At 40.1% G+C, this 70,058-nt stretch overlaps 3 protein-coding genes and 2 non-coding genes across 6 annotated transcripts in view; 1 reads left to right on the forward strand and 4 right to left on the reverse strand.

The window, feature by feature from the left end:
- Window positions 1-10,746: 10,746 nt before the first annotated feature.
- rpl18a (ribosomal protein L18a) lies at window positions 10,747-17,138 on the reverse strand. Its single transcript, XM_028570453.1, has 5 exons — window positions 17,052-17,138; window positions 14,942-15,121; window positions 13,412-13,541; window positions 12,595-12,704; window positions 10,747-10,894 (listed from the first exon to the last, which is right to left on the reverse strand). Exons 1-5 carry the CDS (start codon window positions 17,067-17,069, stop codon window positions 10,802-10,804), a joined length of 531 nt encoding a protein of 176 aa, XP_028426254.1. The 5' UTR covers window positions 17,070-17,138; the 3' UTR covers window positions 10,747-10,801.
- On the reverse strand, window positions 13,719-13,850 carry LOC114550577 (small nucleolar RNA SNORA68). The gene has a single exon (XR_003691715.1). It is a non-coding gene; the product is annotated as a small nucleolar RNA SNORA68 (small nucleolar RNA).
- On the reverse strand, window positions 15,479-15,610 carry LOC114550578 (small nucleolar RNA SNORA68). The gene has a single exon (XR_003691716.1). It is a non-coding gene; the product is annotated as a small nucleolar RNA SNORA68 (small nucleolar RNA).
- A 2,308-nt stretch (window positions 17,139-19,446) lies between the features above and the next one.
- On the forward strand, window positions 19,447-55,086 carry xpot (exportin, tRNA (nuclear export receptor for tRNAs)). The gene is made up of 25 exons (XM_028571163.1): window positions 19,447-19,619; window positions 22,984-23,137; window positions 23,279-23,361; window positions 23,595-23,651; window positions 23,748-23,817; window positions 27,131-27,349; window positions 29,744-29,928; window positions 30,744-30,912; window positions 32,223-32,459; window positions 35,210-35,248; window positions 35,342-35,404; window positions 38,152-38,276; window positions 40,076-40,220; window positions 41,675-41,794; window positions 42,318-42,412; window positions 42,867-42,936; window positions 43,900-44,138; window positions 44,842-45,127; window positions 47,366-47,555; window positions 48,922-49,038; window positions 51,380-51,495; window positions 52,550-52,597; window positions 52,708-52,779; window positions 53,723-53,779; window positions 54,938-55,086. The coding sequence occupies exons 2-25, from the start codon at window positions 23,051-23,053 to the stop codon at window positions 54,962-54,964; spliced, it is 2,916 nt and encodes a 971-aa protein (XP_028426964.1). The 5' UTR covers window positions 19,447-19,619; window positions 22,984-23,050; the 3' UTR covers window positions 54,965-55,086.
- Window positions 55,087-62,617: 7,531 nt separating this feature from the next.
- Window positions 62,618-70,058, reverse strand: part of fbxo7 (F-box protein 7) — a 16,203-nt gene continuing 8,762 nt past the window's right edge. The window contains exons 5-9 of one of the 2 annotated variants that reach the window (XM_028570525.1): window positions 68,821-68,904; window positions 68,204-68,299; window positions 66,709-66,885; window positions 65,598-65,638; window positions 62,618-64,186 (exon numbers count right to left, since the gene is read on the reverse strand). In XM_028570525.1, coding sequence (XP_028426326.1) covers window positions 63,893-64,186; window positions 65,598-65,638; window positions 66,709-66,885; window positions 68,204-68,299; window positions 68,821-68,904 — 692 coding nt within the window. In that variant the 3' untranslated portion in view covers window positions 62,618-63,892. The remainder of the gene's footprint in view (window positions 64,187-65,597; window positions 65,639-66,708; window positions 66,886-68,203; window positions 68,300-68,820; window positions 68,905-70,058) is intronic. The other variant, XM_028570524.1, reaches the window with a different exon arrangement.

The raw sequence follows: 70,058 nt of genomic DNA on the forward strand, positions 1-70,058 counted from the left end.
GTCCCAGCTCTTTTTAAAAAGCTTTTTATTCGCGGGACATTTTTTATAGCAGCCGCTTCTTTCTCTCTGTTTTCCAAACTTTCACTCGCTGATGCAACCCAATCTGACCGGGGATCCGTTACAAATTAATTCCACTCTTTCAATCTCAACGCGTTCTTAGAAAGCTGATCTTGGATCAGTGCGATGTAAACAACCTGCTCTATGCCCACCCACCTTTATCTTTAGCCAATCTACACATGCGGCCTTCTCCCAATCATTACATTAAACAACTTGTATTTTATTCTGATTGGATAATTATCACCATAATGATTAATGCCCATTGGGTAATACAGGCTTGATCGCAGTTTGCCAACAAGGGGTGCTGCCGCCAGCCTGTCTATGGCCACCAGCACCCCTAGTGATGCTTTGAAATCTAAATTAGTTTTTGGATATAACAGAGGATTGTGTGTACAGGTTCCGAACATGGACGCTTTGTCCATAGATAAAGCACATTTTAAATTCATTAAATGGCCTGTTTCCCCTAAAGTCAAAGAGACTCACCTCAAAATAATCTACAAGATATATCCGGTCGCTGACTTTCTTAAGAGAAGATTCAAATTTGATGTTGACCCTTGTTTTTTTTGTGAGGTGGCTGATGAAACTCTGGACCACATGTTCTTTTTTTGCCCTGTGTCCAACTGCTTTTGGTCTGAGATACATAATTGGCTGTCCCTTAAGATGGATAATATCCCTACTCTGACCTTACCACACATCCTCTTTTATATGGATAATATAGATTCATCAATATCAGACTTAGTCAACATGATTATTTTAATGGGTAAATATCATATTCATTGCAGTAAGTGGAGATCTTCTAAGCCTTCCTTTGTTTGGTTTATAAATTACTTTAAATTGTTTTTTTCCTCATTGAAAAAGATCAAATCTACTAAGATTGCAAGGGAAATATGTAGTGACATATCTAGGAAACTACTGTTTTGATTAGTCTCCTTGTGTACTGCTCTAAATGTTAATTTTACTTTCTTTTTTGTTTTTAACTTGTATTCTTTAGGCAGCTCCCCCTCTTTGTTTTGTTCTTTGTTGTTTCTTTTCTCAGGTAATTTTTCTTGTACATTGACAACATTTGTATTGTATGTAAGCATGTATATCTTTCCCCAACGAGAGTTTTGTATGTTGGTGCTTTTTGTCAATAAAAAAAAAAAAAAAAAAGCACCCCTACTTCCGGCGCCTACACACCCACACACACGCACACACACACACACAGGGGCTCTTTTGTGCTCGTTGCCATGGTTTTTCCTTCCTTCCTCAACTTTAGACCAAAATTAACCACAAATTGTGACTGTGTGGTCAGAGGTGGTGTCAAGTGGGGGCGGCCGTAGCTAGGTGGAACGAGGGAGAGAATACCATTGCAGTATTGAATAATTGGAGCCCAGACACAATTTTTGTAATTTTCTACATTTCTGATCCTCTGAATAAAAACAGAAAATTGGAAAAACAGGTTAAAGATCCAATTTTTTAATTTGTCAAGGCGGAAAAAAATGAAAAATTGGATATTGGAACCCATTTTTCTGTTTTTCCAAATATCCGTTTGTGCTTAAAAAATTGAACTGATAAGCGTTACACTGACCAGGTGTAAACCAGGCACGGCGTTAAAACTTTTATTCAAAAAACATTAATGAATTAATATATTATAATTTGGTGAAGAATTATTAAAAATCGGCAAATAATCCGAGTGCGAACAGTGGCGAGGAAAAACTCCTTTTAAGGAGAAACCTGGGACAGTCCCAGGCTCTATAGTCTGACGGGGTCGGTTGGGGGGATGAACAGTGGCAATAATAGTCACAATAAAGATAATGGATCAGTGACTAGAAATAGTAGTTGTAGTAGTTCATGGCGAGGCTACACTATGATAATGATTATTTATGGTTCATAGTATATGAATAATGTTTAATGCATCAATAGTCTGGACACAATCTAGATAATGGATAATGATAATCGATCATCAAGGTAGCTCACCACTCACTTGGTATGGTGTGTATCATTAAGGCTGCTCTATCAGAACTCGTCCTCTCACTTTCAACTGCTTTTATTTTCAGCCAACTCAACGTGCATAAAACTTTGTATGAACCAGTGCTCTCAAGTGTCACTCAGGTGGCACAGTCACTCATTTCGGTCTTAGGGCACGCACTCCCGCCACACATTGTATTTCTCACGCGGAAAAACTATTTATAATATATTTAATGTGCCACAGCGCCTAAAACGTCTCTGGCCGTGCTGCTCTCCCTATGGAAGCGGCAGGAATCAAGCACGTCTCCTCTGGAGTTCTTAGTCGAGCCTGCCACTTATCAGCCAATCTAAAGAAAAAAGCGCTAGGTGACCGGACTTCTGCATGTTACTTTTCTCAAACATCTTTGAAATACTTGTTGAATAAAACTGTTGTAAGCGGGCTGTCTCTCTGTGTCTGTAATCAACGTGGGAAGATATGACACCTGAAGACTTACTACTGAAATACTGCATGTGTAGGCCTACATCATGTCTGAGGCGGGGTTCATGTAGCTACTTGTCCCTCCAAGAAAATAAAGCACCGGAACATTTTCCCGGTGCTAAAACGATTTTGTTTGTTTTTTGTTTTTTTTGTCAAAAATATATTGAGATTCTAATTCAATATTTTACATGTTCTCATTACTTTGAGATTCTTAGTTCACCGTGGCAGTGTTTCACTAATGTTTAAAAGCTGTGTGAATGTTTAAGTCAAAGAGTTTTAATAAACTATGAATCATTTAGTGATGCTTATTCAGCACTCATGCATTTATCAAGTGTTAGGTAAGGTGTATATGTTCTCTACTTTACAATAAGGCTATCAAAGATAATTAATCACTCTTTAATTATGGTTTAGTAATGCTTATTCAGTATAATTATACATTAATCAAGTGACCACTTATGGTCAAGTAATGATTTTATAGCATGCACAATCATATATATAGATTGGGCTTTAAGATAATGTCTGCATGAAGAGAGATTATTGAGATTATTGAGTCTTTTCCCTGATCTCAGAAACAACTAAAAGTAAGTTATATGTTGGAAGATAGATCAACACATTTAAATCAGCTTACCATAAGGTGACTGGACTTCTGCAAGTTACTTTTCCCAAACATCTCTTTAAATTCTTATTGAAAAAAACTGTTAAAAGCGGGATGTCTCTCTGTGTCTGTCATCAACTCGGAAGATATGACAATCAAACGTGAACCCTTAAATAGGTACTGCTTGTGTACATCCTGCCAAAGACAGAGTTTTACGCTATTGGCCACAATGTATCCCCATAAGGTGAGGTCATGAAACAGCCGCGGTTTTTCTTGTAGAGTCTATGGGGGAAATGGGTTTGTGAAACCCATTTCCCCCATAGACTCTATGAAGATACAAAGAGCATTTTCCGGCGTTAGAACGCTTTTTGAGACTGAGCCCAGCGCGATGGAGACCAGACTCAGAGGAGGAGAGGTTAGTGAGGCCAGAGTCTCCACGGCAGCTGACGGTTGCGCCACGCATAGATGAAATAATGAAATAACAGAAATATGTGCAGAACTAAGACCCAGTGTTTGGTGGACCCTTTGTACACCTTGTACACTTAATAGCCTACAAATCATCCACGGGATCAATTACGAATCACATGAGTTAGCCCCCCCTCTGACTCAGCGTGTTCCTGGGGAGATGGATCTGTGCATCCTGCCTCCTGTGCACCATGGATGTCTGAGCCTCAGCAACTACTAACTATAAAGATATAATCTGCCTGTTCCCAGCATTAGCACAACACGTAGCGATGGTTAGCTCGTTACCTGTGACGATATATGCTAAATGTAACGTCTCTTTCACATTAGTGTGTGAGTGACTGGCCTATTTAGGTACGTTTGGAGATGCCTGATGAAGTTCAACGTTGTTGATCCGGCGTCATCTATCTTAGTGCCACACACCTTGCATGTAGCTGTTCTCTTACTGCCGCTGTTTACCAAGTTATTGGAAGCTAAACTAATGACAGAAGGCACAACTCCGGGAGGACTTGGTCTCGCCATCGTTAATGTATTTTTTTATATGGGAGTGCGCGCACATAAGGCATAACGCATGTGTTACGTTGTATATGCGCCAATAAAAGAAAATAGAAATACATGAATACATTTAAAAAGCAATAATTGCACGAAAACATGTTGTTGACGAGCTCGACTCTGAAGTCTTTTGGGTCGACTCCGAGTCAAGTCTGAAGTCAGCTGTTAGTGCGACTCAAGTCCGAGTCTCAGACTCGAGTCTCCATCTCTGGTACAGACTGTAGCCTACTTACACTGCAAGTAAGTAGTTCTTTACAATTTATTTTGTAGATAAGGGTGAATTGTGTTGTAGCAGTGTTTTTTTCATAATATGGGCACTTTAAGGCCATATTTTGCTTTTACTGAAATGTTTATAATGGTGACTAATTAAATGTGGTCTGATTGTGTCTTGTTTGTTCTTCGATTGTATTGCACAGATCATTTAAATAAACTATGAGAAAAGTGCTTTAAAAAAACAGACAGCAGATGGACAGATTTGTGTAAAGCTACACAGCACCAAGGCAAGGCAATTTTATTTATATAGCACATTTCAGCAACAGGGCAATTCAACGTCCCATACATAAAACATTAAAAAGCAAAAAAATAATAAAAACATTTTAAACAGATAAAATACAAGAATAAAATTCACAGTGCAGTATAAGAAATCAAAGAAAGGCAACATCAAAAAGAAAGGTCTTCAGCCTTGATTTAAAAGAACTGAGAGTTGCAGCGGACCTGCAGTTTTCTGGGAGTTTGTTCCAGATATGTGGATGGGTCATAGTGTAGTAGACCTGTCCCAGACCACCTGTCCCATAGTGTACCACCTGTCCCAGACCACCTGAGGTCTGGGGGGGGGTCATAGTGTAGTGTCCCAGACCACCTGAGAGGTCCTGTCCCCCAGACCACCTGAGAGGTCTGGGGGGTCTGGGTGGGTCCTGTCCCAGACCACCTGAGACCTGTCCCAGACCACCACCTGAGAGGTCTGGGGGGTCATAGTGTAACAGACCTGTCCCAGACCACCTGAGAGGTCTGGGGGGTCATAGTGACCACCTGAGAGACCTGTCCCAGACCACCTGAGAGGTCTGGGTGGGTCATAGTGTAGCAGCAGATCAGAAATGTATTTTGGCCCTAAACCGTTTAGTGATTTATAAACCAGTAAAAGTATTTTGAAATCAATTCTTTGAGGCACTGGAAGCCAGTGTAGAGACTTCAGTACTGGACTGATGTGATCCACTTTCTTGGTCTTAGTGAGGACTCGAGCAGCAGCGTTCTGAAACCTGTAAAGACCCCGTTACAGTAGTCAAGTCTACTGAAGATAAAAGCATGGACAAGTTTTTCCAAATCCTGCTGAGACATAAGTCCTTTAACAGTTGATATATTCTTAAGGTGGTAATAGGTTGACTTGGTAATTGTCTTAATGTGGCTTTTGAAATTCAGGTCTGAGTCCATGACTACACCAAGATTTCTGGCTTTGTCTGTCGTTTTTAACATTGTAGTTTAAAGCTGAGCGCTGACCTTCAATCGTTCCTCTTTAGCTCCAAAAACAACCACCTCCGTTTTTTCTTCATTTAATTTAAGAAAGTTTTGGCACATCCACTCATTAATTTGTTCAATGCACCTAGTCAGTTTCTATATTGTGTGGTTGAAACAGACTATGCTTGTCAAATACTCAAACCAAAGTGATGTACATATTTGATATTTCTTCTTTTTATACAGAGTCCAGTGATGGATGACTTTATATGGAACGGGAAAGCGACCTTTACTGGCTCGATGAATTATATGGGAACTACTCTGATGAAAATAACAATTGTTGTACGGGGGGTGAGACAACAAATACATACGTGTTACTTGGTTATTATATCGGTCATGTTTGTGAAGTAAATGGTATGGATTTAAACATTAAGAGAATAATGTATTGATAGTTGTAGCCATAGCATATACATCACCACAGTAGGCTATTGGATGTTAAATACTGTATGTGCACCAGAAAGCTATGGGATTACTGTGGGGGATTTGATGAAGGGCTAGGTTAACTGCTGCCTCAGGTCTAACCTTGCCAGGACTGGGCTCTTGTCTTTTGGCTTCTTCAATGTCTTTACTTTTATTTCCATGACTGCCCGTACAACAGCACAGTAGGCTACCTCTGCTTGCTTTTCCGAGTGCTGTGCCCTGAGCATGTGATGCTGCCACGCCAATGGCCTGGGGTCCGTTCCAGGTAGCAGGTTTAACAAACTCTGGGCTAGATTTATCGAGCCGTTTGCGTCTGTTTCCAGGCGCTATTTGGTGGCAAAGACGGACGTAACCGATGCGGGGTATTTACTAACAGGGGACACTTGGGTAAAATCTCAGATTGTCCTCCACATGAGCGAGAAGAGACAAGTTGCGCTTCCAATATGCGTTCGTGGGAGGGTCGTGGGGAAAGTGGGAGTTCCACCCAAAAAGGTGGGAGGATAAGCGCAAAGAGCACCTAATTATATATATATATATATATATTATATATTCCGTGGTATTTACAAAGACTGTCAGTAAGAGCGCGTCTCTATTCTACGGGGGAAATTCTCCGCCTCTTAAAAGCAGGTCTGAACCAGCCGCAATCGAGTTTCCTCGTAGACCTTTATGCCGCTGGTGAAATGGCAACAGTAATCTGAGCAAGACCAAGACATAGGCGAGGCTGAAAATGTTTTTAACACAAGAATCACACTTTGTCAGTGAACACAACATCATTTAGCGTTACAGATCAAACAGCCGTGCAGTATTAGAGTTACTGGAAGAAATCAAAGATGAAATTGAATCTCCCACTCAGCGTTCACATCCCATTCCAGCAGTTGTTAAACTCCTCGCTACATTACAGATATATCAGGATCATTTAAACAGTCCTAGCATCAGCAGTGGGAATATCACAGTCTGCACTCAGCCCTATCATAGCACAAGTACCGCTTCGCTACAGCGCAGTCTACGGTGTAGTGGGCGGAGAAAGACGCTGATTGGCTGATGGGTGTCAGGGTTGATAAATACTACGCAAAATGTGGAAGCATAGCGTGCGCTATTACCGAACTCGCATAAACAGACGCAGCGCAAACTGCGCTAGTGTTAGGCTAGTAAATCTAGCCCTCTGAGTCTAACTCTGATGTCTGAGTTGATTTAACCTGAGATGGAAACTCTGAGTTTTCGGTTCCAGAACAGCTGATTTGAGTTGGTTCAATCAACTCGGAGTATGTTCACTCAGGGTTACGCACGTGCACAAAAGGCAGTATGAATGGAGCCATGATTCTATGATTCACCATGGTAATAACCACAAACAAACAGGTCGGCAGAAATACTCATGCGCACAAACAGCGAGTTTGAACATGCATTTCGTTAAAAAAGCAAGACAGCGGCTATGTCAATGGGCTGCTGCTGCAAAGAGAGAGAATTGGTGTGGGAGAAAATTTATGCTTGATTCAATGCGTACGCATTCACAGTGTATTAATTTCATATTTAATCACAGTTAACTTATAATATTACTGGTGAAAACTGGAATTGTATTACACCTATAATTTAATTTAGGTGCAATCCTGTGGGCGAAAAAGTAAACTATAGGCCTACTAATCCCATTCTGAGGCTGCACCATATCATTAACAGAACTATAATGTATAATGATGTATTTCTTTTGAATGGCTCTACTGTCCAGGGAACACTACAAAAACGTTTAAAAAACGTTTCAGAGCGAGTCACACTTTTCTGATTGCTCTGCATACAGTGGCTTTACTATTAGCCTACAGTATGATCCACACTGTTGTAAAGAAAACTGCCGTTTGCAAAAAACATAATGCGATACAAAGAATCTGCTGGGATGTTAAAGCCTGTCCACGATGGTTGATGTTAGTGATATGAGGATGATAATGTATCTACATATCTAATGGACTGGGATAAAAAATACCTCTCAAATCGGTTATGTGGAAATGAAAATACATCTATAGTTGGGACTCGATACCAACGTAAACTCTCTGTGAATTAATAGGCCTACAGCTTTTTCATCAACGGGATCGCCGACAAAAGGACATGACATGTTTGAGAAAACGTTTTATAATCTGCCTAATATAAACCAATACGTTTTTTTATTCATGCAGATAAAACTGCATTAAAATGCACCTGATACAGACTGAATGAATGAATGAGGAAATGAGCTTCTCCTCCCTCTTAGAGGAAGGAGATTGAGAGAAACTCGAGGTTTCTTGAAGAAAACCTGCTCCCAACCAGGTAAGGTTCACAGACTCAGTTACCATAGTAACTGACTCCGAGGTTAAGTTACCTCTCTTTCTGGAACGGAAAACCCAGAGTTTCCCTCATCTCAGGGTTAACAAACTCAGAGTTTTCACTAAACCTGCTTTCTGGAACGGGCCTCTGTTTGTGCTGATATTGTTGTTTTGGGAGTCTGGGACCCTGGGAGTCGCTGTTAGATATTGGGGATTTAAGGTCAAGGGGCCCAGATTTGATCGATGGCCATGTGAAGTTCTGTATTGTGTGTCCCCATCCACTTTGGACCTGAACTGGGTTGGTTTGTGGGTGGGAAAATCAAAGGGAAGTGACACACTGTTTTCACAAACTTTTGTTCACAATGGGTTGTATTGTAAGTCACGTGGGATCACAATTTAAATGCAAATAAAAAACAAAAAAACAAAAGCACCATCCACACCGTTGCAGCCAATAACGGAGCCAGCCTTTCTGGGGTCCGTTCCAGGTAGGAGGTTTAACAAACTCTGAGTCTAACCCTGATGTCTGAGTTGATTTACCCTGAGATGGAAACTCAGTTTTTGGTTTCTTAGATATGAGTTGGTTGAATCAACTCGGAGTATGTTCACTCAGGGTTACGCGCGTGCACAACCACTGTTTGTGGTCGAAAACAACCACCAACAAACCTGTCGGCAGAAATACTCATGCGCACAAACAGCGAGTTTGAACTATAGACTGAATATTATTATGCATTTCGTTAAAAAAGCAAGACAGTGGTTGCTGCTGCCACAGAGAGAATTGGTGTGGGAGAAAATTGCAGCAATTAATACACTGTTAATACAATGTATTAATACACTGTTAATACAGTGTATTAATTTCATATTTAATCACAGTTAACGTATATTACTGGTGAAAACTGGAATTGTATTACACCTATAATTTAATTTAGGTCGAATCCTGCGGGTGAAAAAGTAAATTATAGGCTACTAATCCCATTCTGAGGCTGCAGCACCATGATCATTAACAGAACTATAATGTATAATCATTTATTTTTTTAATGGCTCTCACTGGTTTGTGTCCAGGGAACACTACAAAAATGTTTCAGAGTGAGTCACACTTTTTCTGACAGCTCTACATACAGTGGCTTTTCACTATTACAGTATGATGTAAAGAAAACGTAATGCGACACAAAGAATCTGCTGGGATGTTAAAGCCTGTCCACGATGGTTGATGTCAGTGATATGAGGATGATAATGTATCTACATATCTAATGGACTGGGATAAAAAAAATACCTCTCAAATCGGTTATGTGGAAATGAAAATACATCTATAGTCGGTCTAAACTCTCTGTGAAGTAATAGAGCTTTTTTATCAACCGGATTGTCGACAAAAGGACATGACACGTTTGAGAAAAAAAGTTTTATAGTCTGCCTAACATAAACCAAAGTTTTACGTGTTTTTATTCATTTATTCAGATAAACTACATTAAAATGCACGTGATACAGAATGAATGAATGAGGAAATGAGTGAGAAGAAACCTTAAGTTTCTCTCAGTCTCCTCCCCCTAACTCCGTCTCCTCCCTCTCAGGTTAAAAGTTACCTCTTTCTGAAACGGGCTGGAGCTCAGACTCAGTTACTATGGTAACTGAGGTTAAAAGTTACCTCTTTCTGAAACGGGCTGGAGCTCAGACTCAGTTACTATGGTAACTGAGTTTAAAAGTTACCTCTTTCTGAAACGGGCTGGAGTTACCCCTCTCTCTCAAGTTTGATTAACCCCTTTTTCTGAAACAGAACACCCAGAGTTTCCCTTATCTCAGGGTTAACAGTTTTCACTAAACCTGCTTTCTGGAACAGACCCCTGAGTGAACTCAGTTTCTCACTCACAGAGAAAAGCTGAAAATCAATAAAATCAAATCATTGGTGTTCTGTAATAAATGTAATGTTTTAATTGTGTTACAGACTCACGGTTCTGTATTTATCTTTCTTTGAAGTAGCGGTTGTAGCTTTTTCTTTTATCTTGTTAGTGTGTTAACCTTTTTGATATTTTGTGTCTCATTTATATGCTGAAAATGTTGAAATAAGTAAAAAAAAATTCAAAAAGAAATCCAACCTGTGTGAACAGTTTCCTCAGTCAGCTGCTCCAGCTTCATGTGATGGAGGACAGCTCCACCATGTGGACAACTCACGGGAGTCAAAGGTCCGCCTGAGCTAACACGCTAACACACACACTGTGTGTAATGTTAGGTCAGTACTGTCTGTATTGGTACCATATGGTGTGAGACTGTCAATGATCTTCATCTAACGTTTAAAAAAAATAATTAGATGCAAAACGACAAGGGATGCACAATGACTGAAGTACAGTACTGGAGTAAATGTACTTAGTTACATTCCACCTCTGCCTACAGTGTACATATAAAGGTTTTATGTATGCATTACATATAGAAAAATAAGAAAATGACAGGTATTGTTTTCTATTAGATTTATTTTTCCCGCACAAAGTGAAAAACGATCCTCTCCGTTTAGTAGAAGGTGTTTGGTCTCTTGGTGGTGAAGCGAGGTTTGTGCTGGCGGCGCAGGACACGGTGGGGCAGGGGGAACTTGATCTTGGAGTCCTGACGGAGGAACCAGAGAAGACCCAGAGTTTAGTTCCACACAGAGGACAACATCAGTCACTTTGTTATCAACGGGTACAAACATTAGGACAATCAGTTTTAGCGTTACAAGTTTTCTGAAATCTGGTTTCATTTTGTTGACATGTTTCTACATAGGGGATTTTAGATACATCTCTTTATCGCTCCATCTAAAAACACCCATAAAAAGTCAATTTTCTCCATGTTTTTATGTATAACATGTTGTATAACTCCGGCTGCGATGATATCTGAACATAGCCATGTCTAAAAGCTTCAAAGAATACAGAGGACAGTTAGACTTTCACACATTGATTTGTTCCATGTATTGTCTTTGTCTGTATGGTTCTAGTTGTCTGTCTGTGTCTAGCCCATGCTGATAAAATGTCTCTGTCCTCATGTGTCCTAACAGTGTTCAATGTTTTATGTTTCTGCACAACAGGAACCTGCTGGAAACCAGTTTTTAAACTGAGTCAGGCCCGTTTGTACTGTAAGTTAATGTTACAGTTAACTTTCCTGTATGATAAATGAAATCAAAGTGGAAAGTTTAATGTGTAAGTGCCGCTGAAGTGGAGATTTCTGGCTCAGAGTCTGAGACACGGATTGTAAAACAAACATTTTGAAGACACTACAGGTGAACTGGGTCAACCTTAAACTAACCAATAACATCAAACGTCCCAGCTGATTACAGACATTAAGACAATGTTTGGGATGTTTAAATATGCAAAGGAGGCATTATCTAATGCTAGGTTCTGTTGAATTTAGGAGAAAACTACAGACACAAATAGACAAAGTTAAAGTCAAATAAATACATTTTCTATCCACTACATGTTATAGAAGCAAAAAATTGTGTTTTTGCCTGCAGCGTCTCACCTTAACGCTCGCCAAAATGCAACCTAACGTCTTTTTGTGAACGTATTGAGTCAAACTTTTGTTTAAAAGCATAATTAGGACGGGCTCTACACATGAGCTCAGCATTGAGAACATTGGTTGGGCTCACAGAGTTTACCAACACTCACTCTAGCTGTTGGCGTTTCCGCTCGCTAACATCTCGCCAGTCAAAAATAGTCGACAAAACGACTTATCCGTGCATTTATATGGAGCTAAGCTTTAGGAGCTTTCCGCATTCGGAGATCGACTCTTTTTGACTGGCGAGATGGCGGCGAGCGGAAACAGCTACAGTGAGTTGTTCAAAACCTTTTTAGTACACTGTGTGCACAACCAATGATGTCAATGCTGTCGTAAAGGTGTAGAGCCCCTGGTGATACTTGGAGCAAAGTCTCATGCTGTGTCGAGCCTTCTTAGCGTTTTAAAAATGTTGATTTTGATGCCATCACAGTAGTGCCCCTAGCTCTCCCATTCTAAAAGGCCATTTGACCCCAAAACGAGAATACGGTCAATCTTTAAAGTGGCGTTTCCGTCCTTATTATGCCATTTGCTCCGGTCCATTCACAAAAAACACCCTAGGTTGCATTTTTGTCGAGAGTTGGGACTTTAATTCTCTAATTGTGGCCAGTTTCAGAACCGCCAGGTTTGGAGATGGAAGCTGAAAACCTGGAAGAGGAATCTGGCGTTTGGTCTGGCGGGTTTTTAAACTGGAGCTGACAGACGGTGAGGCAGTCCAGAGAGAGACCCGCGGGCGCCACAGCGCCACGATAAACACACACACACACAGAGACACTCACGTGGAACTGCTTGATGGCGGGTCTGCGACACTTGTTGGCGGCGATGACCTGGACCTTCATGATCTGGATGGAGTGGGCGCGAGCACGATGGCGAGCTCCCATGTCACGGTCTGACGGGCAGAAAGGAGACACGCTTTAACACAACTACACATTTAGTATTCTCACAACAACCCCAAACATGAGACTAGGGGGGTGTGTGTGAATCTGTGTGTCTTTCTCTCTCTCTGTGTGTGTGTGTGTGTGAGACACTCTCTCTCTCTCTGTGCGTGAGACTGTGTGTGCGTGTGTGAGACTGTGCGTGTGACTGTCACAGTGTGTGTGTGTGTCTATCACTGTGTGTGTGTGCCCCCGTGCACGAGAGACTGTCTCTGTCTGTCTGTCTGTCTGTCTGTCTGCCTGTCTGTCTGTCTGTGTGTGTGTGTGTGTGTGTGTGCAACTGTTACTGTGTGTGTGTGCGCGACTGTGTGTGATGTGAGTTTTGTGCTTGTTGAGTGATATTGTGAAAATATGCTGCGTGCCACTGGTCCATGAGTTGTGTCTTATATTGTACTGCATCTGTAATATTTGTGTCCCTGTACCATTTTTCTTTATGTGGACATAAATAAATGGTTAAAGTGTGTGTGTGTGTGTGTGTGTGTGTGTGTGTGTGAGAGATTGTGTGTGTGTGAGAGAGATTGTGTGTGCGCGTGTGGGGGGGGTGTGTGACTGTCTGTGTGTGTGTCTGTCTCTGTGTGTGTTTGTGTGAGAGAATGTCTGTGTTTGAGTGTGTGTGTGTGTGTGTGTGTGTGTGTGTGTGTGTGTGTGTGTTAATCCTCACAGCACTGCGTGACAGCTCCAGATGTGGTCAGGTCTCTGTACTCTCTGTACATGTTGTGGGTGCCGCTGCGAGAGTCGTAGCGCAGCCAGATACCAAAGTTCTTCACCTTCAGAGGGGTTTTCTCGTGGACCTGAACGGGACACACAACAACAGGACATCAGTCAAGTTTAGGACCATTTGTGTGTACGTTGAAACCAGCAGAGTGAAGTTATCTGACCTGGAACAGGTTTTGAGACTACAACTTCAACCAGAGAGTTGGAAGTGTGTCCTAGCTCGGTGAACAATAAAAAGGTTATTTAAAAAGAGGATTTGTTGACCCTTGAATTCACTTTCAACGGCACAGCAGCATCAGAGAAAGGCGACAAGGATCAGTTTTCTGTTTGCACACCAGACAAAATCATATCACTGACAGGATATGGCCTTTGGGTTTGGGTGCATGCTGGTGATTTTGTTGCAGCAGGGACATTTAACTATGTTGATTTAGTGGAAATTGGTTGTTATATTTCCTATGGTCCTTACACTTCATAAACTGCAGCAAATACATACATTTTCTTAAGTAAAATATGTCCTAATATCAGATTCATAAACTTTGTTTTGAAGTTTAAAGAGACCTTGATTCTCCCTTTACATCCTTGAAGTACACCTTTTCCACTCTGTACATTTTTGCTCTTTAGGTGACTTTTGGTAACTTTAAACACATAATTGGGTTGATATTTTTACATGTTGAAGCTTCTTTCTAAACGAGTCACAACTCAACTTTTCTAGCTGGACAGAAATATGTCTGCATCAAACTGGAGATGCTCTGGCAGTACAGACTGATCCACATTAAATACAGTTTCTTCGTCACATCTGCTGTAAAATTCAAAATGTTTTTAATACCACAACACCCCTGATATGACAGCTTCTATAAAATGATCCCAATATGTTTAGTGCTGTTAAGAGTTTAAATTTGGACAGAAGAGGGCCCTGATATCTGATCTTAACAAAGGCTGCAGAGACCAAGACTCCTTTAAAAACCCTGAGCAACAAGTCATTGTTAAAAATGCACAACAAAGAAAATGCATAATTGTGGCAATGGACTTGCAAAACAATAACTTGGACAAAACACTTTAAACTGTCCGATAACTTTACCCTAGAATATGCCTGTCTGAAAAGAGAAAAAAAAATGGAGCAAGCTTCCAGAAGAAGTTGTGCGTTCCCCTTCAATTCATTCCTTTAAGAATAGGTGGATGCATTTTTCCTGTCAAAAGGTGTAATTTATAATTATAAAGCTTGTCAATAATTTATGTAACTTATTTATTAATTGTTAGAAAATTTCAATCATGAAATTAAATGTGTTTTATGAAAACATGTTATTATTTATTTGTTTTGTGTTACTTGAGTCTGGAATAGAAGATTTTATATCCTGTACCAGAAATATTTTCAATAAATAAATTTCAATAAACCTGACTTCCAGACTGAGAATTTGAGGCAGAAAAGCACAGATGTATTTTGTCTGCAGAGTTGAAAATGTTGACCGGCGACACCTACCAGGCCACAGTAGACAGTCTCTCCAGAGGCCTTCTTCATCTTCCTCAGCTGGGAGACGAAGTACCAGAAGCGGGACTTGGCCACGACATGGTTCGGGGCGAAGATCCTCATGCGGTAGAGAGGGGGGGCAGGGTTCTTGGCAGAGGGCAGCAAACGCCCAACGACTTTGTACTCCCTAAGCTGGATTCAGAGACATTGGGTTAGGATACAAGTGTGTCGTAAAACTATGTACAATTAAACACACATTAGAGGTATTTCATAAAGTTGTTCGATATTGCCTAAAACCCTGGAATCATCAAATACATCTGAGCACAGATTCCACGTAATTTAGCTCCAAATTTTTTTAATTTAGCTTCCTTTTTAACGTAGTTTAAATTAGATGTGGTTATTGCACTGGTTGATATCGTTATGGCGATAAAGCGATGTATTGTGCAGCTCTAATTTTAACACACTGGTAATCTATGAATGGACAAGTCAAGGTACCGAAATCAGGAAGGAAAAACCTGGCTTTGGACCATCTGTAGTATTTAACGAGGTATTTATTGACCCTTGAATTCACTTTCAACGGCACAGCAGCATCAGAGAAAGGCGACAAGGATCAGTTTTCTGTTTGCACACCAGACAAAATCATACCACTGACAGGATATGGCCTTTGGGTTTGGGTGCATGTTGTGCTAGAATATGAACAGAAGGGGCATTCAAATGTGGACTTATTTTAACCTTTAACACTTGTGAAGTTGTACATATTTTAATGCATAAATCACAATAACACACAGAGCATTTAGAGACCCTAAAGAGACGTGTAGCTATAATACACGGCTTACGAGAACAAACAAGTATTTTAATGATAATTATACCACTTGTTTTAATTGTAGTGTGATTTATGGTGTCATTTTCCTGGGAAAGCACTGATCATTTAGGCTGTAACAAAGCCTGCCTACTACACAATTGCAAGTGTATCGAAATCGCAATATGGACTAGTGCAATATCCAAATCTCAGGTGAGCACAATATTTGTTTATGGCAAAATATGTGTCAAACCATTCTGAATTAAGTATTGTGGTGCTGTGGAGACGTCCAAGCCTACAAGTGGGATCCAACAGACTTAAGTCCTTGCAAAAATCACACTAAATCGATTTAATTTTAATATTTTTCAATGAGAATAATGATACAAAATTGATCATTCCCTCCAATATCGTGAATCATATTGCAATCAGTCAAAGTAATCGCAATTAGATATTTTCCTCACATCGTGCAGCCCTACTGCTTGACATCCTGGTCTTTCACACATCACATAATTAAAGCAATTTAATATATAGTTTATAACTTAGCACATTTGGTGTAGCATGTTAGCAATGGCTGAGTTTCTGCAACACTAACACACTATCCTAGACTGTTTGCAAGCCCTTCTAGGGACGATCAATGGAAATTCTCAACGTTAGCTAGAAATGCTGTACATTGGAGATGTGTTGCACAAATGTCTAGCTAGCTATGTCTTAGCATCTGTCTCCTACTCAAATAAACATGAAAAACACCGACCATGAGTCAGGAGATTGGAGTGTTTTAACGCGTTATAATATACTTTTAGAGACATTAAAATCAGAGCGGATTGTTGTACTCCAAGTTAACGTTAGTTGTCCGGTGTTAAACCCACGTTGAGAGCACACGGCACCGGGAAACACACGTTAGTACCACGTTAGCATGTAGCAGCTAGCGTTAGCTGTCATTGGAGCTAAGTTAGCTAAACGCGCAGGCTAAAAACTAATAATGCGGTGATTTAAACGGGCATTTTAAGGCAAATACTATTGATGTTAAGACATTTAAGGAGTCTTGCCTTGTTTTATGTATGGTTACTGAGTGTATTTCACTGATATAGGAGCGCTAACGGAGGCACATTTCCAGCCACAGTCCTCCACATGGTAAGGCGACGCCATGTTGTAATGTAGCCGCAAAACGCATCGGGACGAAAAACACCCAAAAAATGACTTAAATGTTGGCTTTTTGTAAATGTTAATACATAAATCAGACAAACGCAACTTTATGGAGTGAAATCGCTTCATAGAGTCCGTGTGTTGTACGTAGATATAAGTCAAATAAAGAGTTTTACGTACTGTGCCGGACGCCTTCATGGTGTCTCTCGCTCACTGCCACAGAAAAGAGGAAGTAGCAGGGCGGAGCCTCCTGACGTCATAAGGACGGAGGAGGGACATCCGGGTCACTTTTCACATCTTTTTCTTTTCTTTTTTTTTCTGAACAAAATTCATTATATACAAACGATATAGCTCAAAATTCTTCCTAACACTATAAGGAGCAGGTGCTTACAAAAAGTGCAAATGTTTAAAACCAAATAAGAAAGAAGAGGGAAAAACAAAAAAGCTATAGGGCTTTTTATTGTAATTCATATTCTTCAGTAACAACTGTCTCACATCTACACATTTTCACCTCATAAATACTTCATATGGAACAAAAAGGACATTCTGCATAGTTTAAACATAAATCCCTTTTCATGGAATATTGATTTCCCGATAACATCAGTTAATAGAGATGGTCTTCTCTTTACTTATGAAGAGTTTCTGTCAGAATATCTCTGTAAACACCCAACGGCGTAACTTTGGGTTCAACATTGGGGGGTCCCGGGACATGTCTGCAAGTATTATGAAAAGCATCAAAATACATTGAATAAATTGTTTTGGTAAAAGCACCAAAAACTTTGGGAAATAAAACTCGAAAATGACCAAAAAACTCAGAAAAAAAAACTACAGAAAGGCAGAAAAGAAATTCCCTTGAAAAAAGCAACAAAATTCTCCGAAAAAAACAACAAAAAAAAACATTTAAAACGCGTAAAAAAAGCAACAAAAACGTACACATGTTCCACCAAAACAAGTTCCTATTTAGCAGAGGCACCGTGGTTACGTCTGGAGCTTAGCCCCGCCCAAGACAATTGTGATTGGTTTAAAGAAATGCCAATAAACCAGAGTATGTTGTTCTCCCATCCAGGAATGCTGTGTGGACTAGTCAGACCTTCCTCCGCAGCGCTGTGGAGGACGGTCTGGCAAAAGCGAGACTAGAGCATCAGAGAGTTGAAGTCCTCAGGATCCTGAGGAGTCCAGGTGCCGAAAGGATGAAATGAAGAGCCATGTGCACTGGTTCTCAAGCTATTTTCAATAATGTTCCCCCTTTGAACAGTGTTTTTAAGCCATGTACCCCTAACCAGCGCTAATCATTTTTAGTAGAAAAACAAAGTCTCTATAAAGAGGAAGAATACAGCGATGTCAGCGAAAGATTTACTAAACAACAGCCTTGGACCTGGAACACATTTAGATGATGATGGAGAAAGGAGACAAAAACTAGGAAAAAAGCAGTAGAAAGAAAGAAGGAAACACTAGGGCGACAAATGGGACAAAAACTTCCAAAGAGTGACAAACTTGAAAAAAAGATGGAAAGTAAGGAAGGCCTTAGTGGTCCCCTAATACTGTATCTGAAGTCTCTTTTATATAGACCTTAGTGGTCCCCTAATACTGTATCTGAAGTCTCTTTTATATAGACCTTAGTGGTCCCCTAATACTGTATCTGAAGTCTCTTTAATATAGACCTTAGTGGTCCCCTAGTACTGTATCTGAAGTCTCTTTTATATAGGCCTTAGTGGTCCCCTAGTACTGTATCTGAAGTCTCTTTTATATAGACCTTAGTGGTCCCCTAATACTGTATCTGAAGTCTCTTTTATATAGACCTTAGTGGTCCCCTAATACTGTATCTGAAGTCTCTTTTATATAGACCTTAGTGGCCCCTAATACTGTATCTGAAGTCTCTTTTATATAGACCTTAGTGGTCCCCTAATACTGTATCTGAAGTCTCTTTTATATAGACCTTAGTGGTCCCCTAATACTGTATCTGAAGTCTCTTTTATATAGACCTTAGTGGTCCCCTAATACTGTATCTGAATAGCCTAGAAATCTAGACGCACCCTAGCGGCAGCAAATTTAATTTGCAGCCAGGGGGGTCTAGGCACTCTCCTTTGGCTTGCAAGCTGGAAAAACCAAACTCTGGTCAGGCCAATCACATCGTGTATAGAGTCAGTGGGCGGGCTTAGGCTAATGATGTCTGTCTCTCATGGGTGGACCAAATTCTCTGGGCAGGCAAAGCAGAGAAAGGGGAGGTAACCTTGCTCCTTATGACCTCATAAGGAGAAGATCCCTGATTGGTCCATCTGAGCTTTCATTTTATCAAAGGCAGAGCAGGATACCCAGGGTTCGTTTTACACCTATCACCGTTTCTAGCCACTGGGGGACCATAGACAGGCTGGGGGAACTCATATTAATGTTAAAAAAAACTCATAAAGTTACATTGTCATGCCATGGGACCTTTAACGTGACAAAGCTTAACGTGGTTTAATGTACCTAAACAACGATCAATGATCACCAAATTTCTCATGGCCATATAATGTTATGGAGACGTAAGCCTGTCAAAAAAGCAGCCGTTAACTAACTCCAGAAGATGGCGGTAGTGCGACGTTAAGGACGTTAAAGCGACCGTTAAAACCCAAAGCAGCAAGCATCTCTTCCTGCGTGACCCGGATGTTAACCGAGTGGACACATGCAACTGATTTCTGGAGGCTTCTCTGCGGCTCCACGATGAGTTGACAGGGGAGAAAAACCACTGATAAATCCGTTTGGATTAAGGTGAGTTGTCTACTATGTGCTGTTGTGTTTGATATCGGGGTGTTTAGCTTGATAACAAACGGCTAACGTTAGCGGAGTTTGTCATCGCGAGACTGGTAACCGGAGCGACATAAACACGGATAAAACCCACATTTAAATTTCTTTTATTTATCCCACATTGTCGGTTTGAACGTCAGTTAAAGCCTAACCGGTGATGGCTGATGTTGTAGTGTTTGTTAACGTGTGGGGATTAGTACAGCAGGCTCAGAGGCTAGCTGGCTAACGCTAGCTTGAGGTAGCAACAGTCAGCTATTCTGTATGAAAGTGACGTTGTTAGCATGTAGCATGCGAGTTAGCACTGCGGTCTTAAAGGGGACACTACAGTGAAAATCACTTTATTTTAAAGATTTTCTGCTTTTTTTTAATCTTCGATAGCATGTCTTCTTTCAGACTAGTCGAAAGAATAACCTTTATTTTACTACTCTGTCATTTTGTGTCTGTAGATTGCTTCTAAATCCACCAAAAATTAACATTAGGTAATGCCTCATTTGCATATAGATGGATGGATGGATGGATGGATAGATAAACTTCATTAATCCATAACTGGGAAGTTACTGTGTTACAGCAGCAGGTATAAGACTCACAACATCCACACAGAATAACAAGAAATAATAAGAAATAAAATAAAAATACCAGAACACCTCAAACATATACAAGGGCGTAGGTTATGTTTCAACATGGGAGACACACACACACACACACACACACACACATACACACACACACACAGAGACACACCCATATACATACATAGATAGATATAGACACACACATACATACATAGATAGATATAGACATATACATACAGACACACACACACACAAACAGACACACATATACATACATAGATAGATATAGACACACACACATATACACACACACACACACACACACACACACTCTCACACGCACAACCAGGGGTATCTGGGGAGGTCTTCCCCAAAACCTTTTGAGCGTCAAACATTTAATTTCCTTTGTCTGAAATTGTAAAAAAGGCTATAAAGCTGAATGATCTAAATCTAATGAAGCGGAAACGCTTAATGTCAGATAACTAGGGCTGTGCTCGATTGAAGAAATTCTTAGTCGACTAACACTCATTCAATTGTACCGACTAATCGATTAGTTGATTTAATCGACAGATCTGTAAATCTGAGTTTCTCCACAGAGAGTCATGCTAAAAGCACCACTTTAATTCTTGTGTTTACCAGAGATGTGCTCGTACGGTTCTTGGAAATAAGTCATTCAGCATGAAAAAAAGCATCAAACATGACTAATGGACTAAAGAGATCTAAGTTGACTAAGACCAAAACATCCGATTAGTCCACTAATCTACTAAGAGGGAGCAGCACTACAGATAAAGTCCATAATAATTGGACTTTGGGTTAGATTTTTTTGACAGTTTTCAGTGGTTATGAGGAGCAATATGAGAGACTGTTGCCGTTTTCATCATTACAAGCTATTATGGTTCGTTAGCGTAGTTAAACACACAGTGAACTTATGTGTCCTGTTTGTATTTCATGCATACTATCTGCTGTGAGTGAGTGAATCTATGGGCTGAGCTCCGTTATCTCAGAGCAGTTTGTTTTGGAGAAGATGTTACAGAGGGTAATGGGAGCCATGCGAGTAACACTGTTCTAGCACATTGATTTTAAGTAGTTTTTTTAAATAGTTGCATTTTTTGTTGTTGAAAAATGAAACATTTTCTTCAGGGAGGATGCCTAAACCTTGGCCAAATAAACGCATAGTCTTCCAAAAACGGAGGGGAAACAGTGTATGTCACTATTTAACCTCTTAAATATGGAGTACAGTGTTTCCCCTCGATTTCTGGAAGGCTATGTGCGTATTTAGCCGAGGTTTAAGCGTCCTTCTTCAAGGAAATGTTAGTTTTCAACAAAAAATGCAATTTCCCCGTACATTTTGTGTCCCTTTGGGGGTTTTTTGTGTCTCTTTGTGTAGTCGGTTTGTGTCTCTTTGTGGTAGTTTTGCGTCTCTTTTTCATATAACTTTGGACTGTTATTATCTCTATATCTGTGTCTAAAACATTGGAAAAACTAGAGCAGATAATACATAAGTAACACTAAAAAAGCTTAAAGACAAAACTTAAAGCTCCAACAACTATTCACACAATCTAAAGTCATTCTGAGAAAAGTCTTCTATACGTTCATTTGGCTGAGGTTCTTCACCTGACCCTTATAATGGCACGGAAAACTTGCAGGATATGTATTTTAACTGATGTTGTTGACATTGTAAATGAGACCTGGAGGTTAAAGTGTTGGCGCCGTGTTGCATCATGGTAGTGAAGACGAGCTGTCCGGGTGTATTGACCTTCCTCTCTCTATGAATACACAATATAATGCAGGTTAAAGTAAATATAATTCCCTCGAAGCACTGATGGACACTAGTGGCTTTCTTGCTGCAGGTTTATTTGAATCTTCTTCTCCAAATCCACCGTGAAAACTAAACCCACAGTATAGCGATGTAGCAAAAATGACATTAAACATTAGCCGTTGAATGTTGATTCGTCATATTTGAGGCATTTCTGGCATCAAGGGTGTTAACTCACTCCTTTTTATATCAGTCGTCTCACCTGGATGACTCAGCAGCTGTTATTCACCTGACAGCTTACTGACTTATGGGGCATTCACACCAACACAAGACAATCCAAACAATAATTGTATTAAGTTTGGCACTATTTCAAAGTTTTTGGCACTTTTTCAAAGTTTTTGGCACATTTTTCGATGTTTGTTTTAAGATAAAACAACTTTTTGTCACTTTCGTTGACCTAGTGTTGCCTCGTCTTATTTTCCAAGCTTTTTTTTTTTTTTTAAACTATTCTTTCCTTCCTTTTTTAACTCTGCTGTCTTTTTGTTCAAGGTTTTGTTGCCTTTTTCCATCAGCATTGAAATGTTTTCCATTTACATACCTGCAAACTGGTCTCTTTTCGGCAAAAATCACCATTTTGAATGGGGAAAATGTCATCCACGTGAATCGTGTGGTTCCGAAGAGTTTTTATTTTGGGGGAGGGGGGTCTGAGACCCGGTGCCTTCACGGCCGTTATCTACCGACCGAATAGCAACGCGGATTTCGGGGTGTAGAGATGTGTCTTCTTTTTTCAGCCCTTCTGAGTTTGCAGGTATGCTTTTACATCTGTCGCTGTATTCTTCTTTATATAAACTTCTTTTTTTTTTTTTTTCCACACTTGTCAGGTGGGTACTTGGCTTAAAAACACAGTTCAAAGGGGGAGCATTATTGAAAACAGTTTGATATATATATATATAGCATAGTAGAGTAGCAGAGCTGATTTGTCTGTGTATGTTGTTCCCAGATGAGAGAAACCTGCCTGCCAGCAGCAGAGAGAAGTGAACCAGCCTTGGAGGACAGCTAACCCACGAATGGCCTGCCAGTCTGTCGCTGCAGTCATGGACGAGCAGGCCCTGCTGGGGCTCAACCCGAACGCCGACGCCCGCTACAGGCACAGGGTACGTACTACGCTGCTTCTTTTTGCACCCTTATCTCTCTTGATGTGGGAGAGGTTATGAATCATTGGGCATTATTAGATAAAGGTTATATATTGGGCATGTTATTATACTGTGGAATAAAATGAGTGTGTACTTTTTCAGGCCATGGCATACTTTGAGCAGCTGAAGGAGTCTCAGGATGCCTGGGAGGTTTGTGCCGAGGCCCTCGCTACAGGGATTTACAAGTGAGTAAATGAGAGCCATCGTGATTTACATTTTTTTTACATACATCATTTAAATTCCCCCCTTTGTTTGTGCTGATCTAAAAATTGATCCAATCTGGACTCAAAACCGTGAGTTTTGTGATCTGTTGGACCCCTGGTTGGAACTGAAATGCCCTTTTTGTGTGGTGGATAAAAGTTAGTTTGAACTTGAAGATATGTTAATTTGCGTTTTGTATCTGTGTATTGTTTTTCAGTGACGACCATGTGAAGTTCTTCTGCTTCCAAGTTTTGGAGCATCAGATAAAGTTCAGGTGAGGAGGAAGAGGAAGAGGCGGCTCTGGTTTGTCTCTGGAGAAACGAGGATTTGTTTTGTATCTCAACATGTCGGCTTGCTGTTTGTGTTGCAGACACGCTGGTCTGAGTGCCGGTCAGCAGCAGCTCATCAGAGAGACTTTAATGAAGTGGCTCCAGTGTCAGGTACTGGAAAGCTCTTCTACTTATGGACTGTACTTTGATACTTATTCCTTCTACTCCACTACATTTCAGAGAGAAATATTGTACTCTTTACTGCACTGCATTTATACAAACCTATGATCAGCTTACAATAAAGTCATGAAGTATTTAAAATTAGCTTAGTGTTAAAGGAACACGCCGACTTATTGGGAATTTAGCTTATTCACTGTAACCCCCAGAGTTAGACAAGTCCATACATACCCTTCTCATCTCCGTGCGTGCTGTAACGCTGTCTGACGGTTCCAGCATTAGCTTAGCCTAGCACAGATCCTGCAGGTAACTGGTTCCAACTAGCCTACTGCTCCGAATTGTCACAAAAGTGACAAAATAACCCCAACATGTTCCTATTTACATGTTGTGATTTATAGAGTCACAGCGTGTACAAAAAACAACGTAACATGACACACAGCCGTCTTCTAACAGTAAACAAACCGGGAACTATATTCTCAGACAGGCTTGCTGCGAGCATATCCCTCCGCCTAAGTACTATATTCTTCCGCCTGAGAATATAGTTCCCGGTTTGTTTACTGTTAGAAGACGGCTGTGTCTCATATTACGTTGTTTTTTGTACATGCTGTGATTCTACAAATCACAACATGGCAATAGGAACATGTTGGCGTTATTTTGTCACTTATTCGGAGCAGTAGGCTAGTTGGAACCAGTTACCTGCATGTTCTGTGCTGGCCTGATGCCACTGGAGCTATCGGACAGCATTACAGCACGCACGGAGATGAGAAGGGTATGTATTGGCGTGTTCCTTTTTAAACATCCAAGTCTCAACATAAGACTGTGCCGAAGGCAACAAAACCAACGCACAACAGAGATGAAAAGAACACCATAACGCTCTAAAGGCCAATTTATTTATAAGTTAAATTCACCCTATGGGTACCTACATATTTACGTGGCGATATGTACCCTACACCATAGCCTGTCATGCACCTCTCAAAAAATGTAACTATACATCACAGGGAAGCAACAGATAATACACATTATAGCTAGAGATCTTCCGATATCAATACCAGTATCGAAAAAGCCTCCGATACTGCCTAATATGTTGGTATCGGCGAGTATTGGAGTTTATGCACGATCCCATAGCCCTGAATAATATCTTCTTAAAGGAGAATTCCGGTCTATTTCAACCCGTAGCTCTGTTGTTTGTAACTTTGGAGTGCTGTCAGTTGCGAGAAAAACGAAACTAATCGGTGCTGCCTACACCGTGTTATCCTCCTGCTAGATTTTGCCGCCAACAGGCTTAAACAGGGCAAGTTTTAAACTTGTTTTTACTCTCTAAACATGTTTGAAATGTCATTACAAGTGCCTACCCATGTGCAGTTATTCCAACCGAGGGAACACAGCGAATCTGACTGCAGTAGCTGTGACAGAAATGCATCAAAGTTGTGTTAATCCATACCTCTGTTTGTTTATTTCCTGGTTTCTGGTGAAGTCCACATCAGAAATCAGGAAATAAACAGAGGTATGGATTAACACAACTTTGATGCATTTCTGTCAAATTGACCGAAATTCTCCTTTTTTTTTTATTTTATTTTTTTTTTAAAGTAGTTTTATTTACGCTGTTTTTCCGTTATGACTGACTGTCAAACTGGATAATAACAGAAAGTTCTACGGCGTTCACTGTTGGTTCATGTTTCACAAAAAGTTTAACCTGAGTCAGACCGTACACCAATCATAGTAATTCTATCCCATCCATACAGAGATAGTAGTATACAGCTGTTCATCTGTTCTTATTCATTCAATCATAGTAAAATATATGACACACTGGTATCGGATCAGTACTTTGTATCGGCAGATGCACAAGTTCAGGTATCGGAATCGATATCAGTAATGAAAAAATGTTATCTAATTCTGGCTCCAGTTTATCTGCCTTCATATTTTTTCAGAAAAAGCTTTGAATGATGTGACGCGGTCCACTTGGTCAGTTAGGACAGAAGACAAACAAACCCTGGGTATTATTCACTTGTTTACAAGGATGGTGTCAGGTCACGTTAAAGGTCCCATGGCAGGAAAATGTCACTTTATGAGGTTTTTTAACATTGAGTTCCCCCAGCCTGTCTATGGTCCCCGAGTGGCTAGAAATGGGGATAGGTGTAAACAGAGCCCTGGGTATCCTGCTCTGATACAGTAATAGGGGACCACTAAGGTCTATATAAAAGAGACTTCAGATACAGTATTAGGGGACCACTAAGGTCTATATAAAAGACTTCAGATACAGTATTAGGGGACCACTAAGGCCTATATAAAAGACTTCAGATACAGTATTAGGGGACCACTAAGGTCTATATAAAAGACTTCAGATACAGTATTAGGGGACCACTAAGGTCTATATAAAAGAGACTTCAGATACAGTATTAGGGGACCACTAAGGTCTGTATAAAAGAGACTTCAGATACAGTATTAGGGGACCACTAAGGTCTATATAAAAGAGACTTCAGATACAGTATTAGGGGACCACTAAGGTCTATATAAAAGACTTCAGATACAGTATTAGGGGACCACTAAGGCCTATATAAAAGACTTCAGATACAGTATTAGGGGACCACTAAGGTCTATATAAAAGAGACTTCAGATACAGTATTAGGGGACCACTAAGGCCTATATAAAAGAGACTTCAGATACAGTATTAGGGGACCACTAAGGCCTATAAAGAGACTTCAGATACAGTATTAGGGGACCACTAAGGTCTGTATAAAAGAGACTTCAGATACAGTATTAGGGGACCACTAAGGTCTATATAAAAGAGACTTCAGATACAGTATTAGGGGACCACTAAGGTCTATATAAAAGACTTCAGATACAGTATTAGGGGACCACTAAGGCCTATATAAAAGACTTCAGATACAGTATTAGGGGACCACTAAGGTCTATATAAAAGAGACTTCAGATACAGTATTAGGGGACCACTAAGGTCTATATAAAAGAGACTTCAGATACAGTATTAGAGGACCATTAAGGTCTATATAAAAGAGACTTCAGATACAGTATTAGGGGACCACTAAGGTCTATATAAAAGAGACTTCAGATACAGTATTAGGGGACCACTAAGGCCTATATAAAAGCATCCAAAGAGCACCATGTCATGGGACCTTTTTAAGAGGAATTCAAACTATTTCAAACCAGTCTGACTGCCTCCTCACCCTCAAATGTCAGTGCTCTGTGTGTATCACTGTGTATGTGATTTTTGCCCAAGAACAGCCATTCTTCAAGATGACAATTCTCTACAGCACTAGTAAAATATCCCTAAATGTGTTTTTGTCTGCAGCTGATGAACGCCCAGCCCGAGAAGCCGTTCATCCGGAACAAGGCGGCCCAGGTGTTCGCCCTCACCTTCGTCATGGAGTACCTGACTCTGTGGCCCAAGTTCTTCTTCGACATCCTGTCCCTGGTGGGCCTGAACCCGCACGGCGTCGACGTCTACCTGCGGACGCTCATGGCCATCGACGCCGAGGTGGTGGACCGAGACATCCTCCACTCGCCCGAGGTGAGACGCACTCTGTGCTTTACGGGGTTGGGTGTCGTTTTTTTTGTTATATTTTATTTTCAAATTTTTCAAGTTTCAGCTCTGCATGGTTTACTGAGAAAGCTGATTTGTTGCTCTAGTTGTCTGTGTGGTGTCTTGTTGACTTCTGTCTGTATAGTCTCAACCTTTTTTGTGCCAGTGCCCCCCTATCCATTATCCAGGTCCCTAACGCCCCCCCATCAAATATTATGTATGTTAATTGCCCTGAATATTAATGATTACGCCCTAATATAGGCCTGTTATTGTTGTTACTATTGTTACTATTGAAACAACACATGTATTAGTTTCCCAGGTATCAAAAAAGCCATGTGAATAGAAATTATATATTTACAGGTTTTTAAAAAAAATGCAACTATTTGACATTCAAATTAAATAACAGCAGCCAATCTAGCCAAGACTAGATAACATTCAAACTATAATTAGGTATTATCAAAAGGCTTGCTGCATGGTGTGAACCTCAGCACCTTTATAAGATGACTATCATTTGAATGTCCTTTTTTGTTTGTGAAGTGACCTTGGGTGTCATGAAATGCGCTTTAAATAAAATGTATTATTATTATTATTATTATTATTATTATTATTATTATTATTATTATTACAAACACTAACAGTAGCCAATCAGAAACAGCTAGCAATTTAACATTCAAATCTAGTTTTCATTCAAATCTAAAATCGAATTGTTCCAACGGAAAACAAGCTGGCACTTATCAAGGGGTAAAAGGAGAAGACGCACGCACGCAGAAAAGTATTTTGGTGATGACAAACGACTTGAAGAACGACACCTACTGCCGAATGGAAATAAGTTTACAACCTTGAAAGTTAGTCAGAGCCGTTTTTTAGGGTTAGAAGAGTCTAGGTTTGCTATCGCCTGTCTTCAGAGTAAATAGCAGAAAAAAAAGTTTGGAGAAAACGCAACCCCACATCGCGCTGTGTGTGGTGGAGGTGTGTGAGAGTCCCGTACAGTAAACGGTGACATCACTTCCTCTATCGCTTCCATAAGAAAGTTTTAAAACCCCAAACGCAAGCCCTGAACTGGCCGGGAGTTAATGGAACAGCTAAATGTTTGCCAAACAACAAAGCACAGTCGATATCTCTTGCTCGTCTCTTTTCTTTCTCTCTTTCTCTGTGAAATGAAGCTGCATTCAGGTAGTGGCGCGTGGCTGACTCGTGTGCTGGCAACTCCTAAGGCCTCTTTACAGTCGCCTATCCCGACCTGTCTCGCGCCAATGTGACGTCAAAATGACGTAGATCTCGCTGCCGTGCCAGGATTTTCACTCTAAACAAGAAGCATGGACGAGTTTGAGGGCAACGTGATGCCAGGACTCTCAGAGTGACTGCAAGTCTCTCTGGTAAACTTACTGGGTTAAGACAAAGTCCTTTTAGGCAAGTCATGCCACTCGGCCGCCATCTTGGCAACGCCTCCGGGCAGCTATTTCGGACTAACAAAACCAGGCTCCTATCTAAATGAATGGGCAGAGAGTCAGAACTGCACTTTCACTGGTCATCGGACATAAAAACTACATGTATAGAAACAGCAGTAGAATATGATAAAAATCGCTGAAAAAGTTTGATGACTTTGCCCCAAAATAAGGTTTAAAACGCCTTTTTCCCCCCCACAGGTTATACTGTTACTACGCATTAGGCCAAATCGTCTCCGCTGTCGCAAAACCTCAACTGTGCCCATGCGTCGGTGGAACCAGACGATAGGCTTAAATGTTTCCCGGCTTGACTGTTAAAAAGCAGATGATTGGCTTTCCAGCGGGAGGGGCGGGACATGTGCATACAACCGCCATCTTTGCCGTTACGGGTTTTCCTTGTATAGTTGTATTGAGGATTGAGGAAGTGGCATGTCTCTTCTGAATAGTCTCTGGTTAAGAGTATTTAAAGTGCTTCTCTTCTTCTTCTCTTTGCCATTGTTTACCTTTTTTTTTCTTCTTCTAGTCCGTAGAAATGGCAAAGTCCGTAGCCTTTCTTTAGTTGCGCCGCCTCTGTTTAGGAGAAGACTGCAACTAGTGTCGCAAGTATAAAAAGTTACGGCGCTCCCATGACGTCACAGTGTCACGCAACAGGTTGGGAACGGCAAGTATACCGGACGTGTTATTCATCCATCTAGCTCATACTGCCTAAACAAAACTAAATGTATCGCAGTGTGCAGTGTGGTCCAGTCCAGAAAGAGCGCCATGTGTAGTTGTGGATTGGACAGACAAGCCGAACCGAAATGTATTATTTTAATCAAGGGGTACTTTGTTGTTATTTGGATCTGGGTTTGCGGTTCCCAGCCCTAGTGATTTCCTTGTAAATGTTGTAACTGGAGCGGAGAGACTCTGGTTAACCGTGTTGAATGTTTTCCATCAGGAGATGCGCAGGAACTCGTTAATCAAAGACAGCATGCGGGAGCAGTGCATCCCCCACCTGGTGGAGTCGTGGTTCCAGATCCTGCAGGCGTACCAGCGGTCCCACCCGGAGCTCACCTGCCAGTGTCTGGAGGTGGTGGGCCTGTTCGTGTCCTGGATCGACCTGAACCTCATCGCCAACGACCGGTCAGTCGCCTCACTCACAGACAAACGTGGGATATACGCTGTAAGGGGGGTTTAATAAGCAGATAAATAGTAGGGGTGGGAATCACCAGAGGCCTCGCGATAAAATATCATCACGATACCTATGTCACGATACGATATTATTGCGATTTTAAACATATTGCAATATTCTGCGATATATTGCATTGTATTACCTTTTTTTCCAACTTCAGATTTTTTCCAATTTCAAATAATGTCCCCAAAGGAAAATTTTGTCTATCTGTTGTATCTAAAAAGATACACTTCTCTGTCTGTTCATCTCACTTCAAGCAGACAGACTGACCAACACATATCATAAAAGATCGATACTTGGCATCTATGTATCGATACAGTATTGCCACAAAAAATATTGCGATACTATGCTGTATCGATTTCACCCCCCAACCTAATAAATAGGGCTGGGTATCGTTAAAAAAATGGCCTTAGGGGCTTTGAAATTAATCGTTTCATTGATGCAGTGACCGACCATTATCGATTATTGCCTACTGATGTTACTTGTTGATTTTCCGGTCTCTGCTTTTTTAGTTTGTTTTTTTTCTAGTTTTTTTTTTTTAGCTAGACTATCTGTCCAATCAGAGTTTTCTGTTGCACGACTAAAACTACTTTTGAACACCCCAAGATGATTGTGATTGGTTTAAAGAAATATCAATAAACCAGAGCGCATTTTTCTCCCATCCAGGAATGCTGTGTTGACTAGCCAGACCTTCCTTTGCAGTGCAGTGGAGGAAGGTCAGGCATTGCGAGACTACTATGATACTGATGGTGTTGTGTGTTTTCAGGTTTGTGAACCTGCTGCTGAGTCAGATGTCAGTGGAGGAGCTGAGAGAGGAGGCCTGCGACTGCCTGTTTGAAATCATCAACAAAGGGATGGACCCCGTTGATAAAACCAAGCTGGTGGAGTCTCTGTGCCAAGTTCTGCAGTCTGCTGGATTCTTCAACGTGGAACAGGTTCGACTTCTCCCGCTGCTTTAAACATCGGTAGACAAGTAATGAGATAAGTTGGTGTCGTGTTAGAAGAGTGAGAACTGACTGTATAACATCATTTACTGGGTTTATATATTTTCTTATAAAGACATCTTTCTTTACCAAGCATTAATGTGCTTCACATCAGCTTTATCAAACACTATTTATGTCAGGAAAGTCAAAAGCTTTTTCAACAAAAACGCATGCTGTTGAGTCATAACTGTAACTGTGCTAATGTCCTGCTGCTTCCTGTAGCTCTGCATGGTTTACTGAGAAAGCTGATTTGTTGCTCTAGTTGTCTGTGTGGTGTCTTGTTGACTTCGGTCTGTATAGTCTAAACTGTACTAATGTCTTGCAACTCAATGTCTGTTGCGCTGCTCTAAAAATCATCCGGCCCAAGGACTACAGTTGAAAACTAGCCGGCTGGCTAACCCTGGCCAATTTACAAAAATGTTGATTAATGTGTGTTGGTTGTTTTTTTTTTTTTTTTTTTTTTATAAAATTAAGAATAAGTTTCACAAAGATTCTGAATGTCTGGCACTTAAACTGAACATTTGATGGTGAAGTCAGACAAGGTGAACAGGACTTCTTTGGGAATATTTATTTTGACGTTTCTGTCCAGAAGTACAGTACAGGCCAAAAGTTTGGACACACCTTCTCATTCAATACGTTTCCTTTTTATTTTCATGACTATTTACATTGTAGATTCTCACTGAAGGCATCAAAACTATGAATGAACACATATGGAATTATGTACTTAACAAAAAGTGTGAAATAACTGAAAACATGTCTTATATTTTAGATTCTTCAAAGTAGCCACCCTTTGCTTTTTTATTAATAAGGGAAATAATTCCACTAATTAACCCTGACAAAGCACACCTGTGAAGGTAAAACCATTTCAGGTGACTACCTCATGAAGCTCATTGAGAGAACACCAAGGGTTTGCAGAGTTATCAAAAAAAGCAAAGGGTGGCTACTTTGAAGAATCTAAAATATAAGACATGTTTTCAGTTATTTCACACTTTTTTGTTAAGTACATAATTCCATATGTGTTCATTCATAGTTTTGATGCCTTCAGTGAGAATCTTCAATGTAAATAGTCATGAAAATAAAGAAACACATTGAATGAGAAGGTGTGTCCAAACTTTTGGCCTGTACTGTATTTTAAACACTGGCCGGTTGCTGTGTTTTGTAGCCCAGTGCAGATTGGAGACATAAGAGGTTTCAGGTTTACTTTAGAGCCGCTTGTTTACCATCCTTCTGCTTCCCCTCGCGTCCTTTTCCCGTCCCGCCAGGAAGAGGACGTGGACTTCCTGGCCAAGTTCTCTCGGCTGGTGAACGGGATGGGCCAGAGTCTGGTGCTCAGCTGGACCAAACTGGCCAAGACGGGGAACGTGAAGGACACGGCGGAGACGCTGCAGGCCTTGGAGAGCAAAGTGCCGCTGCTGCTGCAGCTGCTGGTGCACGAGGACGACGACATCTCGGCCAACATCGTCGGCTTCTGCTACGAGTACCTGCACGTCCTCAAACAGGTGAGGGGGACGCATGTCGGGTAGAGGTTGGCAATATTTCAGGTTTATTTATTTAACCGGGACAATGCACTAGGGCTGCCACCTCTTAGTCGATTAGTCAACTAATCGGCCGTTTTGGTCTTAGTTGACTAAGATTTCTTTAGTCCATTAGTCATTTTTTATGCTTATTAATGCTTAATTACTCATTTCCAAGAAACTTCTGAGCACATTTATGGTCAACACGAGATTTAAAGTGGTGCTTCTGCAGGATTAATTGTGGAGAAACTCAGTTTTACAGATGGTTAATTAACTACATTTATATTGTGCTTTTCTAGTCTTAACCACCTCTCAAAGAGCACAGCTCTGTCAATTAAATCAACTAATCGATTAGTCGACTAAATCCTATAAGTGTTAGTGGACTAAGGAGTTCTTTAGTCGAGGACAGCCCTACAATGCACACTAATAACACATAAAGAAAAGAAAATGTACATAAAGAAAATTTACAGTGTGCCGATATTATATCGATATTGTGATAGGAGACTAGATATCGTCTTAGATTTTGGATATCGTTATATGGCATTAATGGTGTCTTTTCCTGGTTTTAAAGGCTGCATTACAGTATAAAGTGATGTCCTTTTCTGAACTTATCAGACTGTTGTACTTGTTCTATTATTCACCTTTACCCACTTAGTCATTATATCCACATTACTGGTGATTATTTATCTAAACTCTCATTGTGTAATTATTTTGTGAAAGCACCAATAGTCAACACTACGATATTGTTGCGGTATTGATATCGAGGTATTTGGTCAAAAAAATATTGTGATATTAGATTTTTTTACATATCGCCCAGCCCTAATGTCGGGAAGAATTGGGATGCATTTAGGGCTGTCCTCGACTAAAGAAATTCTTAGTCGACTAACACTTATAGGATTTAGTCGACTAATCGATTAGTTGATTTAATTGACAGAGCTGTGAGCTTTGAGAGGTGGTTAAGACTAGAAAAGCTCAATATAAATGTAGTTAATTAACCATCTGTAAAACTGAGTTTCTCCACAATTAATCCTGCAAAAGCACCACTTTAACTCCTCCTCCTCCAGATCTCCAACTGTGGTCAAAGAACAGGAGGAGACTTTGGTTCTCTCACTAGGACTCCAGAGTCACTACTCACTCTTGGACACACACACACACACACACACACACACACACACACACACACACACACACACACACACACACACACACACACACACACACACACACACACACACACACACACACACACACACACACACACACACACACACACACACACACACACACACACACAAACACACACACACACACACACACACACACACACACACACACACACACACACACACACACACACACACACACACACACACACACACACACACACACACACACACACACAGCTATTCTCTTACACAGAAAAACGCACAAGTATAACTTCAGCTTAGGTCCAGGAAAATCCTGCATTCAGTACATTTACTCCAGTATTTTACTTTTGTTTTCATGCCACTTTCTACTTCTACTCCGCTACATCTCAGAGAGAAATATTGTACTTTTTACTCCGCTACATTCATCTGTTACAGCTTTAGTTACTAGTTACTTTAGTTACTCCGCTACATTCATCTGTTACAGCTTTAGTTACTAGTTACTTTAGTTACTCCGCTACATTCATCTGTTACAGCTTTAGTTACTAGTTACTTTAGTTACTCCGCTACATTCATCTGTTCCAGCTTTAGTTACTAGTTACTTTAGTTACTCCACTACATTCATCTGTTACAGCTTTAGTTACTAGTTACTTTAGTTACTCCGCTACATTCATCTGTTACAGCTTTAGTTACTAGTTACTTTAGTTACTCTGCTACATTCATCTGTTACAGCTTTAGTTACTAGTTACTTTAGTTACTCCGCTACATTCATCTGTTACAGCTTTAGTTACTAGTTACTTTAGTTACACCGCTACATTCATCTGTTACAGCTTTAGTTACTAGTTACTTTAGTTACTCCGCTACATTCATCTGTTACAGCTTTAGTTACTAGTTACTTTAGTTACTCCGCTACATTCATCTGTTCCAGCTTTAGTTACTAGTTACTTTAGTTACTCCGCTACATTCATCTGTTACAGCTTTAGTTACTAGTTACTTTAGTTACTCCGCTACATTCATCTGTTACAGCTACACACAACTGTTTGGATCCTTTACACACACTACAATGGGAGGATTCTTCTTTACTTTTAATACTTTAACTACATGTACCTGATTATATTCCTTACAGACTTTTACTGAGATTACCTTTTCACTGCATGACTTTAACTTGTAACTGAGTATTTTTACAGTGTGGTATTAGTACTTTTACTGCAGTAGAGCATCTAAATTTCTTCCAGCGCTGACTGCATTCACATGCTACTGGGTGTTTTCCCATTTCCAGAGTTAAGTCGTTCTTCCGACTTCGGTGTTTTTTTACTCTGTCATAATGTGGAAACAACATGGACACTACAGAGAAGATAGGTTGTGTTTCATTGCTTAAAAATGATGCACAATATGTAAATTAATACCGTTTCTTACCATCAACCCAACATTTACTTTTGTCTGCAATGTCATCATATCGTCCCTTAGTCTGTTGGACAAAATGAGTGGTTTCTAAATTTAGATTCAGTTCTGAGATTGGGCTTTCTCTCTGAAGTTAAAATACTTATTGTTGTAGTTTTAGAAATAATTTCACGGTTTTTGTTTTTGTAGCTTCCTCAACTGACAGACCAGCAGAAAACGAACATTGAGGTGAGTCTTTGATTCAGAACAACGCTGCCAACTCTTTTGTCTGTTTAAAAATGTAAAATAATGAATACAGCGAGCCTGTTTTCCTCCTCGCAGGCGATCATGCTGGCTGTCATGAAGAAACTGACCTATGACGACGAGTACAACTTTGAAAACGAGGTGAGAGAGTTTTATTCTCTGCTGATGGCCGTGCGTCTGTTCTTCAGCTCCTAAAGTTCAGTTCAGACCAAAGATTAGCGTCGAGACAAAAACCATTTTAGAAAGTTGCAAAGAAAAGTTTCAGTGGTCTGAACCGGCCCGTCTCAGCTCGGCTCAAACCAGCTGATGGAGTCCCTCTGACTCAGCTGGTGGAGTCTCCAGAGGCTGGTTTTACAACGTAGGAGACGTCTCCTGTTTTCAACAGCCAGTAGAAAAGTCATCTTGTAAAGCCAGCTACAATAAAAGGATCCATAATCCATTTTATTTCTGTTACAAACTGTTAACGGAGGCTCAACGTGCGCCCACGAGCACATACGGTGGAGCGAGCTCGAGAGTGACTGAAGAGAGGGAGAGCCTCGGACAAATGAGAAATAAAACCTTTTTTTTTTGCCCATTCATTACTAGAAAAGAAACTGTATCAAGCATCTTACTATCACTAACGTTCTCAACATTCATATTTACACGCAACAAATGATATATCCAGCTACTAAATGTCGGAAGTTAGGACGGAAGTACAAATATTAGTGGAAATGATACACCGTCCAGTAGGGCTGGATGATTAATCGATTCAGAGCCTATAACCGACGTAATTTTACCAAGTCCATTATTTCGGTCTTTTAATCCTATTAATATTTCCGCGCCGCCCACTGTGTGTTAATGTACTTTCCCCTTAAAACATATTACGGCCGCCGCGTGTGTAGTCACGTGACTCCGCCCCGTTTACATTAAAACTTAAATTACTTTATTTTTATTTCATTGTAAAATCTACAGTTGTAGATTTAAGTTCAGTTGTTTGAAATATTTAATAAATAAGCATTACTTGCTATCTGCGTGTTTCCTTATTTTAGAATCACAAAGATAGGATTATGCACTCTTTCATTAGAAAAAATAACCGTGTACATATTTACAGTATAAGAAAAGATATATTTTTTTAAATAATCGTTCAATAATCGTAATCAAGGTAACTTCTTCGATTAATCGTGATTATGATTTTAGCCAAAATTGTCCAGCCCTACCGTCCGGTCTCATTGGTGAGACCTGGCGGCGTTCAGAACGCTGCAGACTGACGCGTTACAAGTTAGCGTCTGGTCGCGTATCTTTGGTCTGAACTGGGTTTTAGGAAGCCAACAGCCGATAGAGAAGTCATCTTGTAAAGTCAGCTACAATAAAATGATCCATAATCCATTTTATTTCTCTTACAAACTGCTAACGTTGCATTAGGAGTTCCTGTGTGACGTCACTTCTGACGTAACCGTCATGACTAACTGTCACTAACCCCCAACCATCTTGTCGGTGATTGGCTGGAACGTGATTTGTTGTATTTTGGTGCACAGCCTGTGACTCTAGTGTTTGTGTGACGTTTACGAGCCCTGTGTTGTCTCCCTAGAGCGGGCTTTTTCACGGTGTGTTCAGGGGGCAGGCAGCTAGCAGATCAAGGAGAGATGCATACGATTTGAGACAAAAATGAAATCACGCTGAAACCAAGCAGGAACTCCTAGTGCACCTTAACAGGGGTGCCCGTATAGCTCCGTTGGTAGAGCATGCGCCCATACATAGAGATTTACTCCTCGACGCAGCGGGCTCAGGTTTGACTCCGACCTGCGGCCCTTTGCTGCATGTCATTCCCCCCCTCTCTCTCCCCTTTCATGTCTTGAGCTGTCCAGTCATAGATAAAGGCCTAAAAATGCCCCCCGAAAAAGAAACTGTTAAAAGAGCTACAAAGTGACCTGAAGAGAGGGAGTGCTTAGGACAGTATCGGTTCTGGCACCATTTTAGTTTTAGCACTGGTATCGGAAGAAACTCGAACAATTCCCAACCCTTCTCGTTGCTGTACTGGCAGTCCTTTGGGGGTGGTGATGGCGCAGCGGGTATGACACATGCCTTTGGTGTGGGAGATCCAGGTTTGATTCCCACTGTGATACTGTCGTGGAAGTTTCCTTTGCAGCAGGGGGGAAGAGTTTTCAGAGTTTAGTAAATTGAAACAAATAAGACAGACCGAGACTAAAACCAAGTTGGGTTTTTGTATTTTATTAAAAACATATATATTTGCAAATATGGAGCAACATGATTTCACAAAAGGCCTCAGCCCAGTGTGGAGTCAGTTTCTCAAATGAGTGAACAGAAACACCAGGCTTATATACATCTTCAGAGTGACAACACACACACACTTGGCTTAGTATGACGCTACAGTTTTGACAGGCAATCTGATACACGTAAAGACAATCTGAGAAATGCAAGAGACATCTCGGAGTCATCTCACCTCCTCCTCCCTGTACGACTGTCACCCCCCAGTTACATCTTAACTGGCATGGGAAAACTAGAGATAGTTTTGGGGTGACCTTGTACCTTTATCGGTTCAGGCTAACAGTGCTCACATAATGTTCCAGACTGGATGTCTCACAAAGTTAGAATCAAAATCTACAAGTGGGAAATGAGATAAACTCTTTAAGCATTTGTGAGAGAATTAAAGTAGAAATAAAACATAAAACTATAAAGAATTATGCTTAAATGTAATTTTTCCCATTACAATACATCAACCAATGTATCCCTGAGCAAGACACTTAACCCCTAGTTGCTCCAGAGACGTGCCAACTCTGATATATAGAATTGTAAGTCGCTTTGGATAAAAGCGTCAGCTAAATGACATGTAATGTAACCCTGTTGTATTTTGCAGCCTCAGCAGCCGGTGTTGTGCTTGTGTTTGTCAGGGCGAAGACGAGGCGATGTTCGTGGAGTACAGGAAGCAGCTGAAGATGCTGCTGGACCGTCTGGCTCAGGTGTGTCCCGAGCTGCTGCTGGAGGCTGTGCGACGAGTCTTCACCAACACGATGCAGTGAGAGCACGCTTTCATTCATTTATTCCTTTGTCTCCGTGTTTTCCCTCAGTTTGTAGAAGACTTAGGTGTGCATATTTGGCGGGGGGTTTAGGTGTCCTTCGTTATTATCACCGTATCTGTGTCTAAAACGTTGGAAAAGCTAGATCAGATAATAAATAACACTCAATAAGCTTAAAGACTAAACTTGTTAACACTAGAAGTGCCTGAATTCCATAACTACTAGAATTACCGTCACTTTGAACAAAAGTGTGTGTGTGTGTGTGTGTGTGTGTGTGTGTGTGTGTGTGTGTGTGTGTGTGTGTGTGTGTGTGTGTGTGTGTGTGTGTGTGTGTGTGTGTGTGTGTGTGTGTGTGTGTGTGTGTGTGTGTGTGTGTGTGTGTGTGTGTGTGTGTGTGTGTGTGTGTGTGTGTGTGTGTGTGTGTGTGTGTGTGTGTGTGTGTGTGTGTGTGTGTGTGAAGCCTTTACCATGCCACAGTGGAGTAACCACAGAGTCTGAGCAGTAACGCTGAGGCTGTGAAGGCGAGATTCAGAGAGGAAAAACAAGGGAGCATGAACCGGATAAAGAATCGCAGGAAGAGAGCAGAAGATTGATTTGGCTTAATAGGAGAATACATTACCACCATCGTTATAGATGCGAAATAAGTACGTGACATGTTGTATTTCCTTTTTTATGAAATAATAATTGACAGGTTGCCTTGAAAGAGTTCACGCTGTTCATTGAGTAAAAAGAAAACTGTCAATCATCCAGCTTTCGTTAAAAAAATAAATAAAAAAAATAAAAAAAAAATCTATCTTTTATACTTGCAAACCCTCATGGAAGAAAAGTGACATTTTTGGCTTGGCAAGTCAGACTCCGTGGTGAGTGAAACTGAAGCCGAGGGACAGAGCTGTAGCCAAGCTAAAGTAGAACACTTAATACTTACGTTAACTTTATTGGTTATCAGGCAAATAAAACACTGTTGCAGATAATCTGCAAACTGCCAAAAAATGGCCCTGATAATAGAGGTGTGAATCTTCACTGATCTCCCGATTCGATTCCATTACAATTATCATGTCTTCGATTCGATATCTCGATGCGTCAAATCCATGTTTCTATTAAAGCCATGTAGGATATTTAATTCATAGCTTTTCAAGCTTCAAAAACCAAACATTCTGCAGTGCTCTAATACTAAATAACTTGGATACATAAAACTATACAGCACTGAGCACATGGCTCTTCCTGAATGTGTAAAATATACCAGAATATGTAAACGGAAATGTTGTTAGGCCTACATTAAATTATAAACAGAAATAATCGATTATGAGCCTGCCGATTATCGATGCAAAATCGTCCACAATTCGATGCATCAATTATTTGATTAATTCAACACCTCTACCAGATAATCAGCCAGGGTCGATAATCTGCCTATCTCTAGTTTGTTCCCATAACGTTTTAAAAGTCATGTGGGCACCTAAACATTGTCTGAACTGAGAAGTGTAATAAAGAAGAAAGTTCTAAGGCACGTTTCTTACACAGTTAAAATATTCTACTATATTTACTTTATTATTATCTATATGATTACAAATACAGAAGTGTTGCGGCACAAACAGCCCTCTTGTACTAACAATTTCAATATGAAATAGCCGTGTAAAATAAAGTATTTTTAACTTTTTGCAAGAAGAGTGTCTCGGTGCCTCTTAATTGTTGACCTTTTTCGTTCCCTTCCAAAGAGCACCTTCATTATTGGTTTAAACTCCTAGGCACTCCTGACCCTTTTTCTTCAACAGAGCAGTTTATCTTGAGTTTTGTTTCTCAGGAATTGGCAGACGGCTCAGTTCATGGAGGTGGAGGTGGCCGTCCGGCTGCTGTACATGTTGGGCGAAGCCCTGCCGGCGTCTCACGGCGCTCACTTCTCCGGGGACACAGCGAAGACGAGCGCCCTGCAGGACATGATGAGGACGGTCAGTCAATACAGTCAATACAGTATATACGTTCTGGTCAACGGCTTTCCTTTGCTTTTTTAAAGGGTAACTGCGGTAATTTTCAACCCTGGACCCTTTTGTTTACCATGCATTGGTGTCGAAGTGACTTATGTAAATAAATATCTTTGAAATTGGTCCAGTATTGAGCAAGAACGCTGTAACCGACAAACGTGAACTGGGCTGCAATATAGCGTTCAGTGTCCACTAAAAGTTCTGTTGTTGCCGCTGACATACTCAGATTATTATTCTAAGTGTCTGACAACATTATGGGATGGATCCCTACAGAGATAGATTTTTTAGTTAAAGAGTAAGATCCTTTTAGTTTAACATGAAAAAGCCCCGAAATCACCATCACCAAACTCCACCAGACTCCATGTAAATAATCAGGACTTTTAGCATGTATAGAGCCAGCAAATCTCCACCAGACTCCATGTAAATAATCTGGAGGACCAGCATTTTAGACTCCATGTAAATAATCAGGACTTTTAGCATGTATAGAGCCAGCAAATCTCCACCAGACTCCATGTAAATAATCTGGACTTTTAGCGTGTATAGAGCCAGCATATCTCCACCAGACTCCATGTAAATAATCAGGACTTTTAGCGTGTATAAAGCCAGCATATTTCCACCAGACTCCATGTAAATAATCATAGTCTCCACCAGCAAATCAGACTCCATGTAAATAATCAGGACTTTTAGCGTGTATAGAGCCAGCATATCTCCACCAGACTCCATGTAAATAATCAGGACTTTTAGCGTGTATAGAGCCAGCATATCTCCACCAGACTCCATGTAAATAATCAGGACTTTTAGCGTGTATAGAGCCAGCATATCTCCACCAGACTCCATGTAAATAATCAGGACTTTTAGCGTGTATAGAGCCAGCATATCTCCACATGTAAATGGGTGAATTAAGGGTTTATTTCAACCAAACCAGAGTGGTGATTGTTGGAACAGTGGAAAGATGAACCAAGACGGCTTTTGGTAGTTTTATTTAGTTTCAGCCCACTTTGAATGAAGTGTGTTTTACGATGATAAAAGTCCTGATTATTTACATGGAGTTTGGTGATGGTGAATTCGGGGGCTGTTTCATGTTAAACTAAAAGGATCTTACTCTTTAACTAAAGGTCTATCTCTGTAGGGATCCATCCCATAATGTTGTCACACACTTAATAATAATCTGAGTCTGTCAGTGGCAACAACAGAACTTTTAGTGGAAGCTGACTGATGCTGAACATTTCCCAATTAACGTTACATTTCAGCTTGTTTCTCGCTTAATACTGGACCAGTGTCCAAGATTGTTGTTCCCATCAGTCACTTAAACACAAAAACAAAGGGAAAAAATAGGGTCCAGGTTGAAAAAAAACCTAAAGTTACCCTTTAAGTTTGTGGAAGAGGTAACCCGAAACAAATTAATATAATTTCTTTTTCAGCTGGTGTCGTGCGGAGTGAGCAGCTACCAGCACAGCTCCGTGTCTCTGGAGTTCTTTGAAACAGTTGTTCGATACGATAAGTTCTTCATCGTGGAGCCTCAACACATCCCCAATGTTTTGGTGAGTGACTCTTTAGCAGGTCTCTAATCTACACTAGAGGTGTTGAAATTAATTAAATAATCAAATCGTGGACGTGGACGATGCTGCATCGATAATTGTCCGGCTCATAATCGATTATTTCTGTTTTATAATGTAATGTAGGCCTAACAACATTTCTGTTTAGATATTCTGGTATGTTTTTGCACATTCAGGAAGTGCCATGTGCTCAGTGCTGTATAGATTTATGTATCCAGTTTATTTAGTATTAGAGCACTGCAGAATGTTTGGTTTTTGAAGCTTGAAAAGCTATGAATTAAATATCCTACACGGCTTTAATAGAAACATGGATTTGACGCATCGAGATATTGAATTGAATCGCTGAAGTGATAATCAAATTGGGAGATCAGTGAAGATTCAAACCTCTAATCTACACATTAAAATCAGTTTCAGTCTTTTGTTTTGTACGCCGGCTGTGTTGTAAACGAGATCCAGCGTCCGTATGACCGAACACGTTTAAAGTGTAGCGTGTTGTGTTCACTGTCAGATGGCGTTTCTGGACCAAAGAGGACTGAGACACAACAGCCCAAAGGTCCGCAGCCGGGTGGCCTACCTCTTCTCCAGATTCATCAAGACTCTGCAGTGAGTCCAGCTCCTCTCATCTAACACTCACTGAGTGGTGGACAAAATAACAGAAACACCTTACAGCACACAGGGTTTCCATGTTCATGGAAAACCTGGAAGAAGTCGTGGAATTAGGCTGAGAGGGGGGGAACGCCAGAGCATGGGGAATGAGAGGGGGAAACGCCAGAGCATGGGAAATGAGAGGAGGGAAACGCCAGAGCAGGGGGAATTAGAGGAGGGAAACGCAGCAGTGTAAATGTAGCCTTAGTAAAATCCTTTAAAGTTTTAGAAAGAAAAGTAAACGCTGAAAACGAGGAAATAAACCAATTTATGGAAAACCCTGAACAAGACTATAAAATAATGACATCATTTATCTTTTTGGATGTTTGGGGCTGTTTGTAGTTCTGTAACGTATGCGTTAAGATGTTTGAGCTCTGAAGCTGTTCCCCTGACTGTTGTTGTGTGTTCACAGTAAACACATGAATGCCTTTATAGAGGACATCCTGTCCAGGATCCAGGACCTGCTGGAGCTCGCTCCTCCCGTAAGTATCAACAGCTCCAGGAAAGGAAGCAGCTGCTTCCTAAATATAATCACCCATCCATGATCCAATCCTCTGTCATGGATGGATACTCACTCACTCAGTCAGTCAGTCACTCACTCACTCACTCACACTATCCCAAAGGGGAAATTCAAGGTCCTAGTAGCTTAAAGACATCACACACAACAGACACATACATCATAAACAGGATGATAAAATAACAAATCCACATGAATAATATGGACAATAGAAGAAAAGATACTAAAATTAAAAACTCCCCATGAATGTACTAATAAGGTGTGTGTGTGTGTGTGTGGGTGGGGTTGTGGGTTGTGGGGTTGTGTGTGTGTGTGTGTGTGTGGTGTGTGTGTCTCTATGAGCGGGTGAGTTATGGTGGTATAGTTCAAATAAGTCCAAAAGTGCAAAGATAAAGTCTAGACACCAGCATTAAATATGGACAATATAAGAGAATAATTTAGACATAGGAATATAAAAACAATAGCAGTGCAAGGATAAAGTTTAAAAAAAGACAGCATTAAATATGGGCATCATAAGGGAATAAAGTAGACCGTAGGATAGTCTTTATTAGGGCTGTCCTCGACTAAAGAACTTCTTAGTCGACTAACACTTATATGATTTAGTCGATTAATCGATTAGTTGATTTAATTGACAGAGCTGTGCGCTTTGAGAGGTGGTTAAGACTAGAAAAGCACAATATAAATGTAGTTAATTAACCATCTGTAAAACTGAGTTTCTCCACAATTAATCCTGCAAAAGCACCACTTTAAATCTTGTGTTTACCATAAATGTGCTCATAAGTTTCTTGGAAATGAGTAATCAAACATGAATAAGCATAAAAAATGACTAATCGACTAAAGAAATCTTAGTCGACGGAGACCAAAACGACTGATTAATCGACTAAGAGCCCTGGTCTTTATCACTGACGCTGTTTCCCCGTGTGTCCAGGATAACTGCTTCCTGGCGCTGCTGACCAGCGACGACCAGCTGTTCATGTTCGAGACTGCGGGGGTCCTGATCGTGAACGGCGAGAGTCCCGTGGAGAGGAAGCAGGCGCTGATGCGGAGCCTGCTGCTGCCGCTGATGGACGCCTTCCGCCTGCTGCTCGCCAAGCTGCTGCAGGAGACGGAGGACGAGAGGCAGGCGGCGCTCGCCGACTGCCTGAGCCACGCCGTCGGGTTCGCCAGGTCAGGACTCTTTATTTTTCACACTGATCTCATGAATTGGCGTATGTATGAAACGCCAATTTGTATTCCGTTTTTTTGCGTTTTATCAAGACGCAGAATCGCATTTTTGCGTGTACAGTACAGGCCAAAAGTTTGGACACACCTCATTCAATGAGTTTCCTTTTTATTTTCATGACTATTTACATTGTAGATTCTCACTGAATTGTAGATTCTCACTTTCTCGTTACACAAACGGAAAATCTCCTTTACCGACATGTTGCTAGCTTGCTGAGCTATCGGGCTATGCTTTGCCTGCAGCAGCAGGGGTAGCCTGGCTTGTGGTTGTATATTCATACGCTTCGTTGATCTGATTGGTTGATTTGGCCCGTCTATCACCAACTATAGGTGGTGATAGACAGATGGTTTATCCAATCAGCTAACCAGGATTTTCGCCCCTTCCCTAAAGTTCTCCAACGGAAAGTTCCCAGATGGATATGCCGAGCAAATGGGAAGCGATCCATCTGGAGGAGTCAGGTTAGGAGTTTTGCTGCTGGAGATAAAACTCTTTATTTGTTAAATCAGTACAAAGGTTGTAGTATCAGAATCGGTGTCGGGAAGCAACATTTTTTTATCGGACCTTCTTTACTCAAAACGACGCTTAAAAGTGAAATCAGGAGTGTGGATGTAGCCTGACCTGGTCGTGGCGTCTCTTCTGTGTCTGCAGTCGGACCAGCAAGGCGTTCAGCAACAAGCAGACGGTGAAGCAGTGCGGCTGCACCGAGGTCTACCGGGACTGTCTGCAGACCTTCCTGCCGGCGCTGAGCTGTCCCGTCCAGCGGGGGCCGCTGCGCAGCTCGGTCCGCTCCTTCCTGCACCGCATGATCATCTGCATGGAGGAGGAGGTGCTGCCCTTCGTCCCGGCCGCCTCCGAACACATGCTGAAGGACTGCGAGGCCAAAGACCTGCAGGAGTTCATCCCGCTCATCAGCCAGATCACCGCCAAGTTCAAGGTACGGGGAAAGACTCCAGACTGGGGGGGGGGGGGGGTGGAGGGAGAGAGACCTTCTACAGCAGGGGTCACCAACCTTTTTGAAACTGAGAGCTACTTCATGGGTATTGAGTCATACGAAGGGCTACCAGTTTGATACACTCTTCTGAAATAACAAATTTGCCTTTTAGTTATATATGATTATTAATGATTAATGATACACATCTATGTGAAGACACTGATCATGTTAATGATTTCTCACAATAATTATCAACAATGACTTAACAAGGTGGGAAACAAATAATATCAATATTCAATTTTCATTTTTAGAACAGGCCTGAGGGCTACTCATGTGGTCCTTGGGGGCTTCCTGGTGCCCACGGTCACCGTGTTGGTGACCCCTGTTCTACAGGGTTCATACGTCAAAAAAAACCAGGAAAAATGCAAATTCCAAGCCTGGAAAGGTTTTGGAAACATAAAAAGACCCAGAAAGTTTTGGAAAAGTCATGGAATTGTTTTTAACACAGCATAATAACGTGATTAATAAATATATTTCCACGTGGTCTTAACCTCAGCGTTGTATTCGGGGAGAGATATTAAGAATCCCACTATGAACCACAGACATTATCATTAATTTATAGTTAAACCTCTGGGGGTAAACTTTAACACAGATCAGTATTCTTATTGGAGAATGTCGACTGACATTTTCAGGAACACACAGTCATGGAAATTTGCCGAAAAGTATTGGTTAAAATGCGTATGAACCCTGCTTCTAGAGCCCGACCGATGCAAATGTTAGGGGATTTAAAAATCGAAAAAACACAATCCAGAAACTCGTAACAAAACATACAGATCTCCCTAACATTAGTTATTTGTAGGTATTTATGAGTCCTCACTAAAATAATATGATAATGCAGTTTAAAAATAAACCTGTTTGTTCCATTGTCTCAACAGAACATCAAAATATATTAAAGTTCTGATCAATAAAATGTATAAAAATACAAACTTAAGATATGAAACTTAAAGGTGTGTGTGTGTGTGTGTGTGTGTGTGTGTGTGTGTGTGTGTGTGTGTGTGTGTGTGTGTGTGTGTGTGTGTGTGTGTGTGTGTGTGTGTGTGTGTGTGTGTGTGTGTGTGTGTGTGTGTGTGTGTGTGTGTGTGTGTGTGTGTGTGTGTGTGTGCGCGCTAAGGTGGACAGACTATGCAACGCCGACACTCAAAACATGGTTCAAGGGTGTTTCGTCCGTTTTTATTTTTTAAATATTAATTTATCGGCCGTTATAAATGCCGATACCATGGTTTAAAAAATGCACCAATGTTCCTCCTTTGAACAGTGTTTTTAAGCCACGTACCCCCTGACTAGCGTGAATAATTTTTGGTAGAAAAACAAAGTCTCTATAAAGAGGAAGAATCCAGCGATGTCAGCGATAGATTTACTAAACAACAGCCTTGGACCTGGAACACATTAGCTGATGGAAAAAGGAGACAAAAAGACGGTAGAAAGAAGGAAGGAAGGCAAGAACAGGAATGAAAATAGTCATAAAACCTTAGAAAAAAACACAGTAGAAAGAAGGAAGGCAACACTAGGGTGATAAAAAAATTCAAATAGGCAACAAACTGATAGTGTCAAAAACTTTGAAAAACCCCCTGAAAAAAGAGACAAACTTACATGAAAAAAGACAGTAGAACAAAGAGAGGGAGAAAGGCAAGAAAAGCTCAAAACAAACAACAAAACCTTCAAAAAAAGGTGACAAACTTCAAAAAGAGAGACAAAAACTTTGAAAAAAGCAACAAACTTGGAAAAAAAAGGGACAGTAGAAGTAACTACAGCCTTGGAACTGAAAAACATTTTGCAAAAAATGTCAAGTACCCCCTGCAGTCCTCCCGAGTACCCCTAGGGGGACACGGACCCCCATTTGAGAAACACTTTTGTATTATATGTAAAAGCCAGCACAAAAAAAAAAGTGAGTTACATTTTAAAGTGTGTTACACGATGTGTTTGATAGTTGATATCGCGATGACAATAAAAAAACTATATATTGTGCAGCCGTAAATATACCCAACAACTAATCCATTAATCAAGAAAATAAGGTTGAATAATCGTTAGTTGCAGCCTTAGTGTGATTAACAAGCTTCTTTTTCTCGCGCTGCCATCTCAACGGCAGACCCGAAACCTTCTTTCCAAACTTGAGATCACAGCTGAAGTTTATAATTCGTACTAATGATTAATGGGCCTTTTTTTTTTTTTTTACAATGGCAGCGCCAGGTGTCTCCCTTCCTGCAGCAGGTCTTCATGCCGCTGGTGCTCGCCATCTTCGAGGCGTTGGCGCGGCCGGCTGAGGACAACGACCAGGCGGCCGCGCTGGAGAAACAGATGCTGAGGCGGAGCTACTTCACCTTCATCCAGACCATCACAGGAAGTGGGATGAACGAGGTGATGGCCAATCAGGGTGAGTTTCACACACACATAACTTCAGCGTTCGTTGGTCAAGGCCACCTTTGTCGGGAGAGGGGGAGTGAGAGAGGGATGGAGGGAGAGAGGGAGGGATGGATGGAGGGAGGGAGGGAGGGAGAGAGAGATGGGGGAGTAAGGGGGGAGAGAGAGAGAGAGAGAGAGGGGGGCAGGGAGAGTGAGAGAGGAAGGGAGGGAGAGGGATGGAGAGGGAGAGACAGACAGAGAGAGATCCATGAGAATAAATTGTACCATGATAAAATCTTCCTAGAAAATAATTTACAAGAATACAAATTTAAAGTGAGGAAAGAAGTGGAAATACAATTATGTTGCAATCTTATTAGAAAAAGCTGTAAAATATGTTGAGATGATGTTGCAAATGTACAATAACTAAGGATTATAATCTAAGAAAATGTGTCGTGAGAAATAATGGTAACTTTATGAGTAAAAATGTCAGGAGAGACAACGGGAAGTGATCATTTTTGAGAAAAAAAACAAACGTTTGATCATACTTTCTGGATTTGTGATGTCGTGAGAATAAAGTCCTTATTTTAGGAAGAAAAAAACTCCTGATATCATGCCTCAAATTAAAGGATTATGAGATTTAAAGTTGCGCACGGTTAAACGTACGGTATACTAGCCGCATCCAAGGTGGCGCGCGAGCGGAGGTCGGGCACGGCTCTTTCTTTTCAGCGACAAAGCGGAAACAGGAAGCCTGAACGAGTTCACCGACAGCGTGATGCCAGGACTCTCAGAGTGACTGCAGGTCCCTCTGGTAAACTCACCGGGTTAAGATGAGTTCTTTTATGGTGAATGACAGGCTCGATCCCACCAAGTAGCTCGTCCAATCAGATCCAAGCATTGACCTCAATGCTGCTGCCAGTTCTGCCGTTGTTTACCTTTTTTCTTCTTCTTCTAGTCTGTAGACTAGAGGTGGCGCTAACCTCATTAGCGCCACCTCTATCTAGGAGAAGACTGCAGCTAGTGTCGCGAGTAGAAAAAGTCACGGTGATCCCATGACTAGGGTTGGGCATCGAGAACCGATTGTTGTGTTGCACAGTAACTGGTAACTGGTGGTTACGTTGAAAAAGCCCTGTTAAAAAAAAAACAACAACTTTCCTCTTATTTGTGAAATAAGCATGTGACCCGTTTCAACTCCACCCCTCAAAGAATCGAGAATCGATGAGAACCAGAATCTAAAAGGAAGAATTGGAATCCGAATCGTTAAAATCCAAACGATGCCCAACCCTACCCATGACGTCAAATTTGCGCGCGCCAGCTGGGCTGTGTCTAGTGTAGAAGAGCCTTTAAAGTGATGTGGTCGTGTGAATGTTGTTGTTGTTGTTGTTGTTGTTGTTTTCCAGGAGCTGAGAACATCGAGCGCGTGGTGTTCACCATCATCCAGGGAGCCGTGGACTTCCCTGACCCCATCGCTCAGAAGACCTGCTTCATCATTCTCTCCAAACTGGTGGAGTTGTGGGGTGAGAGAGCTCAAGAAACGCATCAAACCAACTGCTCCACCTTGTTTCTTTGTCCTTCAAAGGGCTTTATATAAGCATAGGGCTGGGTACCGAACGTTGATACTTTTATGGCACCGGAAAAAACTCCAATCCTATGAGTATTGGAAAAATTATTTAACTGTCTGTGCCAAATTTCGGTTCCAAAGCATCTGAGCGCGTTAGGCGCAAGCTTATCTGTCCTCTCTGAATACTGACGGAGCAGAGCTCCGATCGAGACACACAGACAAGTCTGTTTCACTGTCTTTGTGGGGACATGTAATTGACATAATGCATTCCCTAGCCCCTTACCCTAACCTTAACCATCCCAACTGAATGCCTAACCTTAACCCTTACCCTAACCTTAACCATCACAACTAAATGTCTAACCTTAACCCTTACCCTAACCTTAACCATCACAACTAAATGCCTAACCTTAACCCTTACCTTAACCCTGTGCAGACCCCACAAGGATACTGTAGTCCCTGGTTATTGGACCCCACGAAGATAGTAAAACAGACACACACACACACACACACACACACAGGTGTGGATGGAGTAAACTGTCTGCAGTTTTGTTGAAGTCACAGCGATGCCGATAAAGTGGTTTCAAGTGTGGTTACAGTTTTTTAAAACTTGACCCAGACAGCGTTTGCTGCGATATGATATTAATGGTGAGGTGATGTTAACGGCGAGGTGGTGATGTTAACGGCGAGGTGGTGATGTTAACGGCGAGGTGGTGATGTTAACGGCGAGGTGGTGATATTAACGGCGGGTGGTGATGTTAACGGCGGGTGGTGATGTTAACGGCGGCGGTGGTGATGTTAACGGTGGTGATGTTAACGGCGGGTGGTGATGTTAACGGCGGGTGGTGATGTTAACGGCGAGGTGGTGATGTTAACGGCGAGGTGGTGATGTTAACGGCGAGGTGGTGATGTTAACGGCGAGGTGGTGATGTTAACGGCGAGGTGGTGATGTTAACGGCGAGGTGGTGATGTTAACGGCGAGGTGGTGATATTAACGGCGAGGTGGTGATGTTAACGGCGAGGTGGTGATGTTAACGGCGAGGTGGTGATGTTAACGGCGAGGTGGTGATGTTAACGGCGAGGTGGTGATGTTAACGGCGAGGTGATATTAATGGTGAGGTGAAAGCGGTGTTGTTGACGTTACACTTCCTGTGAGACAAGCAGCCACAGCGGTGGTTTCTCTGCCCTGATGACTGACTGACAGGCTGAGGTTGCAAGGCAAGGCAACTTTATTAATGTTACTCTGAGTGAGCAGTATTACCAGAATTTTTTAATTTTGATAACTGTTTTGAGTCACAATTAAGGCGGAAAATAAAAGCTGTGCGTTTGATGTATTTTTGTTGATGTTGAAATGGATTTTAAAATATACGGTATCGAAAAAAGTATCGTTAGGAACCGGCATCGAAACTGAGGTATCGAAACCGCATTCCTGGATGGGAGAACAACTGGTGCTCTGGTTTATTGGCATTTCTCTAAACCAATCACAATCGTCACAGGGCGGGGCTAAGCTCTGGACGGAGCCACGGTGCCTCTACTAAATAGTCTCAGAAAGGAACTTGTTTTGGTGGAACATGTGTACGTTCAAAAGTAGTTTTAGTCGTTTACTCTGCTTATAATATTCTTTAGTTTCTTCTCTCCTCTGTGATAATATTCTTTAGTTTCTTCTCTCCTCTGTGATAATATTCTTTAGTTTCTTCTCTCCTCTGTGATAATATTCTTTAGTTTCTTCTCTCCTCTGTGTTAATATTCTTTAGTTTCTTCTCTCCTCTGTGTTAATATTCTTTAGTTTCTTCTCTCCTCTGTGTTAATATTCTTTAGTTTCTTCTCTCCTCTGTGTTAATATTCTTTAGTTTCTTCTCTCCTCTGTGACCTTAAACTAAATACATTTGAGTTGTGGACCAAACAAGACATTTAAGAACGTCATCTTGGGCTTCTGTAAACGCTGATTGATGTTTTTCACAATTTTCTGACATTTTATAGACCAAACAAATAATCGATTTAATCGAGAAAATGAACGACAGATTAATCGACATTGAAAGTAATCGTTGGTTGCAGCCCTAATCTATTTTGATGCATCTTCCCATAACTTTTGTAATTTTACATATGTTTAAAAATATCAAAAATTAATATCGATATCCCAATAATCATAATCAATATCTCAATATCCATTTTGTCAATATGGTGGAAGCCTAGTCTTGATTTAAAAGAGCACAGGGTTATGGCAGATCTCAAGTGTTCTGGACATCTGTTCCATAACTTTTTGTTTGTTTGTTTGTGTTTTCTTGTGATGAAACCTGCAGGAGGGAAAGACGGCATGGTGGGTTTCCCCGACTTCATCTACAAACACATCGTTCCCGCCTGTTTCCTGGCTCCTCTCAAACCGACCTTTGACCTCTCCGACGCTCAGACGGTCCTGGTAAGTCTCTCTACAACAGTCCAGCCTACAAACAACAGACTGTAAAAAATACCAGTTAAAAGAAATAAGCAATTATTTTGTTTTAAAGTGCTCATATTCTGCTTTTTGGCTTTTCCCTTTCCTTTTATTTTGTTGTATATCTTTTTTGTGCATGTTATAGGTTTACAAAGTGAAAAAGCCCAAAGTCCCCCCAAAGTGACTTACCATCTCCAACAGAAAACACTGTTCACCAACTGCTCCAAACAGCTCTGTTGTAGTCCAGCCTTTACTTCAGAGACCAACGTTATAATGCTCACCTAGCTGCTAGCATAGCACACCCTCATACTCTACTCCTGACTGGCTAGTAGTCCTTACCTAGGTACTGTCAGGGCACGCCCTCATACTCTGCTCCTGACTGGCTAGTAGTCCTTACCTAGGTACTGTCAGGGCCCTCATACTCGGCTCCTGACTGGCTAGTAGTCCTTACCTAGGTACTGTCAGGGCCCTCATACTCTGCTTCTGACTGGCTAGTAGTCCTTACCTAGGTACTGTCAGGGCCCTCATACTCTGCTTCTGACTGGCTAGTAGTCCTTACCTAGGTACTGTCAGGGCCCTCATACTCTGCTTCTGACTGGCTAGTAGTCCTTACCTAGGTACTGTCAGGGCCCTCATACTCGGCTTCTGACTGGCTAGTAGTCCTTACCTAGGTACTGAGCATGTGCGACTCCCAACAAAGATGGAACAGAAGTGAGATGTCTCACTCTGAAGCTAAAATGGAGAGCTCAACACACAGGGTGAAAAGAGGAGCTGCAGCAATGTGCAGTACAACAGAAATATGTGGTGTTTTCTGAAAATTAAACCGTGTAAACCTATTCTGATATAACCTCTAAATACAATTATGAACCTAAAAATGATCATAATATGAGCACTTTTAATAGTTCAGATCAGAGGAACGTTTGTTGATTGATAATCTCAGCTTCAGCGTTGGCTCCACTTTTCAGCCCCGGAGGTTTCCCGCCTTGCTACAAACGTTTTTTAAAGAACAGCATTCAGAACCTCTCGGTTTGTGTTTCAGACGCTGTCAGAGTGTGCACTCACGCTGAAAATGATTCATCTCAAAAGGGTAAAAACGGTTTTATGAAATAAGTAAAATAATGTTGATATATTCTTCATATATTATGATACATATGTAGGAGTTTCCTCCCGCTCATTAAGTCTGATGTTTTCATTCAGGGCCCAGAGTTCATCCAGTTCTTGCAGCAGGACTATTTGCCCTCGCTGCAGGTTTCACCCGAAATCTCACAGGTGAGCGACCCTCAAACATTTCCCTTTTAAACCCGTGTGTTGTCTTCTTTGTCGACCATGCAACTTTTGGGGTTTTTTTGCGTCAAAATTTAAAATAACTTCTCTTTCTCAACACTTTTGAAGCTTTTCTGATGTTTTTTTTCTCTCCACTTTTTTCACCTTTTCTGACGTTTTTGAAGCTTTTTACGATGTTTTTTTTTTTTTTTCGTTCTTGCCACCTTTTTTCTGACATATGTCACTTTTTTTCTACGTTCTTTTACATTTTCAAATGCTACATAATTGAATGAATAAATCAAATTTGATGAAAGTAGTGAACTGATCATTTATTTAACTTGTAAAGAGCGTTGTAGGGAACCATCCACGTTATTTTTTTTTACAATTTGGTTGCAAGAAACCTAGGTACTGTCAGGGCCCTCATACTCTGCTCCTGACTGGCTAGTAGTCCTTACCTAGGTACTGTCAGGGCCTTCATACTCTGCTCCTGACTGGCTAGTAGTCCTTACCTAGGTACTGTCAGGGCCCTCATACTCTGCTCCTGACTGGCTAGTAGTCCTTACCTAGGTACTGTCAGGGCCTTCATACTCTGCTCCTGACTGGCTAGTAGTCCTTACCTAGCTACTGTCAGGGCCCTCATACTCTGCTCCTGACTGGCTAGTAGTCCTTACCTAGGTACTGTCAGGGCCCTCATACTCTGCTTCTGACTGGCTAGTAGTCCTTACCTAACCAAATTTCTGATATAGAAACTTGTTGAAAGTGGGTCAAATTTGGATACAACCCCCTAATAGAAGGTGTAAAAAGAAACTGAAATACTAAAACTTGGTCTTTATTTTATTGTGGCTACTGAATAAAAAATATATACAGATAGGAGTGTGTGTGTGTGTGTGTGTGTGTGTGTGTGTGTGTGTGTGTGTTTCCAGTTTCTTACATTGTTAACATGTTACAGGAACTTTGTCAAGTGCTTCAGCAGCCGGATGTCAAAGTCCTGAAAAACTACATTAAGGTACGAGTGTATTTATTATTACCCATTATTGATATTGATGATCGATCATCAGCTTGTTTTTTCAGGGTTTCTGCGGGAGTCTTAAAGTGTCTTTAAAGCCCAGTTCAGACCAAAGATTCGAGACGAGTTGAAACTACTTGCAACGCGTTGTATGCAGCGTTCTGAACGCTGGATGTATCATTCGTTGCGTCTAAATATGAACGTGGATAACATTAGTGATAGTAAGATGCTTGACAGTTACATTTCTAGTGATGAATCGGAGAAAAGAGGTTTATTTTGTCTGCTTCGAGGCTTTGTCCGAGGTGCTCCCCCTCTTCAGTCACTCTCTAGCTCGCTCCACTGTACATGCGTTGAGCCTCCGTTAACCGTTTGTAATAAAAATAAGATGGATTTTGGATCATTTTATTGTAGCTGACTTTACAAGATGACTTCTCTATTTGAGTCGGCTTTATGAACGTCTCCTGGTTCAACAGCCAATAGAGAAGTCATCTTGTAAAGTCAGCTACAACAAAATGATCCAAAATCCATTTTATTTCTGTCACAAACTGTAAACGGACAATTCCTCCGCAAAATGAACCTAGGGGTTAACAACACACGTCTACATATTTTTTTTTATTTTTTTTTTTTATGCTAATCGAATGTGAACGTGAAACGCTGATTAGCTTCTAACACTAGTATACGAATGCCATGTTTGAGCTATGTTACTATCATTTTAATAAACTTTCTGTACACTTACAAAGTTCTCACTGCTTCTGTTTACATGTAGGGACCCTCATGATGCTACCGTAGAAGTGTGGTGCTATTTTGAGCCTTGTTAGTGGTATAGAAATGGCGATTTACCCTCTGCTCCGAAAGCTAGCGCTATAAGCTAATCAGCGGTTGGCGCTAGCCTGTTTCAAGCTAGAGACGCATTTGATTAGCATGAAAACAGATCCCGGAGAACAGCCGACTCGGTACACGTGTTATTAACTCCTAGGTTCATTAAGTGCCGGAATTGTCCTTTTAAAGGAGGCTCAACGTGCGCCCGCGAGCATGTTCGGTGGAGCGAGCTAGAGAGTGACTGAAGACGTATATTTGACTTGTTGAAACCTGCAGAAAGCCTGTTTTTATTTGTTAAGTTTGTTGATCTCCGGATGATTCTCTCTTCTGTCTCTGCAGGCGTTCTTCCAGCGAGCCAAGCTGTAGGAAATGAAAACTGGAAGTTCACTTTGGACACTTCACACAAAGTGGTCGTACACGCCACTTAACAACAAATTAAAGGGACCTTAGCATAGGATCTGCTTTTGCACTTAAAAAAAAGTAAAATGCATAACAAAGTCTGTCTAGAGTCGGGTCGTGGACAGACCGCTCGGTGGACGGATTGAATCCCTCCGTCCGCCGACGAGACGAGCTGTCCGCGAGGACCGAAGAAAGCTCGACTGACGATCGGAAAACGTTTGCGGAGTCGAGTGGAAAAGGGCTTTTAGAAGTAAACACAGATCTGTGGGAGAGGAGAGCTGCCTGGACATCATTTTGTAATCCCCCCCGAAACCATCTGAACACCTGAAAACAAAGCTTCTATTCAAACGTTCACGTTAAGACAACTAGGGAAGCCCATTTCTGCCAATGTGATGGAAAGAAATAGATCCAGCAAGTCATTTATAATGAGAAACTTGAAAATTAGTTTGTAAGTCAAAATAGTAACTTAGTGTCTCTAAATAGTGACTTAGCATCACTCTAAATAACGAGTTAGTATCTCAATATCTCTAAATAGTGACGTAGCATCACTAACGAGTTAGTATCTCTAAATAGTGACTTAACATCTCAAAATAGCGACTTAGTATCTCAATATCTCAAAATAGTGACTATATTTCAAGATACTAAGTTCCAATTTAGAGATACTAAGTCAAGACAATGAGTCAGTATATTTTGATAAAGTATATAGAGATATAAAGTCATTATTTTTAGATAGTATGTCATTATTTTAAGATATTAATATTAAGTCATTATTTTGAGTATCTCAAAATACTGATTAAGTATCTTTTGAAAAAGTACTGCGAGATACTGAGTCATTACTTTAAGAAAGTTTGTCACGGTGATAACTTACAGGATCGTAGTTTTTTTCCAGCACACGTTCATCTTTTCTTCTACTGGCAACATTGGGCTTCCATAGAAACCACTTGATTCTTTTGGGGGTGTAGCTGCTGCCACAGAATGGACAGGAAAAAAAGGGCTGAATTGTATTATTTTTATTCAATATGTGACATTGATTTCTTTCTGTTTAATTTTGTTGTTGAGAAATGGATTTTCAGTTTGAAGTGAAACGTTCTTACAGCCCGACTCGACCTGCATCTTACTTCCAGGTTAATTTAAAAAAAACATGGGATTTTGTCCTGAATTCACAATATAAAAGCCAACATCACAACCACTCTTTACATTAGCTACCTAATTGGGATGTAGATACTCACATTTCAGCCCCCTTTATGGTGAGTTTGTGTTAAAGGGTAACTTGTATTTTTTTCCCCAACAGGGACCCTATTGTCCCATGTTTTTGTGTCTAAGTGACTGATGGAAACAACAGTCTTACCTTCACAAAGTGCTCGTTTTGCCGCTGACAGACTCAGATTATTATTCTAAGTGTCTGACAACATTATGGAAAGGATTTCTAAGGAGGTCGACCTTTCTGTTAAAAAGTAAGATCCTTTTTTTAAATCATAAAAACCTCTGTGAAATTGCATTTGCCCACCAGACTCCATTTAAATAAACAGTAATTTAAGCATTGTAAAATACACTTCATTCAAAGTGGACAGAAACAAAATAGAACTAAGAAAAGCCGTTTTGGGTCATCTTTCCACTTTTCCAACCATCACCACTCTAGTTTTGGTTGAAATAAACACATAGTTTACAGATTTAAATGTGTAAATATGCTGGCTCTATACACGCTAAAAGTATCGTTATTTTAAATGGAGTCTGGTGGGTTTAGCGCTATCGACGTCGGAGCGGTTTCTGGTTAAACAGAAAGGTCTTACGGAGGTTTTTTAAAGCTCTATCTCTGTAGGGATCCTTTCCATAATGTTGTCAGACACTTAGAATAATAATCTGAGTCTGTCCACAGCAAAAACAGAACTTAATGGACCAAATTGACGATTAACATTAGCCCTGTAGGTAGGGCTGGGCGATATGGAGAAAATCAGATATCACGATATTCTTGACCAAATACCTCGATATCGATATTGCGGCGATATTATGGGGTTGACAATTGGTCTTCTAACAAAATATCTTCACACCTAGATTTTAGATAAATAATCATCAGCAATGTGGACATAATGTCTAAATGGGGAAAAGGCAAATAATAGAAGAGCTAGAACAGTCTGGTAAGTTCAGAAAAGTACATCACTTTCCTTTTTGCAGCCTTTAAAATCAGGAAAAGACAACAATTATGTCATATCACGATATCCAAAATCGAAGACAATATCTAGTCTCCTATAACGATATCGATATAATATCGATATATTGCCCAGCCCTACATGTAGGGTTACATTACAGCCCGGTCTGTGGCTGCCTGTTATAGCGTTCACCCTCAATACTGGACCAGTGTCAAAGATTGTTGTTCCCATAAGTCACTTACACACACAAAACGAAGGAGAATAGCGTCCAGGTCGATTAAACCCCCCCGAGATTACCCTTTTTATATATTAAAGACCTGATAAAAGTCCATGGAATATGCTTTTGTTTTCCCAGAAATATGGCAAAAAGTTTTATAATTTCAGATGAAAATTAACATAAAACACAGGAACAAAATGTAAATAAGAGAAGATGTTAAAACATGTAAATAAAGTTCCAAGGTTTAGTTTTTATTTTTATTTTCATTCCCATCTTGAGACTAAGTATGGAAGGTCATTTCTGCCAGAAAATGAGAGAAAAAGATTGAAAAAATGCTCCTGAAGTATAAATTGTGAGACGTATAAAGTCAAAGTTCTGACATACTAATAATTTTGATTACGTGTCATTAGTTAGACTTGCTAGGGTTTGTTTTATAAATTTTTATAATTAAAAAAAAAAAAAATTATATCCAGAAGTGGAAAGAGAACAAAAGTAAAACTACCGGTATAAAAATGTACTCAAGATACAGACGGTCTTCACTCTCTCACACACACACACACACACACACACACACACACACACACACACACACACACACACACACACACCTTATTTAGTTAAATTACAATTTTGTTATTTGAAGGGCACAAATGTTACTTTCCACCCTTTGGTTATATCTCCTAATGGGGACATAGAAAGTTACAACTTTTCATACTTTTGACATAATTTTAGTTTAAGTATCTTAATTCTTCTAATTTTGACTGAAAATATATTTTTAATTACTTTATTTATTATAATTTTTAGTTGTACTTTTCCAATGTCATTATTTAGATCTCATGAATCTTCTTTTTACTAAAAAGTCAGAACTGTCTGTTACTATATCATAATTTGACCTTTTTGAAAAACTCATAATTGTGACTTAAAGTGCAAGTTTTACACTCTATTTTATAATTGTGATTTAGAAAAAATCAAGAATGTGATTTATTTCAGTAATGTTTTATTTTGATCAATATTTTATTTATTTTTACTTCTCGGCAGAAATGAGCTTTCATAGAACGCGTCAACCAGTTCATTCATGTACAGCTCGTGTAAAAACAAAGTGAATTTGCCCGTGTACAGAAGAATTTTGTATTCAAGCATTTGCGACAATTCAGGATGATCGAAATCAAAAAATTTGATTATGCAAACGCTTCACTGGGATCAGAAACTGAAGGAGCTGTAAGGAAACCAATCTGTGCGATACAACGGCATCTAACTGTAAAAAACACTTTTTAGCTTTTTGTGTCTCTGTACAGATGCTTCTGTTCTTGAAATCTTTTGAGTAGGGATGCACCGAATCCAGATTTTTGGGATTTCGGCTGAACCCTGAACCCCCTGGTTGAGATTGTGCTGCCTCCTCCTCCCATCCTCAGTCCATGAACCCAGTAAACTCATGAATGAAGTAAACAGGGACTGTCCTTCCTTTGCTGTACCTGAAGTTGCTGCATTCTGGCTGCTGTCTGGAGATTCCTTCATGAACAACTCGTATTCTTCCAGATGTTTCAGACCAGATGTTGTAACAGCGGCCATGTTGTGTATAGTTTAGGGTCCTCGCCACCACCAGACCAATCAGCATTGAACAGATTGAACATGTAGCTGGACTTGACTGGTCTTCTTTAGACTGAAAGTTCTGCCAAACAACAACTTTTTCTGCTCACCAGATCCATGTCCACTTTCTCCCAGCCTACTGCATTGAACGCTCCACCTACGTAAACACCTTCCCGTAATCAACGGTGCCGTCAATACGGTGACCAGCGTAGCGCACCAAGTGCAAGCGTAGGGTTCGGTTGCCTGGGAAAAAATTCTAAAGTTCGGCAGAATCCGAACCCCGTCAAAAAGCCCAAAATTCAGCCCAGTCTGAAGCTGAATCCTGGATTCGGTGCATCCCTGGTTTGGACATTGTGAGGCCCCACTCTGTTGTTTACACTGTTAAAAGCATTCAGTGCATTCCTTGTAATTTAGTTTATCGGCTCACAGCTTTAAATTTCTTATATGTTCCCAGAAACTTTGGGAAATAAAACCCAGAGAAAGTGCCTGAAAATGTTGCATTCAATTAAAAATGATAATACAGGCCTATAAACAAACGGTTTAAAGTCTACGTGTAAATGTTCTACATTTTTCTAATTGTCAACAAATGCCATGAAAAGTGCTGCATCTACATCGCTACGTTTTGGTTTAGGAATTAATATCTTCTGCTACGTTTCCCCCTCTCATTCCCCCTGCTCTGGTGTTTACCCCCTCTCATTCCCCCTACTCGTGTGAACAAAGATCACTTTTGGCTCAAAACTCAAACGCTTAAAAACCAAAACCTAGCAATGTAAATGTAGCCTAAAAATCTCTTCAGTTTTGACACAGTTTGGACTCCGTACGAATGCTAATCGTTACACACAGTGGGCTCAGTCAGGGTCAGCACTTACTTCCTGTTATTAACTTATTTAAACAGAGTCCAATCCACTTGAGAGACCGATATCGGCTCACACACACCTGAAGTAATCTTTTACTCGTCGTACCGTCGTAGTATTCACCCACAGAAGTAGAGTCGGCTGTTTTCAAAGGACGCGCTTACTGATGAAGTTTTTTTATTTATTTTTTTTTTTTATTTTATTTCATCTTCAGCAGAACGAGAGAAGAAGTTAATAGTTTAAGAGGAAAAACTTGCCAAACGGAAACGAATTTGTTCATTGATGTTGAAATGTGTTCAGATCTGCATTATTTTGTTGTTCTGGTTTTCATTTGGAGATCTCTTAGAACCAATAAAGTGTTTACTAATCATGACATATCAGACTTCCTGTTTATTTATTGTCTACCAGACAAACTGACAGAAGGCACGTCCATGTTCTTTTCCATATAAAGGCCCAGACACACCGAGCCGATAATCGGCCGTCTGACCGATCCGTGACTCGAGTCTGTCCAGCGTGGTCCATCCGAGGGGCCGTCGGCGTTCATTTTGGCTGATTTGATATTGTATATAATTTTAAGGAATCCTGCAAAGACTTGGATGAGATGACTAATGCTGTCTGTTCATATGTGGCCTTTTGTAGAGATGATTGTAGCCTAATAATAAACCACGGGTGAATAGGTCTATAAAAGATAGTATACAGAGAAAAAAAGGCATGTTCAAAAGCAGGGAACTGCTTCTGATCTACATGTAGCCACCAAAGAGCTTAATATGGATGGATGGATGGATGGATAGATAGAAGTCTAAGCTTGAAACAAGTCTGGCTGAAAACAACCTTGGCTCTGCCTGGTCCTTTATGAAAATGAAAGCAGGTACCCAGAAGAACAGTAGCCATGTCTTTGGAGGGTTTTGGATCTGATGCAGAGCTTGCCAATGCTTTTTTTTTTTATATACACGTTTCGACAAGTCTGATGTTAGTCAGGAGGTCCAAGGACTCCAACACAAACTTAAAGATAATCAACATTTCAACATCGCATCTAAAGAGGTTGAAAATGTCTTTAGTAGGACAAAGATTAACAAAAGTCATGGACCTGATATATGTGGACGTGTGATCAAAACATGTACAAGAGAGTTGAGTCATATTCCAATATATTTTTAATAAATCCCAGCAGACAACGTGTACCAAAAATTTGGAAGGATGCGGCAGTAGTCCCAGTCCCAAAATGTAGTAGTTCTAAAGCTCTTAATGATTTTAGACCAGTCGCTCTCACTTCAATTTTAATGAAATATTGATAAGGTCACATATTCTAAGGATAACTGAACATGCATTGGATCCCATGCAATTTGCCTACAGGCCACACGGGTGTAGAAGATGCCACTATCACTCAGCTTCATATGCTCCTCAAACATCTTGAGGGAAGTGGGACCCATGCACAAATTCTTTTTATTGATTTCTCATCTGCTTGTAATACAATTCATCCGTATATTTTAGCCAACCGTCTTGTTGAGCAATTCGATTTTTGTCCTAATCTTGTTGGTTGGATTCTGGATTTTTTTAACAAACGGGACTCGGAGAGTAAAGGTGAACGGAGCTCTGTCTGGTCAGCTTTGCTCTTCTACAGGTTCACCTCAGGGGTGAGTACTTTCTCCCCATCTGTTCATTTTTTATACAAACGTGTCAGAGCAAATATGTAAATAGGACCATTATTAAATATGCAGACTGCACCATAAAAATGATAGAGGCCATGGTCCAATAATTGAAGACTGTGTCCAGTGGTGCAAGGAGTTACACCTTCAATTGAACATATCCAAAACAAAGGATATGTTACATTGATTTTGGAAAAACTCCAGGATATGAGGCTATAACTATAAATGGTCAACTAGTGGATCAAGTACAATCTTATAGATACCTAGGGACAATTATCGACTCCAAATTAAAAACAGCGTCTATACTGTTTGAGAAAATTGTACCATTTGAATATAGACAAGACCATGATGACATTATTCTATCGTGCTTTTATCGAAACCATTATGTCTTTCTCCGTAGTGGCGTGGTTTGGTTGTGTCTCAGTCAAGCACAAGAATCGCCTAAACCAAATTGTAAAATAGGCAAGTAAGCTGATTGGGGAGTCCCAGCTGCACCCCACATCCCTGTATGCTAAACAACTACAGCGGCTAGCTATGGCTACCAAAGAAGATAGTCTACATCCTCTGAACAGGGAACTCCAGTATCTTCCCTCTGTATGGAGGCTAAAAGTACAAGCACTTTGGTCATGTCATGTACTGTTTTCTATTCCTCTTTTTTTCTTCTTCTACGTTTCATTACCTGTTTTTATATGTTTTAATGTTTTTGTGTGTTGTATGTTATGCTGTGGTCTACAAAGATGTCCTGCCTCTTAGACTGTAAAACTAGTTTACCTACGGGTACCAATAAAGTAACCTAACCTGTAGGTGTGGTTACAGTATGTACATTTGTAAATAAATAGAAGGAAAAGTATGCACCCAACATGGGGTTCAAACCCTCAGCCCTGAGATTAAGAGTCTCATGCTGTACTGACTGAGCTAGCCAGGCTGCCATATGCAATTGTTTACTCCTCTACCATTTGCCGCAGGTTCGATTCCAACCTGCAACACTTGGCTGCATGTCGGTCCTCTCTCTGTCTTTCTGTCTTCCTCCCTCCCTCCATCCCCCTCTCTCTGTCTCTTAGCTGTCATTTAGAAATAAAGGCCAAAAATGCCCCAAAAAATTATCTTAAAAGAAGAATAAACTGGATTTTAACCATTAAAGTGCTGGAGATGGAAGAAAGAGACACTTAACAAACAAAAAGAAGTCCTTTACTACAGACGTTACAAACATCTTAAAGTCACATTTATTGGTTTTAATTGCATTTGCAGATTATTCCAGTGTTCAAAAGCAGAAAACATAGTCTTTAAATCAATATTAATCATAAGAGACATTGTTTTAACACCATGAGGCAAAGAAAAGACTTTTTTTTTTTTTTTCACAATTATGAAAAACTGAGTCAAAACTTTAACTTTGTTACATAATTTCATAAAAAGCCAAAATGATGATTTACTATCTCAAAGTTTAGACTTTACTAGAGTACTTTTATTTTGAAAAACGTTTGCTTTACTGTGTGAAGTTGTATTATTAAACCCAAATTAATTCAAGAACATGTGAGCAGAATACAGTAAATAATCTATGAAAGGGCTGTGGCCACAAGTTACGCAGTATTACACTAAATCTGGGCTAATATAATAATATATTACACTAAATTTGGGCTAATTATATATATATATATATATATTAGGCTAAATCTGGGCTAATATAATCATATATTATGCTACATCTGGGCTAATGTAGCATAATATTATGCTACATCTCGGCTAATATAATCATATATTATGCTAAATCTGGGCTAATATAATCATATATTTTTAATACTTTCACCCAGAAAACACGTTTGTTCCTTTGGATCTCTGTCCTAAAATTCTTTTATTTTTCCTAAAGTACATCGTTGACAATTCTGAATTATTTCATAAGTTATGATTGTGTTTGTGTGTACGAGACAAATTTCCTTCTGGACAATAAAAGTTTATCTTTTCTTTTTCCTAAAAGTCCTTTTGGTGCCTAAACTTAACTATCGTCGATGTAGCTGTAGCCAAAACTGAGTCAAAAACTTTAACTTTATAAGTTACAGAATTTCATAAAAACTTGACTTTACCAGAGTACTTTTATTTTGAAAAATGTTTGCTTTACAGTGTGAAGTTGTATTATTAAACCCAAATTAATTCAAGATTCTCAGCTAATATAATAATATAATTGTAATACTTTCACCCGGGAAACTGGAGTTTGCTCCTCGGGACTGTTTGAATCTATTTCCTAAACTTAACGAGTCCTTTTGGTGCGTAAACGTGACTGTCGTCGGCGTAGCTGTTGACCTTCTATAAAAGCTATTTCTTCTAACTGCTACTTCCTGTTTCTGCTTTTGTTTTTAAATAAACAAACACTGGTTGTTGTTGTTGTTGGGATCTGTGTTGTTTTTATTTCAGAAGAAAAAGAAAAGAAGAGAAAACAAACAAACAAACACGACTCAGATGAATCCTCGCCGGATGTCTGCGGGACGTCCCGCCATCGGCCGCACTCTGGGAAGCCGTCCGTCGGGATCTCGCGGTGGGCCAATGGGATCGTAGCGGGGGCGGGGCAGCAGGGCGCGGGGGAAGCCCGGCCACTGGTCGTACTCCCCCCCAATGATGCCGGGCAGCGGGGGGTGCAGCGGGACGGGCAGCGGGGGGTGCAGCGGGCGGTACGGGACGGGCACGGGCAGCGAGCGGTGGCGCGTCATGTGGCGAAGCTCACAGTGAAGCTTATAGAAACTTTTGTACAGCTGGAGAGAGATTTACACGTAACGTTAGATTTTCACAATAAAAGGAGGAAATATTTAAATGTCTAATATATCCCCCATATATCCCCATATGGGATCGTGTGTTAAAGAAAGTGACAAAAACATTTTCTTTTTCCAATTCCAAAAAAAAAAAAAGACATTTAAAATAACTAAAAGGTGACAAAAACTATATATATATATATATATATATATATATATATATATATATATATATATATATATATATATATATATATATATATATATATATATATATATATATATATATATATATATATATATATCTATATATATATATATATATATATATATATATATATATATATATATATATATATATATATATATATATATATATATATATATATATATATATATATATATATATATATATATATATATATATATAAATAAAAATATATAAAAAGATTGTCAAAAAAAGCATTTAAAAATAAAAGATGTCCAAAAAAGCCTCGAAGAAGATGACAAAAATATCGAAAAAAAACTCAAAACGCCCAAAACTCAAAAAAAAATAGGAAGGTGCCGAAACGCAACAAATGTCAGAAAAAGCGGCAAAAACTAAAAAAGAAAAATGTGACAAAAACTTTCAAAAAGATGTTTAAAAAAACTTCTTTCCAATAAAAAAAAAAGACATTTAAAATAACTAAAAGGCGACAAAAACTTATATATATATATATATATATATATATATATATAAATAAAAACAATTGTCAAAAAAGGCGACATTTAAAAAAAAAATGTCTCACTACTCTATATAAAAATTTGAAAAAGGTGACAAAAACTTTGAAGAAAATGTAACGCAAAACCCTCTGGAGAGAGATTTACAGGTAACGCTACAACTGCAGATTTTCACAATAAAAGAGGACATTTTTAAATATGTAATGTATTAAGGGTTGGGATCGTATGTTAAAGAAAGCCACAAAAACATCTAAAAATCTATCCAAAAACTCAAATAAATCGTTGAATTTTATTTATTTTTTTTAAATGCAAAAAATACCTGAAAAAAGGCGACAAAATTGAAAACATTTTTTCAAAAAAAAACTTGAAGAAAGTGACAAAAACATCGAAAAAAAACTCATCAAAATTTCGAAGACGGCTATGGCGACAACAGCTGGAGAAAGATTTACAGGTAATGTTACAACTGCAGATTTTCACAATAAAAGAGGAAATATTTAAATATATAATATATGAAAAATAAATAAATACTAAGGGCTGCACAATATGTTTTTTTTAATCATCATCGCGATGTCAACTGGTGCAACACAGCGGGAAATAGAGATTTTTTTTGTTCGTCGCAAAAGCGTTAACTTTCAGATATGGATTCAGTGTTTGCAGGTGAATTTATTAAGTTGTTAATAAAGGTGTTTCTCACCTCTCTCCAGTCTGTGTCTCTGGACCGGCTGAGAGCTCGATCTGAACACACACACACACACACACACACACACACACACACACACACACACACACACACACACACACACACACACACACACACACACACACACACACACACACACACACACACACACACACACACACACACACACACACACACACACACACACACACACACACACACACACACACACACACACACAATTATTTAAAGAGGAACTTAAGAGTTTTTCGCCCTGTACCCTATTTTTCTCCATGTTTTTGTGTCTAAGTGACTGATGGGAACAACAATCTTTGCCATTGGTCCAGAGTAAAGCAAGATAAAACAAGCTACAATGTGAAGTTAGAGTCCACTAAAAGTTCTGTTGTTGCCGCTGACAGACTCAGATTATTATTCAAAGTGTCTGACAACATTATGGGATGGATCCCTACAGAGATAGACATTTTAGTTAAAGAGTAAGATCCTTTTAGTTTAACATGAAACAGCCCCAAAATCACCATCACCAAACTCCACCAGACTACATGTAAATAATCAGGACTTTTAGCATCGTAAAACACACTTCATTTAAAGTCGACAGAAACTAAATAAAACTATCAAAAGCCGTCTTGGTTCATCTTTCCACTGTTCCAACAATCACCACTCTGGTTTGGTTGAAATAAACCCTTAATTCACCCATTTACATGTGGAGATATGCTGGCTCTATACACGCTAAAAGTCCTGATTATTTACATGGAGTCTGGTGGAGATATGCTGGCTCTATACACGCTAAAAGTCCTGATTATTTACATGGAGTCTGGTGTAGATATTCTGGCTCCATACACGCTAAAAGTCCTGATTATTTACATGGAGTCTGGTGTAGATATTCTGGCTCCATACACGCTAAAAGTCCTGATTATTTACATGGAGTCTGGTGTAGATATTCTGGCTCCATACACGCTAAAAGTCCTGATTATTTACATGGAGTCTGGTGGAGATATTCTGGCTCCATACACGCTAAAAGTCCTGATTATTTACATGGAGTCTCCTCATCCAGCGAGACCATCAGAAGACATTAAACTGTGCTCACTCAGCCCTGTTTCTGTCTCACCTTTGGAGTCGCGCAGGTACAGGTGTCTCCATAGCGACGAGTCGGCCGAGCAGACGCTCAGGTGTCGGCATGACGACGACAGTCTGACCACGGACCGAACGTCCAGCAGCCGCAGCACTCGGAGCAACAGCTCGGGAGGAAGAGCAGCCAGACCGAACGCCACCGGCAGAGCCATCGCTGGAAACAGTGACATCACAGTCAGCGCTGGAGTCAGTGGTAACCGAGTACATTTACTCCAGTACTTGTACTTTAAGTCCAAATGTTGAGGTACTTGTACTTTACTTGAGTCTTTTCTCTTCATGCCACTTTCTACTTCTACTCCGCTACATTCATCTGTTCCAGCTTTAGTTACTAGTTACTTTAGTTACTCCACTACATTCATCTGTTTCAGCTTTAGTTACTAGTTACTTTAGTTACTCCACTACATTCATCTGTTTCAGCTTTAGTTACCAGTTACTTTAGTTACTCCGCTACATTCATCTGTTACAGCTTTAGTTACCAGTTACTTTAGTTACTTTACACATTAAGATTCCTGCACACAAAACACATTTAGTTTATAAAATCTGATGTTTGATTCTAAAGTAAACTAGCCGACAATAGAAAACGTACAAAAAAATCAGAATGTGTCATAACTATTTGACTGAAATGGTTATCAGAAATAATCACGGAAATAATTTGTTATTTAAAAAGACTAAAATGTTTTGACTAAAACTTGACGAAGATATATTGAGTTCTCTTTTGATTAAAATGACGAGACTTTGTCAATTAAAACTTGACAAAAAAAAGGTATGTGAATGACTAAATATGACTAAAACTAACAAGGACATTTGGCACAAGACTAAGACTACGACTAAATTAAAAATAGGTGACAAAATTAACACTTCATTTTGGATATACAGTACAGGCCAAAAGTTTGGACACACCTTCTCATTCAATGTGTTTCTTTATTTTCATGACTATTTACATTGTAGATTCTCACTGAAGGCATCAAAACTATGAATGAACACATATGGAATTATGTACTTAACAACAAAGTGTGAAATAACTGAAAACATGTCTTATATTTTAGATTCTTCAAAGTAGCCACCCTTTGCTTTTTTATTAATAAGGGAAATAATTCCACTAATGAACCCTGACAAAGCACACCTGTGAAGGTAAAACCATTTCAGGTGACTACCTCATGAAGCTCATTGAGAGAACACCAAGGGTTTGCAGAGTTATCAAAAAAAGCAAAGGGTGGCTACTTTGAAGAATCTAAAATATAAGACTTGTTTTCAGTTATTTCACACTTTCTTGTTAAGTACATAATTCCATATGTGTTCATTCATAGTTTTGATGCCTTCAGTGAGAATCTACAATGTAAATAGTCATGAAAATAAAAAGGAAACACATTGAATGAGAAGGTTTGTCCAAACTTTTGGCCTGTACTGTAGAAACTTTTTGAAGAAACTCGTGTGCGGAGAATAACGGGAAGCTGCGGCGTGCGTTCTCGTACCTTCTCTGGCGGCGGCGATCAGCGGGTACGCCAGCTGGTCTTTGAAGATTCGGGAAAGTTTCTTCAGATCTCTGTAAGCTGCAGCTGCACTTTCTCCTGAACACACAACACACACGGGATTTCATATTATTATTATTATTATCATCATCATTATCAGGGTTCTTACGGATTTCAACCGATACTTTTTCGGTAAATTTCCATGACTGTGTGTTGCTGAAAATGTCAGTCGACATTATAGAATAAGAATACTAATCAGTGTTAAAGTTGACCCTCAGAGGTTTAACTATAAATGAATGATAATTGTGGGATTCATATCTCTCCCCGAATACAACGTTGAGGTTAAGACGAGGTGAAAACACATTTATTAATCACATATTATTATGCTGTGTTAAAAACAATTCCATGACTTTTCCAAAACCTTTCCAGGCCTGGAATTTGCATTTTTCAAATTCCATAACTTTTCCAGGTTTTTTCAAAACATATGAACCCTGTATTATTATTATTATTATTATTATTATTATTATTATTATAATAATAATAATAATAATAATAATAATAATAATACACAGAAGAGGCTCTGATTATGCCGGTCCAGTTCAACCAATCGGAAGCTCTACCTGGCCACTCGTGGGTCACGAAGCTGGACGGATTCAGACACAGCTTCCGGACCGTGTCGATGGTTTCGTTCACCTTCAGGGTCGCTGCAGAACAACAAACGGGTCAGAACACAGAAGACATGTGCTGTTGTTATGCTACTTTTTAATCCTTCAGGAAATACTAAAATCAAAAATGATGACAGCGATTTAAAGGCTTTATTTTAAGTTAACACTGGGAAAGAAATGAGAGACAGTTTAACCCGTTAATACAGAGCAAGGGGGTAACTTTGGGTTCAACATTGGGGGTGAGAAAAGCAACAAAAACATCAAAAGAATTGTTGAAACTTGAAAAAAAAAACCTCTAGACTAAAAAAAAAGCTCATAAAAAATGTCAAAGACAAATTCGAAAAAGGCGACAAAAATGTAAAAAAAAAAAAAAAAAAAAAGCAACAAAAACTTCAGAAAAAGATATTTTTGGGGCATTTGTAGGCCTTTATTTTGATAGGACAGCTTAGACATGAAAGGGGAGAGAGAGGGGGGGGGGGGGAATGACATGCAGCAAAGGGCCGCAGGTCGGAGTCAGACCCACGGCTGCTGCGTCGAGGACTAAACCTCTACGTATGGGCGCCTGCTCTACCAGGTGAGCTACCCAGGGGCCCAGAAAAAGCCGGATTACGCCTTTGATGCAAAGATAAACTGGGCTGTAGATAGCTCCAGTGTTTGATTTATAGTTCATATTAGGGCTAATCAATAAGCCAATATTGGAAGCTCGTGATCAGGACTCAGCCAGAGCCCTGTGGGTGAACTATTTCTACTAGGGCTGTCCTCGACTAACGAAGTTCTTAGTCGACTAACACTTATATGATTTTGTCGACTAATCGATTAGTTGATTTAATTGACAGAGCTGTGCTCTTTGAGAGGTGGTTAAGACTAGAAAAGCTCAATATAAATGTAGTTAATTAACCATCTGTAAAACTGAGTTTCTCCACAATTAATCCTGCAAAAGCACCACTTTAAATCTGGTGTTTACCATAAATGTGCTCAGAAGTTTCTTGGAAATGAGTAATTAAGCATGAATAAGCATAAAAAATGACTAATCGACTAAAGAAATCTTAGTCGACTGAGACCAAAACTACCGATTAGTCGACTAATCGACTAAGAGGTGGCAGTCCTACTTTCTCCCTCCGTTAACCTTAGCTCAGTCTGTACTTTAACCACAGAGACCTCTGCACATCAGTCGGCTTGTTCTGTCCACAACT

Source organism: Perca flavescens, chromosome 23, assembly GCF_004354835.1.
Source record: "Perca flavescens isolate YP-PL-M2 chromosome 23, PFLA_1.0, whole genome shotgun sequence".
Classification (NCBI taxonomy): Eukaryota; Metazoa; Chordata; class Actinopteri; order Perciformes; family Percidae; genus Perca; species Perca flavescens.

What these genes read in the sequence shown, in the direction of transcription:
- xpot (XM_028571163.1), top strand. Translation starts at nt 23,051, where the DNA reads ATGGCCTGCCAGTCTGTCGCTGCAGTCATGGACGAGCAGGCCCTGCTG. An exon ending in TGAAGTGGCTCCAGTGTCAG is followed by an intron (nt 23,818 to 27,130) that starts GTACTGGAAAGC and finishes TTTTGTCTGCAG; the next exon opens with CTGATGAACGCCCAGCCCGA. An exon ending in AGATTCATCAAGACTCTGCA is followed by an intron (nt 42,413 to 42,866) that starts GTGAGTCCAGCT and finishes GTGTGTTCACAG; the next exon opens with TAAACACATGAATGCCTTTA.
- rpl18a (XM_028570453.1), bottom strand. An exon ending in AGACTGTCTACTGTGGCCTG is followed by an intron (nt 13,542 to 14,941) that starts GTAGGTGTCGCC and finishes TGTCCCGTTCAG; the next exon opens with GTCCACGAGAAAACCCCTCT. An exon ending in TGGAGCTGTCACGCAGTGCT is followed by an intron (nt 12,705 to 13,411) that starts GTGAGGATTAAC and finishes TCTGCCCGTCAG; the next exon opens with ACCGTGACATGGGAGCTCGC.